Source organism: Pempheris klunzingeri, chromosome 9 (assembly GCF_042242105.1).
Source record: "Pempheris klunzingeri isolate RE-2024b chromosome 9, fPemKlu1.hap1, whole genome shotgun sequence".
Taxonomy (NCBI): Eukaryota; Metazoa; Chordata; class Actinopteri; order Acropomatiformes; family Pempheridae; genus Pempheris; species Pempheris klunzingeri.
In genome coordinates this window covers 1512624-1584375 of record NC_092020.1, presented here as the reverse complement: position 1 = coordinate 1584375, position 71752 = coordinate 1512624, and the positions used below count along the sequence as shown (strand labels likewise).

At 40.8% G+C, this 71752-nt stretch overlaps 4 protein-coding genes across 4 annotated transcripts; 3 read left to right on the top strand and 1 right to left on the bottom strand.

Moving 5' to 3' along the window:
- The first annotated feature begins 55211 nt into the window (after positions 1–55211).
- LOC139207311 (TNFAIP3-interacting protein 1) lies at positions 55212–61624 on the top strand. The gene is made up of 7 exons (XM_070836992.1): positions 55212–55429; positions 58416–58566; positions 59055–59198; positions 59412–59540; positions 59648–59896; positions 60153–60278; positions 60641–61624. Exons 1-7 carry the CDS (start codon positions 55296–55298, stop codon positions 60860–60862), a joined length of 1155 nt encoding a protein of 384 aa, XP_070693093.1. The 5' UTR covers positions 55212–55295; the 3' UTR covers positions 60863–61624.
- An 804-nt stretch (positions 61625–62428) lies between these two features.
- LOC139207574 (uncharacterized) lies at positions 62429–63499 on the top strand. Its single transcript, XM_070837311.1, has 5 exons — positions 62429–62558; positions 62768–62889; positions 63099–63203; positions 63317–63402; positions 63493–63499. The coding sequence occupies exons 1-5, from the start codon at positions 62429–62431 to the stop codon at positions 63497–63499; spliced, it is 450 nt and encodes a 149-aa protein (XP_070693412.1).
- Positions 63500–63957: 458 nt separating this feature from the next.
- Positions 63958–66276, bottom strand: LOC139207262 (glutamine amidotransferase-like class 1 domain-containing protein 3, mitochondrial). Its single transcript, XM_070836932.1, has 5 exons — positions 66225–66276; positions 65738–65850; positions 64686–64857; positions 64400–64601; positions 63958–64312 (listed from the first exon to the last, which is right to left on the bottom strand). Exons 2-5 carry the CDS (start codon positions 65843–65845, stop codon positions 64120–64122), a joined length of 675 nt encoding a protein of 224 aa, XP_070693033.1. The 5' UTR covers positions 65846–65850; positions 66225–66276; the 3' UTR covers positions 63958–64119.
- A 735-nt stretch (positions 66277–67011) lies between these two features.
- LOC139207521 (uncharacterized) lies at positions 67012–71163 on the top strand. Its single transcript, XM_070837258.1, has 9 exons — positions 67012–67066; positions 67598–67711; positions 67837–69513; positions 69605–69704; positions 69794–69942; positions 70109–70221; positions 70317–70406; positions 70494–70616; positions 70720–71163. Exons 1-9 carry the CDS (start codon positions 67012–67014, stop codon positions 70873–70875), a joined length of 2577 nt encoding a protein of 858 aa, XP_070693359.1. The 3' UTR covers positions 70876–71163.
- The last annotated feature ends 589 nt before the right edge of the window (positions 71164–71752 follow it).

The window sequence follows — 71752 nt, the reverse complement described above, 5'->3', positions numbered from 1 at the left end:
TTGCACCCCCCCTCCCTTTTGTGAGAACAACAGGAGGTCTGGTTATTACTGATTACAGTTGGCACTCTTGCAGAGCTGAATTCACACTCTGCACACTGTCGACTGACAAATGTTGGCTTCACTTCCTGTCAGAAGATGTATCAGATGTAGTAAACAGTCCAAACAGTACCAGTACACTGAGGCCTGTGTAACAGCCTTCATAGGTTATGACCCCCTAAAATAACTAATTTAGTGTCTTACCTCTATCTCATCTAATCTCATTAACAGAAGATAATCAGTTGTGGTGATGATTTTTCAAGATGTTTCTCAGCCATGTGAATGGTTGGTCATTAAACACGTACTTAGCACACAGTGAAGTCTCTTCGCAGCCAAATATCGGTGACTTCAGCAGTCCTGTGCGCAGCCATTGTTCCACATGCTTTTAATCTCAAGATCCTGACTTAATTATCTTGCTATCTCAAGATAAAAAATTAATGGTTTTTCAAGGTCACAACTTCAGTCTAATTGCTGTTACCATCATGAAAGGCAATTGCAGTAGACCTGATAGTGGAGTCACACTGTAGACAGATTAAAGTGAGAATGACAGACAGTCGGAGGGATCAGGACTGTTCATCACATTAGATTTTACGTTTATCAACAGTACAATGACATTGAGATTGCAACAACAATTAGTAGCCAATTAAGTCTTAATCTCAAGAGTAACATTTTCTCAAATTAAGGTAACAAGATTGAAGATTAAATTATGATCACAAGAAAGCAAAGTTTGATATGTCAAAATAAGAAGTTTTGACCACTAGCGCTGTAGAGCAGCATTTTGATGGGCCGGTTCTTGTAACCTTCACTACCACAGTGATGTGATGTGATTTTTAATTGACTGCAGAGAGAAAAAGATTTTCACCAGCAGAGGAAAAGAAAGCATGTTGTCTAAATATTTCAGGCCTTTGCAGCTGAGTTAGTAAATACAGTACCTTGGTTTGGCATCAAGGAGATGGAGTTTTTTATTTGTTCCTTACAATAAAAAGTCCACAGGGTACCTTTAAATTGTGATGCCAAGACAACAGGAGCAAAATAGATAAAAAGGCATGATGGCATTTGTTCCCTACTTTGCTCTCTGAACAGATTTTTTAAAAGCGATGCACCAGACAATCTGTTAGAGCCAAGCTCAGAGTTTTATGGTTTGTTGTTCATTGTTTGTGAGTGCACAGCTTACTTTATCAAAAACAGAGCAATAGTCTAACGCTAACATTAGTTTGCTGCCTGCTGTTATAATTAATTATCTGATCAATGTTCATCTATTCTGTAATTAGAGATTATTTGACGAGCCAAGGGCAAACTCTCAGATAATCAGCACACAGAGCGTGTGGGAGTGGTAGGGGGTGGTAGGGGGTGGGGGGCAGTGGTCTGTGGATCTGTCTCTTTTTTGTGCTTGAAAACACTTTCCTTTAACGTTGTGTACACTCCTGTGAGAGATCTCACCCATGTCATCATTTCCTCACTGTAACTCCATTGTTCCTGCTGCAGATTATTACCTCAGTTTAAACTAGTGCTCATACATTCCTCTTTATTTGTGCTATTTAACTTTGAATGACAGCTAAATAGATAAGCTATTGTGGTGCAAAACCAACAGAAGACTCACTGCCATGTCGCAGTCTGTCAGCTTCCAACCCCCTCAGTCGATCTAAACCACGCTGACTTCAGCCATCTGTCTTGGCCAGCTACTGGGACCATCACTGTTTACCTCAGGGCTCTCCTCTTTGTCCCCCTCACGTCAAGACAGTGACGTCATTTGACCTTTATTACTCAGTTTCAACTAATTTCCTAGTTACTCTTATGGAATTTCCCCTCAGGCCAATATTGCTCTAACTATGACAACATAAATCTGAGGTCACTGAACTGTCCCGAGGTGTGAATCTGGTCATGTATGAGTAAACGACTGTGACAAGACAGAGGGCAGCCTGTCACAACAATAGTTAGAGATGAGTGAATGTTTAAGTGCTGTGAAATGCACTGAGAAGTGTGGGGATTTGCCATAACCAACACTGAATGTTCCTAAATCTAAAGCACATAATTAGCATTTAATTAGCATTTCTCAAGTGATTATTCACGCGTTATTTTGTCAGGCTAATATTGTGAATTCTAGGATTTATCTGTACTATTTTAACACCCAAAAGAAATTGTCTAAATTGGTAGAAAACACCTATACTTGTTCACCCAGGGAGCGGCACAGTAGGTGCAACCATGATGGGAACTTCCATCCATCCCAAACCAATTGGCACCCAGTAGGGAGTGAACGCTAAGAAGCTAAAGTTATTCATGTTATTTACAGAGTAGACAAAAGGGCTTAGTTAAGAACTAGTGACTTCAATCGAGGCAGCTAATTGAAAAAATATTCCTAAATGGCCGTGTTAAATTTGATTATATATCTTATTGCCACTCTACAGTTACCTAAGAGTTTGCAATTTAAAAAAGAAAATGTTATAGTTTGTTTTGATTATGTTGAGTTAGCTTTTTATTTTGTTTTACCGACATAAAACTAAGGTTACTAATGATTGTATTATTGTTAGCTCACTCTGTTAACATTTATTTCTCGTGAAGCGATCAATGCCATAACAGATCGTTTAGCTGCACGATCAATGCTTTGCTCATCATAAGTAAATGAGTCAATAGCAGACATGTCACGAGGGATTGACCAGTGTGACTATAGGTAGTTGTCTCCTTGGATGAACCTCTGCAGCTTAATTTTATTGATTACATCCTGTAATATCAGATACAAGTGTATGTATGGGTGAAGCTTAATATGCAGGCTTGCACCTAATCAATTTATATAATTTTACAGTATAGGTGGTATTTAATCACTTATTATGTATATTTATGTAATGATATTGATATGTGTGTGTGTGTATGTATATATGGTAAATATACTGTATATAATCTAATATTGCCATTAAACGTCCATGTTCATTGGTTTGTAGCAGTGCCCACAATGGCTTCATACACCCAGTGATGTTACAGTAATAACTGCCGTGGAGTAAATGGTATTACTGGTATCCACTGTCTGAATGTTGCATTTGGATCAGAACCCAAAAAACAGAAATTGAATAATGCCTGTTAATTTGTAAAACATCACTATGCCTAAAATAAGAATTAGTTTTGAAGGAATACAGAGAAGTTTGCTGGGGGAGGAGCAAAATGGCAAATGACCCCTGCTGTAAGTCTGTAGAAAATTTTGGTTTTCCACCGAGAGAGCAGCTTAAAGGGATTGCTGAGACCGTGGAGGTCTTGGCTTATAAGGCAATGTCATTTGCAATGGATCACTTTGCCCTTGAATGCGTGGGTGGGTGTATATGTCAGTGCATGTTTGAGGCCGTGTTTGTGTGTGTGTGTGTGTGTGTGTGTGTGTGTGTGTGTGTGTGTGTGTGTGTGTGTGTGTGTGCCCCTCTGTGAGTGTCCTTGATTCTTGAACAGTCTCATTCTCCCATCATCATCATCAGCAGCAGCCGCTCTCAGCAAAATAAATGTAATGTAATAAATGTAAGTCAGTCTCAGGGGACGGTGAGACAAATGTGCCATGTATCTCAGAGCCATGTAGTCTGCTGTGCCATCACGATGTGATATCTTTTTGGGGGACGGGGAGGAGGGAGGAAGTGCATTGTCATCTGTTCCAGTCCAGCAGTCATTACCCTCCTTTTACTTTCCCTGCCTCTTCAAAGTATTTCCACCCCACTCACACAATTATTCTCCTGTCTCCTCGCATCCCGTTGCCTCTTCTCCTCTCATTAGCTGAGGAGACAGCTTTAGTTTAGGGTAACAAGTTGACCATTTTGTGTATACATGCTCATAGTGCATGTGTGTGACTGTTTTGTATGTGTGTGTCTGTTTACAACTGCAGCCTGTTGGCCACTTTCTGTGTCTTTAAAAGCAGCTCATTAGTGTATCCACTTGGACTGCTGACAGCTCTTTCTTCTCCTAAAGCTGGTTCTGGGCACATTGGACCAATGATGCTCTCTCCCTCTAATGGAGCAGAACGAGAGGGCCAGCACTGAGCCGCTCCTGTTTGCTCTCCTATTAATTATCCTTACCCAACCATCTTAAACTCCTACAGTCATATATGCATGCAGAAGCTTTGTAAGCCATTTCTTAACATTCACATCAGTGGCAACACACTCCTCTGATCATTAGAATATGCTGACTGCTGCACTTTTTATGTTGCACTCTTTTTAACTAGTGCTCTGTTTTGGCCACATGTGGCGCTTTTTTTTCCCTCAGATGACCTTGTGAGAGCCCATGAGATGTAGAAAAAGGCTGTGGACTGTTGATTGCGGCTGGTTTGGGACACTGGGGCTGTAGTCTGATTTATTGCTCATGGCAAATTGGTGAGCCAGTTGTTTGTAATGGTTTTGCATGATGGGAAGAGGGACTGTGGTAAACACTGCTGTCTTTACGCTGTTTGTGTTTTTCGATGTTCATTTGCCATCTAGTTATCGGCTGAAATAAGCTTCAAATAAGCTTCAACAAAATATAGCATATAAATTCTGTACTCGCAGTATCAACACCTTCTTGACACTCAAACCTCATTAGTAAACTTTGCTGTCAGATTCCTCTAATTAAAGATGGGACCACCAGTATGCTAAAACAGAACCACCCCAGTCGTTCAGAGCTATAAACACCAACTTTCCCCCACAGTAGTTGTAAAATTTAAAGCTATTTTACAGGAACCCTATACAAACAAGGGCTTTTCTAACTGTTGCAGGTATTACTGCTCACTGTGAGTTGACATTGTGATTTTCTCATATGCTTGTGGTTTGTTGTTTTTCCTTATCTACAGATATTTTTGTAAATACTCAACGCTACACTTTACTGTCTTGGAAATTGAATCCAATCTTGCCACATCATACACATTACTGATGTCTTTTTTCCAGCTCACCTTACCTATGACCCGCAGAGCAGCTGCTCCAAACTACACTCTATACTGAACTTACATTAGGTTATATGGCTCTGATGTTTTACCTATTAAGACTTTTAATGTTTTAATGCCTTTGTCACATTTTCACACAATCAAAGAAAAAAAATGTGCTCATCCTGGTCAGAGTTCACTTCTAAAATCCTGGCGCACCACAGAGCGTCCCCTGTCTGCTGCTGACAGCGCTGTCAGCTGAAGCTTCAGTCACACTGGATGACAGCAGAGGTCTGGTTCAGAAATAGTTTAGCCGACTTCGCTAACATTCAGCACCAGAGCTGAGGGCATCGGAGCAGCAAATAGAAACACTGCGCTGCCCCTCGTTTCCATCATTCCTCTCTGTCGAGTTAGGTCATTTTAGAGAAGAGTTTGTAAATGTTTATAGCCTACGTACCTCTACGTACGATCAACCGACAACATGCAAGTTGACTGACTGGCTTCTTGACTCATGATTCACTGCACTGACATTCGACAGAAAGCCCCACAGTTGGTGTAGCTGATATTTTCTGCATGATCAAATGCGTCTTTTATTTCTTTCTTTTTTCCTTTTTTTACTTTAGAAAAGTCTAATTGTACATTATAACATGTAACATTCTAACTTCTGAATACTTAAGTATGAACGTTGGTGTACAGTAAGCCTTTGCTCTAGGCATGTCGTATTTCTCTACATCCTTTCAGTGAAACCACGTCCACTCATGATGAATGTTTCATATGAAGCATTTACGCTAAACTACATGCCACCGCCAACGTGTTAGTAATATAATAAAATCATTGAATCTTGTACTGACCATTCACCTTCCATATTGGTGCCCAGGCCCTGCTAGATGTGGCCTAAATGTACTCCTCTCTAAGGAAACATTACATGGACCTGTATCCTAATCATCAGCTCCTTCTGACTGCAACGGTCTGACTACGTCCATGAGCCAGCAATTAAAAATAAAACTGCTGTAAGCAGAAGTTTTACCTCTAACACTTATTTCCTTTGGAGTTGAATTCCTGTTGTGATAAGAGGGTAACACAGTTTACTGTTTTGTTCTGAGACAGGAATTTAGTTTGTGTTGAGTACTCACAGTTTATGTTTTCATGTCTCCTTGCTTCATATTTCTGGGTTTCCTTCTGTCCGTCTGTCTGTCCATTCATCTCATTCTCATGAACGTTATATCTCTGGATGGAATATGATGAGAAAATATCTTCAAACTTGATGCAAACAGCCACTTGGACTCGAAGATGAACTGGTAAAATTTTGGCCGTCAAAAGGTCACAAAACATGTTTTTGGCTATAACTCGAGATAACTTTTATTCCCTAATTATGACAGAATTTCACACAAATTACCAATTGTAGAAAGGTCTTTGTAGCTTCTTTGCAGCAACATCGATACCTGAAGCGCAACAACTTTGTGCCCTATCAGAGTCAGCTTTGCTGCTCAAGCATGTAAACACATACAAGGACTTTGACCCCAAGGTGCTTTTATGAGCCCACACATTATTATTATTATTATTATTATTATTATTATTATTAATAAATACTACATATATGATATGGTTGGTGGTAACTGTAGCTTTCCTAATTGTGTGTGTCTGTTTGTTTTGCTACATGTAAGGGTGCTTCTCCACCTTCTTTGTGTTACAGATTGCATGTGTAGCTCCGAAGCATCATCATCATTTGTTGCTTGCCTCTGGCGATACAGAAGTTGTTTATGGTGTTTTTATGTTTTTCCCATGATGACCTTGATAAAAATGAAGTTATAGCTATAGGGTCCATTCTCTCCATCAGTTCTTGTTTAGGTTACATTCTTGTTATCACAGTGTCATATTTGTTCACCCTCACCTTGGATTTCATGTCTGCACTTCCAGCACCATGGCTTCCTCCATTTTTCTGTAGGTTAACAAAGTACAGCTGCAACTGGAATCAGAGGAAAAACAGAAAACGTACACATACATTGTACACATACAACATACACTGTGTTGTTGAATGGAAATAAACCTTCAGTTAGAATACAGGTAATGTTATTTCCTCACATATCAAACTAAATGAAGCCAAGCTACAGGTGCATCTGAGACTACGTGGTTAAAAGAGTTCATTGCTTCAGCAGGAAGCTGGTTGCTTTGCTGAGAAAAAGCAGCGTAAAACAAAAAGGAGTGTTTTCTCCATCTGATTCAGTGGAGCTACTGTGAGGTTGGAGGAATAAGCGCTGAACAAAGTGCAACTGTCAGTCAAAAAACTGAGCCCATTTTTTTGTTTTGTCTTGTTTTTACCAACAAGATTTCCGTGGCAACTTCTCCTTGTTCTTCTTTATGGAACTTTGATTAAGCCTTGAAACACATGACGAACGTGACAGTGCTTTTCCCCTGGCTAACTGTAATGTGCATGTTTTTATTTGATCCAAATCACTGATGTGGAATGCATTACATTATAATCAGTGCCTGTTTATGTGGCGTGTAGCAGGAGCATATTAGGCCTAAAAAAAAGAAGTCTTGTTGTGAGAACATGGCGTGAGCCTCAACATGCTCGAGGAAAACAGGACTGAGTATATGATTAGACTTACTGTGTTCACCGTGCCTCATTAGAATACGTAATTATTGTTTTACCGGGTATGTTAAAACAAATTTAAAGCCCTGCTCTCACTTTTAAACAGAACATAAAGAAGGCTGAACTTTTGAAAGCTGGATGTAATGTGTATGTTCTTTAATCAGACAACAGACTAGCACTCAGCGTTATTCTTGGAGCGGGAGAAAGAGACAGAGATTCATTTTTCATGGAGCTATTTGATTTGCACATTTGGCTTTCAAGGATTCTCAGTGGCATGTGAAAACCCTGAGTATATTTCAGCAACTGAAAGCTCAGCATTAATAAGTCAACAGTGTCAAAGTGTTTATTTATTCATTTATGAATCTCTCCTCGCTCCTCAGCAGCATCCCTCAGTGGCAGTGCAACATATGCTTTTGTCAAAGTGTATGCAAATTAGAAAGAAAAAGTGCATTGTTTCAAAAATGTGTTTTTTTTTGATTCCATATATAACTTTCTTATATTTATTCATCTACTTCAGATCCACATATCCTTCTTACCTTATTCCATCTCCCTTTTTCTTATGTTAGAGTAACATATGTTGGAATAACTGTCATTTTTATGTAATTATTCCCTGCTATAGCATGAAATGACAATGTTCTTTAAACAATCCAAGTATGAGTCTCAGTGTGCTCGGTATGTCTTTTTGGCTGGTGTTTCACTTCTTAATGTTTGACTAGCTGTTGTTAATCCAATCCTTCTGTTGGAATGATTCATATTCTCACCACCGCCACAGCAGTTTGGCTCTCGGGATGTAAAATATGCTTATAATAGGAAATAACTTGTGTGTCGAATGGGGGATAAAGGGTACTAGATTATGCTGGGAATGTGTGTTGGCAATATACTTTAGTTTGCAAAGTCAGCACTGCTGCAGAGCAATATACTTGATTCAGACAATAATTATAATCCAGCAAATACTTATGTCATACATACTCATCCCTGGCAGCCTGTGGAGGTGCCAGCTGACCGCTCATTTATGAGAATGGAGCTGAGAAAAAACAAAATGACAGCTGAGTCAGTGGCTCATCTGTGAAAATAGTCACCTGCCTATCCTTTTTTCTACAGCTTCTCTCAAGCTAGAGAAACATTTTCTGGCTGGCAAGAAGCATTCTTGTGCCAACAATGCAAATTGGACCCATTTTAGAGTTCATCAGTTTTTAAAGAAACAAGCAAAGCTACAAATGTCCCACCCACTACTGCCCAGCTGTATAATGAATTTGAACCAGATACCTTTCAATGTCAATTTCCTTTCAGAGGTGACTGTTGTAGAAATAAAGTTGGTGTCTAATTAAAAATGAAGATGTAAGATGTTGATGTCAACTCTGACTTAAACATCAGTATGTATTGAGTTAAACTTAAGGATAAAGCTATTTTTAAACCAGGCTCAGATTGTTATAATAATTGTCTGACAACATTACAGACAGGATCCATGCAGAGATAGACCTGAAAGATCATTTTTGTTTAAACAGAAATAGCTTTTTTAAATCACTCCAAAACAATATTACACAGTCAGTCAGAGAAGTGAATGGGATCCCACTGAGATTTTCAGCTTGTTGTTTTGGTTTGACAATTCAAACAACAGTCAGTCCTGCTCTCACAGACCTCCTAATAAAAGAAAGTGGACGGCTCTGTCTGACACACAAGCTCACATGACTTGTTATGGGTCACTGTAGTGGTGTTGGAGCCCATTAGGACACGTCTTTTGCTCTTCTGCTAAAACATAGTAAGACATAAATGCAGACCTGATTCACACACATCCTGAATGCTCTATGAATAAATCCTGGTTTATAAATCAGAGAACCAAAACAAAAGCAATGATGCGGACCCAGAGCTCATACCAATGGGCTTCATTTGCTAAGTTTAGTTTATTGCCACAGTTCCCTTTCCTTGTTTTTTCCACAGATTATTCCTTTATTATGGTAGAAAGGCATGCAGATACTTAAAGCTGAGAACTTAACTGTACATAGTGAGTGTGTACAAAATGGATGCTGCGTAGAGATACTCCAGTGTGAGCAGCAAGTGAACCGAGGTGCAGGTTCAGCATTGTAGCGACACAGTCTAGCTGCTAATTTGGAGCAAAGCAAACAAACAGCAAGTGTAAAAACTCACTAAGATTCAATATAAGAGTAAATAAGATACAGATTTTTGTCTGTGCGTCGGTGCTGTGCTGTGTTTGTCTTTGTTTATTGTGCGTGTGCCTGCCTCATTGTGTGTGTGCTACAGACAGAGAGAGGCTTTGTGAGTGCCGTTTTCCTGCCAACATAACTGTTTACATTGCTGCACCGGTAATTAGATCAGACTTTGCTTATTAGCAGTGAAGTGCAAATAGGTGACATATTTCCAACAAAATTGTATAAAAAACTTAAGCTTGTGCTTTGTTTACCATTGCAAGCAGTGGCTTGGATCCAAAAGGCTGTTATATTGTTATGAGGTCTGAACACCTTAGAGACCAAGACCTATCACATTATTTCTGTTGTGTTCTCCCTGCAGGCAGTACCCAATAGCTCTGCTTTCAGCGTCTTGGCAGCTTAATCAAAGACAAAAAGTCCATAGTGGGTTTGGAAATGTGCAGGCGTGAACAGACAGCGTAGACTTTGCCTTACCTGTTGTCTCGGACACGAAGAACTGAAAATAACATGGAATGTTGAGACTCAAAGAAAGAATATGTATTTCAGTATTTACTCAACCACTGAGACTGTCCATAAAAAACTCCAGCCCAGGTCACGTCTTCTAAGAGATAAAATCACCTATGATTATCTGACAAGGATCTGATGTGGCTGTGTTGAATAATAAGCGTGCTCTTTGATAGGACCATCTAAGAGCTAGTCCAGCTGGTTACATTTCGCCTTCAAATGAATTCAAATTCTATTGGGTAAGATGTGCTTCCAACTAATGATTACAAGGTCAACCTGGTGTCTGACCTGCAGTACAGCCGTGAGCTTTTGTAAAAACTCAGAAGGTTGTCTTTTTTTTTTTTTTCCTGGATTTGCAACAATCCACTCTGATTTATTCCAGTGAAAAAAAAATGTCTGATGCATCTCATTATCAGTGTAGTCACTAGATGATGGCTTGAACAATTGCCTTACTCATTAAACATTTGTCCTTTGCTATGTGACGCAGCACCACTACTTGCTTTCATGTAAATGTAATCATTATGTCAGGCGCCTCCACTATAAAATACTGCAAGAAACTGTTTGATGAACGAGTAGCTTAAGTAGCTCAGAACAGAAAGTTGTCATTATAAATCATCTTTTGTAATGGCATTGACCATACATGTTATCCTGCCGTTACGGCGCCCCCACCCTATGCAGTATAATCACTGTTTACCATGAGGAAATAGTTATTTCTGTCTCCTCACCTTCAAAGGATGAACTCCTGTCTTTTCAAACAGCTCTCAGTGCTCTAACTCTCAACATCAGGGCTCGCTCAGATGTTTTCTTTAAGATAGTGTAGCACATGTAATGGATCAGCTAATGGATCATCGTGCCTCTTGTTCATGCTTTAGTGCATTTTGCCTGCAGTGCCAGGACTCTGCATCCTCTGCATCCTCTGTCTTTACCATATACAGGGTTTAGGTGTTAAAGAATTGATGACAATGTGCAGGATTTTACTCATTAGAGGTTGAGTCTTTCATTTTAAGGAAAGTGAGAATAATTACAGGTGTTTGTCTCAATTAACCCACGGCTCTGCTTTAGGAAACATGGGAATACTGCTGTACACTATTCAAATTAAATCTAATGTGGTAGCTAATTAAAGAATTTATTTTTCATTCGTCCACACTCACCTTCAACTTAATTACAGGATTCTCTTTCTTTCTCATTCTTCACTTGGGATAGAGAGTTTCTGGGAAATTCAATTATCCAAGTGGAAGATATCGTTCTTTAACCATACATGTGCCTGGCCCTGATTCAATTTGTTTCTCCTTCTCTCTGCACTGAGGTATCTCTCTATTTCCCCACTTTGACAGTTAAATCCCAATATTATACTGTATAAATAAACATGTACAGTTTCATAATATCATATTTCTCAAAGTGTTTGTCTTGTAAATGGGAGTTAAAAAGATGCTGTCCTTTGGGATGGCGCGGGATCCCAAATTCGGCTGGTTAAAGGAAGCTTTTGTCCACGCTCATGTTGGACAAGAGAGAGAGAGGAAGCTCCAGAGAAAACCACTGAGAGCCAAACAGGCAGAGACTGAGATTAAAAGAGTCTTCATTGCCGCAGGCCTTTAATCATTAAACTCATAAATAGCAAGAAACAGTCGTGGATCTCTACCGTTCTGACATAACAAACATGTGTTGACGGAGTAAAACACCATGCATCAACACACACACACACACACACAAGCCCAGTCGTGTGCACACATGCACAGTGAAAACTGCAAAACAAACCTGACATCACCTGTCACTGAGAATCCCTGAGGTGTTTCTGTTTTTCATTATAAGCTCCTGTTTGTCTTTCCTGAGGTTGTACAAAGTAAAATCACACAGGAAACAGTCTGCAGAGAAGTATATACTGCTACTGGTAAACCCCACCAATTCTTGAATTCAGGGTGGGGTAACATTGCTGAAATTAATAATCAAAAGCCAAACTAGTATATTTTTCTATCTATACTATTTTTCTCAACTTCTGTCAGTCCTCTGTCGGTGTCCACACAGGACCGTTACTGTAATCAGTGTAGGTCACTCACATTTTGGCAGCACTAAGAGTCACAATCACTGTAAAAAGGCACAGGGACTCTGATGTGGAGGCATTCCCAGACCTCAGCAATCAACTGAATCTGTGCAACATCATAAGAACAATGGCCGATACTATGAGGATAAATCATGTTTCAGTAAATTGTAATTACTTCATTTTGGCTTTAAGTACAGTACAGTGAAACACAATATGTTACAATACAATTTCACCTAATAATGAAACACAACAGCGTTCTTGATTATTGCAATGTCATCTAGATTTGTCATTCAATTTATTAAAGGTCAGTAAATAGTGAAAAAGACTCACATTAGTTAAAGCTAAAGGTTATGTCATCAAGTAGCTTGTTTTTTTTTTTATCTCACCAACTGTCAAAAGCCAGAAGATATTCAGTTTGCTGTCATGATTCCTAAACAAAGCAGCAAATGTATGAAACGCAAAAACTGAAATAAGAGAATATTTGGGATTTTTGCTTGAAAAATAATTAATTAGATAGTTTTCTGCTAACAAACCATTGAGTAATCAACTACTCAGTCAAGCTCCGGGCACAAACTTTTAGAAGTGACCAGGAGTACAGTTTATGAGATACTTAGTATGCAAAACACACCTTCCAAGACATCATTCTTCCTCCCCGGGTGAGATACATTTTTTTTTAACCACAACACAAGCTTCATCACTGGAAAATAAAAGCTGCCAAGCAGCATAACGATATAATAAAGTTTCCTCCCAACACATCCAGCTCTGACCTTTGATGTTTTTGACCTTCCTCATAACTCAGATAATGGCTTTTGATTGAATAGCTGAAGGAATGTGTAGGGAGGTGTGTGTGGGTGTGTGTGTGTGTGTGTGTGTGTGTGTGTGTGCGCGCATTGGGGAGTGGGACGTAAAAAGTAAGTTGCAGAGTTTGACACCCACTCCATCAGCTCTGTGAATTGTAGAAATGCATCGATCGTTGTGACAACGTTATTGTGTCTTGCTGGGCCCAGCTGGGGAGGAAGATAACAGAGATAACATAGCTCGTTTCTCATGAGAGCATGCTTCTGTCTGTTTCCCTGCCTCTGCCCTCGAGTGTGCGCCTGAACAGCTGTGTGTGTACGGATGTGTTATGTTTATGTTGGTTGGATGTGCGGTAATAGTTAATGTCTCAGAGGCAATGCTGCAGATAAGACAGTTCCAGCTGGTGTGTGCGTAAGAGATCTCCTCTGTTTAATATGTTTTCTGCTGCAAACATGCTGATAGCTGTGTAAAGCATTACAGTCAGGAGGGGTTTGAAATTTGGGGTAACCAAGCATGTAAACACACACACACACATACATACATGCATGCATGCAAACACCAGGTGGTGTCATCTGTCTTTTATTGTACTGCAGTGTGAGGAGATAATGGTGCAATACACTAAAGACAGCTCCAAGGTTAAACGTTTGCATTCCCGTGTACTCTGGCCCAGTTATGCTGATGAGAGGAGGAGATATTATAAACACTGTTAGCCTTTCTGTGCAGTCTTTTGGGTGATGATGAAGTAGTGCTGAACATGTGCAAGCTGCAGGGGAGTAAGAGATTAGAGGAGGTCTTATGTGAACTAATAGACTGCAGAGTACCTGAAGGTGAAGCTTGGAGCCAGCAATATGCTTTGAGCACTAAAGAGGCTCTACGCAATTGGCTAAAGAGGAATGAGTGGCTTCACAGAAAGGGGAGAGTAGATAATGAATAAGCAGAGACACATATTTATCCCCGATAGCATGACTAGAAACACCTGAAGCCCTCCTGCCTCCCCCTCTCTCTTCTTATTCATCTATTTTCCTCTAAATTGTATTCCGCGTTTCTCAACCTTCCTTACTTCCTTCTTTTCGAACCGAAAGCTCTCCTTTCTTCTTGCTCTCCTTTCTGCTCTTTCTTCTTTTGTCCAATGCGTGTCCCTCTTGTCTCCCCTGCCACCCTTCATCTTCACCCTTCTCCGCTGAGCCCAGAACGAGTCTCATTTCACTGCCGCTCATTGTCAGAGAGAAAAATGAGAACATGAGACACTGAGGGACCCAAAGACGGCTTTTGACAGTAATGGGATTATGAGGTGGGTTCTGAATATTAAAATAACGGAAAGGAAATGCGAAATGTCAAATGGATATCTGAAGGCTAGCAACATTTTATCACTCCTAGAAGTCTCGCCCGCATGGTGCAGTGACTGGTAGTGGATGCATGAGAGGTGACAGGGAAAACAATAAAAGCTCTCACAGTCTGTTAAGTATTCCATTATGTGCCATCTTGTGCTGCCTGAATGAGGAGAGAAAGAAAAGGGGAAGGTAGTTAGGCAGAACACTGGAGAAAGACATCCCATGGAGACCATGGCTCTCTTGATCATTCAAGGACAGCTTGCTAATAGAGTTGTTTACATGCAAGCAGCAACTCCCTCTCGCTGTCTATCTTTCTTTCTCTGTCACGCACACATGGGTCTAGAGCATACATGCATACCATTTGCATGCTTTTCCGGCTTGACTTTTATGCAGATTGTGACCAGTACAACCTCCCAGCACTCTAAAATTCATCAAAATCATTGAGCTGTCTGCATGAACGTACCCATAAATGCATGTTATATTGTCGTGTCGTGTTACGAGTCCCGCATTTGTGTGTTTGTGTGTTCATGTGTTTAGTCTGCAAGGCTTGATCTGGGACAAGCAGGTCTATTAGTTTAACCTTGTGCCCTGCGTGCACTCCCAGCAGATAATGGCCACTGTTGGCAGGAGCCAGTTAGTATCCTCTGACTTCGCATCTGCACTGTGGTCTGGCCAAGCGTGATGCCAATTTCTGGGGAAGCAGACTGATGCTGCTTCAGAGTGATTTACTGTAATTCACACTTCTATGTCTCTATTTCAACACATTGCAAGTCGACATGCACGTCTTCTTTGACGTTGCTTCGAGTTTGGTTGCTTTACCCTTGTTGCAGTTTTTGCAGGATCACACTGTACCTTTCAAAGCAGCAGCGGGTGGCAGCAGGAGCGGCGAGAGGCTGTTGTTTAATCAGTAAGCTCTGAGTGAGACACTGAATCCCTAATCCCTGAGGGGGATGGCTCTGGCAGACTTTTTGGTTTCTGTGGCTGACTGGTTTGAAAATGAGATCCCAAGTGTCACTGTCGACAAAATCTCCCTTGGAAATGAAAATTTCTGGTCTTGTTGTGAGCTCGCTCTGGGTTACTTAAAGGGCAGGAGCAGCTAACTTGAGACTGAAGAGTGACAAAGGGAGGCACAGGGTTTTAGGGAGGCACAGTTGAAGCATGGAGGTGATTTTTTTTTACAGTACAGTATAACATCACAACACAATAAGGCTGGCCAATAAATTAATATTAAGATTTACGAACTTTCAGTGGTATTGCATGGTGACAGTATTGCATTGTGATTGCTATAAATCAGTACAAAAGATGAACAATTGCACTAATATCTATATAAAAGGTCAAACTATGACTCCCACAGCACATTTCATCATGAAAAACCCAGTCACTGAGCTTAAAATCAAAGTCAAAGCTAAGAATTACAGAAAACACAATCTACAGGTTAAAACAATTTACTTTTGGATGTGTGTTTGGTGTTTTACTCACAAATTCAATGACAAAAAGTTGTTTTTTCGCCAATGCTCGTGGGCATTTTAGTATTCAGGCCCGTACGCCATGCCAGAATGACAATGTGTCATGACAATGTGAATATAAACCCATGTGATGATGGTGGAAAGCTCTGACTAAACATACTGTAAGTGTTCAGCTGGGTGGTAAATGGACTGTTCGTGTGATTTTCTTGTCTTTTCCACCACTCAAAGTGCTTTATTGTTACATTCACATTCACCCATTCACACACTTGACATGTGATCAAGGGAACTGGGAATCAAACTGCAGGACCTCTGATTGGTGGGTGGCTGCTGTACCTCTGAGCCACCAGGTATCTGATGTCTGCATTTGTTATGTTTCTTTACTTTACTTTACTATTCATTCAGGTTTTTCCTTTAATTCTACACTTGTCTGTACTGCACATTGATACTGGAGGAATATTCATCCTGAAATTTTGATACTGATTTCAACCAAACTAGCCGTCCATACAATGTAATACCTCCATGGATTCAAGAGATATGAGCTGGCTGTGCTCTGGTAAACAGGCTTATAGGCAAATATCAGAAAAACTGAAGGTGCTAAGATTCTGTTTCCCCAATGAAAACCCTAGACAGATATTAGGCTGCTGAGGTTAACTGTAAACCAGAAAGCAATGAGCTGTCAGGCCGATGTTTACTGCAAACTATCTGCCTGAGTGTGTTTTGTATTCCTGAGTAAGAGAGAGGTTGAAAGAGCCGCCACACAAACTCAAGTTATCGTCCATTTAGTGAAAAAAGGCCAAAGTTACGGTCCTGAACCAGTGTTTGAAATACAGGGCTGATATGGAATCATTCTTACAGAATATCGATTTCTCATGGAAAACTCTGCTCAGACTGAAGTGTAGTTTCAGTTTCACAAATAAAAATGTTCATTTACTGTGACAGTGTCTTAAATATTGCACTGATGGGGCTTATGACATTATTTTGTATTAATACTCATAGACATAACGCGTCAATACACACAAACACACACTCACTTAGGCTAGCCTGCGCCGTAGGCTCACTACAGGGCTCCATGGTGCAAAATAATAAAAAGACATTTTCAGTGATTAATACCCTTCTCTTCCAGCCTGTGGAAAAGTGACGCCTATACTCAATCATGTCCTGAATCTATTAGAAATTATTGATTTTGTAGGAAAGACAGAGAGAGAGAGAAAGTCAGAGTGAGAGAGAGTGAAAGGTAGAGAGATATAGAGAGGACGACGAAGAGATGGAGACAGTGAAACAGATGAAGACAAACAGGGAGGCAGGAGGGGAGAGAGAAACAGAGAGCACCAATAAAGTTGTCGTTTTTCATCGGTAATTGGAAAATTTGATGCGGACAGACGCGCCTAACTTTTCTCGTCACTATTCTTAAACGCACTGACAAGTTTGGGGGAAGTCTGAGGAATGCAGTGAAGTTCATGCAGTGCGTCTGGCCTTGGGAGCGCCACGTCTTTGATGTGACCCTTTATCTTTGATGTCGACTGTGTCCTGTCGGCTGTGGCAGTGACGGATTTGGAAAGACAAGAGCAGAGTGGGGAGAGTCGCCTTCAAGGCAAAGCCATTCAGTGAACTCGACAACAGAAGAATGGGCCAGAATTCAGAGTGCTCAAAGACTGACAGGTCTCCTGTTGAATCATAGAAATCGAAGTCAGACCATGTCTGGAATCCCCTCTGTTGGAGAGAGGAATTTAAACTAGAAAAGATATTTACTGCAGGAGTAGCAGGTAGAAGTGTTTGTGTGTGTGTGTGTGTGTGTGTGTGTGTGTGTGTGTGTGTGTGTGTGTGTGTGTGTGTGGGCTTGGTTGGTGGGTCAAGGTTTGATTTTAATTTCTACAGACAAGTCTGGCATTTCATGGTAAGTTGATGCTGTCTGAGCCTGATGCTGTTACTCGATGACAGCTTTGCTCTGATGTGCCCAGTCCTTTGTTTTGGCCACTGACTGTTCTTATCTCAGCAGATACCAGATGTCTGCAGATACATTAGTCACTCTGTAATAAGCTAGAAGGAGTCACAGAAATCTACCGTAAAGGCCATATGGAGGTCTCGCCCTCCACGAGTGGGGTCTGAAGGACAAAGAGCCAGAAATACAGATGATTAAATCCAAATCAGGGGTTGTTCATTTTTTCACGACCTGACAGGCACTCTGCAGCACTTTCTTTTTGTCATTATTCACCCCTATTATCTGTGAGAATAAGCTAATTATTATCAATTTATAGATCCTGTTTAATACATTTCTAAAACGTCTGTGTTCATTACCTTTGAAGGCCAGCTTATGGCCCAAATTATAACTCCAGCTGGGGCTGTTGTGCCCCTCCGGTTTCGTGTGGAAATTGCTTTTCTCTTTCACGACTATTCAGATTGCTCAAGCAGGTAACTGTGTCATTGGTAACAACAGGTTGTTGGATTTAGATACTGTGGTTTGCTCGGAGTATTTCTCTGTTGTAAGAGTGGGCTGATAGTTTGTTCATGAAGAGATCAGATTAAGCTGATTGTTTTTTCATCATCAGGTCGTGAAAACTGCATTGTTTAAAACCTTTGGTGGACATAATTTCATCAGCTCTACCACAGAGGTTTTTACCCCAATTAAATTATAAAAGAATCTTATGAAATATTGTAGACAAATAGGCCACGGGCCAAGGAACAATTGATCCATTTTGGGTAGTGAACTGGAACAAACATTTTCTTCAAGTACATAACACAATATGACATATTGATTGAAGTTGTTGTGGTTGTCTTGATATTGCCTGGGGGGTGGGGGTTGAGATTCACAGTGACACATCTTGAAAATTTAAACTATGAAACCAATAAAAGAACAAAACAGAATAACACAGAAAACTGTATTAAGCATGGATGACGAGTCACTGTTACCCCCCCAGCTGTTCACACGGTTCACCACGAGATCAACTGATGGAGAATCAATGGTGTACATTGGATTACATCTCTTCTTTTTTTGCAATGGATTCATTTTAGACCGAGTTCATTAACATCTTTGAACTTTGATTAACAGAAGACAGTCATCAGCGCAGCATACGCCATCCCCTCTATTGCTGGTTGAATGTCACCTCCTTTAATTAGCCCCCAGGCTGGGAATCAGCCATCTATTCTGTGGCTAGACTTGCTTTGTAACCTGCTGTCCAGGAGGGAGACCAGGTGTTTCTCACAGTATGATGAACTGGTTTGTGAGACTACAGATGGAGTGCCCTCAAAGTTGTCATTGTTGTATTTCCATTTATTAAGATGGCAGAGCTGGCATCTGGCTATCTTCACTAATAATCCAACAAAGGAAAAACCTGTGAACATTTGATGTTAAACTCTAATAATTTGATGTCTTCAAAGATAAGTGTACACCCGCCAAGTTAATTTAAGTCAAACATCAAGATGTTCCACTGACTGTGCTGAGGAACATCCTCTCCCACGCTACAAACTATTATTCCCTCAAGGGCAAAACACACATTCAGTCTTAAGGATGTCGTGTGCACAGTGAATACTGTACATGCATGTGGTGTGCATGCCAAAAAAAACATATGCCAAACTTTTTTTTTCTGAACAGGCCACAGTCACACACACACAAACACACATTAACAAGCGGTGACATTTATTCACTGACATTTAAATAAATTTGGCCTCTGGGTCTGGAATATTTGGATCTAAACCCCTGATGGCAGCTGTCATTTACTTACAAAAGTACAATTGTCAGACAGACAATATAAAGGAGATCCATGTAGCTTATATATTTTTTCATTGACACACCATCACACAGCAAAGGAATCTTATTTATAGTGAGATGTGCTTAACAGTGATGTGACAACTATATGAATGGTGCTCTGTTTAAAGCACATAGCAAGACTTTTCAGTCCTTTCAATCTATATTTTCCTGTGGCCCTGTGGTCTGTTAGTGGGATTTCACAAGTGTCACAGCCAGATGGTGTGTGGGTGCATGACTGTGTGTTTGCATTCTTGTATTTTTTAAGCAGAGTGGAACAGGTGTGCCTCTCCATACTCAATATTCAATAATTACAAATGAACATTCATCAACATACGCATGAAGCCCACATTTAGAAGCAGAATAGTACTCAGAAATGTTCTTGTTACCTAACCCACCCTCCCCCTCTCCCTCCCCTCTTTGTTAACAGCTCTCCTGGTGTGTAAATACCAGCCTGGTGATTAATGATAGGATGTAAGTCCTGTTGTGTCTGTGTCACATCATCTATCATACAGCCCAGGATGACCAGTAGCAATGACAAGATGAATGGGTCTGATAAACCGGGTGTGCTGGCTTGTTACTAAGCTAGCTAGAACTGTTCACCTTTTCGGTATTAGTTACGCCTCTTCAGCTGGACAGTGATTACTGCTCAACTCCACTCCCAAACCCAAAGAATGGGCTTTATTTTCTCACTCTAGTTCTTGTCATGTTAGCTCAAAAACATAAATTCACATACTCGTGTGGATTCTCTCTTTGTACTCCGGCTTCCTCCCACAGTCCAAAGACAAGCAGGTGACTTTACATTACCCAGGGTGTGAATGTGAGTGTAAATGGCTGTCGGTCTGTATGTGTCAGCTCTGGCGACCAGTAAAAGGTGTACTCCGCCTCTTGCCCAGTGTCAGCTGGGACTGGGAACCCCAAGTCTTCTTGCTCTGAGGTGACAGTGCTAAGCACCGCACTGTTGTGTCACCCTCTTGGAAGATATGATATATTTCATGAACAGTAGAGCAAATTTATTTTTTGAGCTACAGTGACAAGAGTTGACAGGATGCAACCAATCCTTTGGGTTTCAGAGTAGAGTCGTGCAGTAATTAGTGTCCAGCTGAGGATAAGTGATATACAGTAGATAATGGGTAGAAGGATGCCTTCTAATATCAAACAAAGTTGGACAGTGGTTGAGTTATATTAACTTTTGTCCCTCAGTGCCTAATCGCTCCTTTGCTTGGATGAAGACCAAGTATTTTCGGGCAGGTGGCCACTTGTTCTGTGCATTCAAATGGCATTGCTCTCACCTGTCAAAATGACCTAAACAAGAGAAATAAATGCTCCAAAGTGTGATTGAAGAGCTGCAGACATGAGTGGTGTGAACATGCCCTCGGGGCTTTACAAAGGAAGCGCAGTGTAATCAGAGCACCAACACATTATATCTGGAGCTGAATCCACATACCTCAAGGGCATACCCTGCCCTTTATGAAAGGCTGCGCTCTGCTATATGCCACAATGGGGCACTTGGCTCTCACCTTCACAGGTCCTGTCTGGTCATCACCTGGGTCCCTCTCGCTGCTGGTCTCGAGTGGAGAGCTGACCTTCTCACTCGTCCAAAGAGCAGAGTCACATTCTTTCTTTGATTTTAGGCTGAAAAGTCAGAGGTAATACAACCTGATGTCCACCTCTGCTCGCTAGCTGATAAACTCTCTCATAGTTTGTATCCTCATACTGTAGTTTAGTTTTTCATTTTTGTTTCCTATAACTCCTTTCTCACTTGTTAATATACTGCTTATAATGTCATCGATTTGGATACTGAAATATCTCTGTTGGACTCATTCAGCCACTTTGAATGAGAATGCCATTGAGACACAAGCTACAGAGAAGGTAAGGGTCATGAGCATTTATGTACCATCAATGAACCTCACCTTTGTGTCACATAATGGTCCTCTGTATAGAAGAGATCTGTATGTTATATGTGTCCCACTGCTCAGAGACATGCCCACAAGATTTGTTTTATCTGGAGTCACAGAATGATTTCTAATTATTTGCCATCTTAACTCTGAAAAATGAATTGCAAAATTTTTAAAAATCCATTGCAAACAATGGTAGACTATATTTTCCACCAAACACAGATGTCATCAAATAGCTTTAAAAGAATTTCAGGTCCAAATTCAGGATTCTCATGAGGTCCGTGGTTCTCGTTCAGTGTGAACAAGGCCATAGTCCAGCGATTCAGCGCACCTCTCCTTGGGATTGTGGTTCAGCTAAGTCCACTGTCGTTCCCCGGGGTCATCTGCACAGAGCTGGCAGAGCTGGCGTGTCCTGGCTGCTCTGCTTGACCTCCCGGCAGTCTGAAGTAATTGGCAGTCAGAAATCTCACCTCTCATCTACAATAGGATGGGTATGTGCTCAGCATAAAAATAACATCTCTTCCATTTACACTTCAGAACACCAGCTCTCGGTGTCATTGAGCCTTGCCAGGAGAGAGAAAGAGAGAGTGAAGGGTAGAGGTGTGTTCACTGTCCTGTATTTTTCTTATCAGGATCGATTGTGTGTTGAAAAGATAATCATGGTGAGTTTTCCATGGTCCTCTCTGGAGATTCATGTTCAAGTGTGGGGAACTTGACTTCATGTATTGCTCTTTTTTCAGAGGTGGAGAAAGTACTCAGATCTTATACTTTAATAAAATAAGCAATACAACAGTGTAGACATACTCTGTTAAAAGAAAATGTCGAGCTTTTAAATTTCTACTTTAATAACAAAAGTATTAGCATCAAACTATACTTAAAGAACAAAAAGTAAAAGTGTACGTCAAAGAATATTTTTCCAAAGATGGTTTCTGTCAGTTAAGGTAGTCTTTCTCAAACTGATATTCCTTCAAGTGTACATTTTTTTACTGTTCAGTTTGAAAAGGGGTTTAGACGTCATGACTGAAGCCAGCTCTAATCCGTGATCGGGGTGGGCAGATGCATTTGGAGCCAGATATGATATTTTGGCTTCATTTTTGTGTGAAAACAAAAGTGGAGACGCGTCGTCCACCTTCACATACGGTCGGGGCAGGCACAGGGATTTCCTGGAGTTTTGTTGTCACAATAGAGTTTTCAGGCAACTACAAACCAAGTTCCCATTTACTTCCATTGATATCTTAAAATCAAATAAAACTAAAAATATCTGCCTGATCAAATTTGTGAGAAAATGTGTTTGTTTTTTCTTTTGTAACTGATGATGTAGTAAAAACCCTTAAGCTTTGATAGTCAGAAATTCATGTGTAGAAAAAACACTTCTTCTAAGAACAATGACGATGAATCAAATAACTCAATATATGGAGGGAATAATTTATGGCCATTGGTTTGGGCACTATGTGTGCACACCTACAGTACAGTACAGTTATAAAGACATGCAGTGTGTCTACACACACCTTTACATATGACTGAACAGCTCTTTTTGCTGTTTATTTATTCAGTTAAGTTGTGTCTCTCAGAGAGTGACCTTGTTGCCTTCACATCTTTTTGCACACAGAAGGACCACTAAACTATTCACTCTGCACACACACACACACACACACACACACACACACATGCATGCACAGTGAGAGAGAGTAGAACCCCATCTCCATTGACACATCCCAGCTTGCAGTATGCATAACCAACCTTTCCATTATCTCAATGCAGAAGTGTCAGATGTTTCATCAGGGAGCAGATATGATTCACCCTGTCATAGACTGTGGAGTTCAGATGGGTGTTGCGGTGGGAGTGTTAAATTTAGTCCCTGTATGAAAATTACAGTGGTGATGGGGAAGATCTGACCAGGAAAATGAGGCTTATGACATATGGTTGTACAGATCAGCTTTTTAAAATGTGATGTGTTATCCCAGTTTTAAGATCGTTACAGCAAAGTCCTATTATCTCTGCTAATGACCTCATCATTCAAAGTGAACAAGCTTTATTCACTCCCCTCCAGATTCACAGAACAAAAGGCCGGACTGGGGGGGAAGCTGAATGTTTTTTTCTTTTCTATTTTTTCCTCTTTTTTTTTACAACATGCCCACAGGAAACCATCGACCACTCACTGCTCCTTCTCGAGTGCTATTGAGTCGGAAGTTGAAGAAGTTCACAGCGCAGTTATACAATCTTTTTCTTTTCAGCTTGCCTCAGCTGGAATGGTGGAGTAGAAAAGATGTTTCATCAATTGAAACTTAAGGAAACATGGCCACTTTAGGAAAAAAAACTCCCTCCAGACGAAACTGTCTTGACGAGAAACATCAAACTGTGAAATTAGGATTTATAAATGGAAACCATTGTGCAAGCCCACATTTCTGGTGCTCCAACGAGTGTCATCCTGACTGAATGCAGACAGAGCCTGTGATAGTTTGCCAGATGAGCAGCACAGTGGTGTCACAATTGGTGTCCTTGAACCAATGGTTCAATCGATCACAGGAAATGGTGGATTCTGGCCTTAGTTTTGGTACCTAGGAAACTGTGCAGTGCAGAGAAATATGAAAAATGTCTTTCTACTCACAGGTTAAAGGCTGGTGAAATTCAGTAAAATAAACTAGACAGCTTGACTTTCACCTGTGCGTACCTACAGGTTTTATGATTGGCATGTGCATTAAACCCTCAGCGATCAAACAACAGGCACCATCAGCTGTTGGCTCAGCGTGATGCAGAACAAAAGGGCTGCAGTATCTGATTAGACTGACTGACACCACAACACAGGTTAGCCGACACACCAGGGATAGCCTGTTTGCAAAGCTGCGGCCGCAACGGTGTAACCTGACTACAGCAACATTACAGTCAGCCAAAACAATGGTGTGAGACAGCTCTGAGGGAATCAATATTTAACCAAGCAGGCGGGCAGACAAAAAGAGCTTGTCCTGGTTTATTTCTCCCAAGGGGGCGCGGGCACTCGAGCAGACTCGCTGCATTACATTTCCATGCAGGATGTAATTTACACCTTATTCCTTTGATAGTACTTATGGAAGAAAGATTGCCTGTGCCCAGACCTGCCCTATGAACCATCAGGGACATCTCTGTACTTAGCTTTGGCCAAACTCCCAGCTGCGCTCAATATTTAAAAAAAAAAAAAGAAGAAAAATAAACTCCCATATTATTATCAAATCAATGTGGATTAATACTGAATGAGTTCACAGCTGGTGATAGTTATAACAGAACATTAATGCTTGTCTGCTGTTGTACAACACTGTACATGGAGTGTTAAAAGGCCATGAAATCAGGACACAGACATACTGTAATATGCACGAATTGCTTCTGTAATATTTTATGATCAACAGCCTCAGGGTGCCTTGTCTAAATGAAATGTTTACTTTTCAAATGGAATATGAAATGTAAAGTAATTCATTATGCAAACATGCTGACGCTTGGTGTTTTGCACGCCTAGATAAACTGTCTAAAAGTGGATCTCTTGTAAATGTCAGTGAGGAAGCTTTGCAGAATATGGGCACTGTTACAGTAAGTGTTTTCCATTTGCAGGATAGAGGGGCTAGATCACGGTGCACTCAATATGCGACAGTGGTATATTTTTCTGCAGCTACGCAGGGGTGGAGCAGTGCTTTTACTATGGTGGTGGAAGTGTGGAGGCTGTAGGGATGGGACATGAGTGCCACGGCTCACTGCCTTGAACCTTTATTCCAATCTCCACAACATGCTAAATCAAAAGGAAGTCATGCTTTTCAACATTTCCTTAGCCACCATATGCAAATGACAGTGAGGTCACACCACGCCCTTCACCCCAACATACTATATTCACCGGCATTCACCAGTATAAAGTATAGTCCGTCTGTTAAGAAAACGGTTTTAATGAAATATAAATAATTCTAATCATCTTTTTTCTTTTTTCACCCATGACACACTACAAGATTAAAAAAGTCTTGATACACTGAATATACAGTATATTCTATGTACAAAATGTAAATTGGCAAAATATGAACATTCCACTAAAAATGTCATTAAAAACAGATTTGTGAAGGTGGGGTTCACCTTGGACTGGTCAATCTTATATATCATATCATAGAAATACCTGTATTACGGTTACTATCTACAGAGAGACAGCAAAATGAAAACCTTAACCAAGGTATCCTGTATCATAAAACACACATCTGGGATTTGTTACAAACCAAAACGCTTGAAAATCAGATGATGATTCAGTGAGTTATGATTGTTTTCACTTTTTATAGACCTCCTGCATAGATTTATTATAGATATATTATAGGTTTATGGTATACATCAGGAGGCACGGCGTCACTGGACCAATATGCTGACACATCACTGCAGTGAATAAGCAACGTGGTCTCAACACACCTGCTTATACTGTACCTGCATGTGTGTGTTTTTTTGGCTTCTGATTGGATTTCCTTTGGTGTCTAAATGGAATAATTATGTATAAATGTATGTGAGGCACGTTCAGTGTTCAGAAGCACTCTGGCAGATTCAAGTGTGTTGATGGATTTAAAGTCCTGCTTAATTAGATGGAGAGAATTGATGGTCTTCTTTCCCAGTCAAATGAGTAGGTAGTGCTCAACAACCTGAGCTCTCTCTCTCTCTCTCATTCACTCTCTCTCTCTCTCTCTCTCTCTCTCTCTCTGACATTTTATTGCAATTCATGTTCACTCCAAATGTTGTACATTTCTTCCAAACCAGTGCTTTAATTGCACACTTCAACCTGCCCTTTGTCTTTCAGAGTCAGTAAGAAAATGCCACAGAGCGCTTGCTGCATGTCAGGTTACCATGAAAGAAGCTCTGTGGGTGGATTAACATCTTAGCAAGAAATGATGGTCGTCTTTGTCAAACAAAAGAAGACAGCTGCTGTATTCATGATGTATTCATGGATATTTGTTTTGCGCTCCTGTTCAATTTTTGTCTGTAAGATCAGAGTCTACACAGAGTTGAATTTCTGATAAATGTCGCTTTAATAGCAGCAGTTTCCTCCAGCCATACAGAATGTGGAGGAAGGAGAGCAGACTGACACAGTGCAGAGCAGCAGCACTAAGAGTGAACACAAAATCACATGAAATGCGATATTTTATTACAGCTTCAGTTGGCACAAAATGAGGCAGAGGAGAAGGAGTCAGACGGATGACACAGACGCACAGAGAAAGAGACGATTAATCAATAAGACAAACTGTGACCAAAAACCTAAATAACCATGCTCTCTGTGTTCCACCTTATTCTGAATGCAGACATGGATTCAAGCCATCTGTGTTTGTGTGCAGAAGCTGTATGCATGAAGGGACCAGATTTAGATTGTGCAGAACCAATCTCAGGTAGATGTAAGCAGGGCATGTCGGGCCATGGAGATGTATCTGCTTGAGTTGATTGAATCAGGAATACTCCGCAGCACGTGGGCCTCACAGCTAACCAGGATCTTAGTCTGGCCATGCTTTGCAGTGGGGTATCATGATTGACATCCCTGCAGCCGTGACATCAGGGCCACAGTATTTAATTAAATACCAGTGCAATATACAATGCCCATAGATGAACGAGGCCCCAGAGGAATTAACCTTATTATTGGTCGCAAAGGATGGAAAAGGATGGAAAAATAGCTGAGAGACTTGAATGACAGCGGGAAGAGGAAACCACAGACCGTACGACAGGCTAATAATGCATTATCTACCATGTGGTCAAATTAATAATCCACAGGTGATGCAGAGGACAAGCAGGTGAGGCTATTGAGATGCACGGTAGCATGAAAACATGAAGTGCACACCATTCTGCCAACAATAATCATAAACGCACTCCGAAGTCTTTGCTGGCTATGACCTCAGTTTATCTTCCTTTTGGCTGTGTTCAGATAATAGTATAGTAATTGTATGAAAAAACATGGCAGAACATGGGATTGGGTTGGAGTTGGCATGTTGCTACAGGACCACTAAGAACATGAAATAGGATCAATGAAGTTCACTTTGAGTAATAAATTCATGGGTTTATAGGCCTAACAGATACAAAAAAAACTGCACATCAGTTTATCCTATGAGACAGGTTTTTATAACTCTAACTGTTTTATGTACTGTTTTAAGTAGATGTGTGCCTGATGATCAGCCTGAATTACCATATTGTTTCACTCTATTCATTCAGCCTGACAGTGTGTTTGTGTTAACAGATTTCTTAATTTGGGATTATTTTCTTTCATTTTATCCCAACAGTTGCTCCAGCAGTCACAGAGCAGTCGTGTTTCTGGTCACCTGGTGTCCAATATTCTCTCTCCTTTAGCTCTGTTTTCGGTCTCTACCTACTCCTGAGAGAAAGATCTGGCTCCACTACGTTCACCAGCTATAGCTAACTGTGCCTGTCTGCCATTTGCTGCTGAGCATGTAGTTTTCACAGGAAAGAGCTGCCTTCTGTGGCCGTAAACAACTCTATGAGGGATGTGAGAGTAAACCAAAACAGTAAAGCTGCAGCCAGACAGCTAAACAATGAGCTGAAACTTGCTAGAAAGCTCTGTAAGGCTGACAGGAGATGCAGAACTGGGAGATAATTCTCTGTAGTTTCATCACAATGACCAACCCCTTTTACACACTGTCATTTGAAACATTGCTATTATCAAAATATAAATCATAGCAGCTTCAACATGTCTCAAATTCATCAAATAGTTGTTAAGTCAACTGACACCAACTTGTAGAGCTGTGTTAATCCCATCCACGCTTTTATTGTCATTATTTTCATGAATGTATCTATGTAGTTAGTGAGCTATGAAGGAAAATGAAAAGAGTCCCTATTCTAAATGCTGCCTGCTAAGTCAATCGTTTCTCCCACCTGTGTTAAAAAAGCCATCAATGGGCACGTCGGCAGGCCTATTTTCATCTGAACTAAATGTGGTCTGAGATCTGAAACCAATCTAGATCACATACGTTTACCAGAAAGGCTAGAAAGTGCTTGTATTTGATTTTGATTGGATTTTTTTTGCTTTGTGTACCAGTGCAGTAGCCATTGAACTGAATGAGGGCATTGTGTTTTTTTGACACTATGCTGCTGTCAGTCTGAGCACGGCTTCAAGCTGTTTGTATTATGAGGTGAACCAGCCAGCTGATGAGTGGACGTCAGACTGCATTACCATGTGAGGGGAGTACCATCTGAGGATCCACACAAGAGAACTGCAGTTCTGCCACGCTTCTGTCTGGCAGCTTTGGTCTTGCAAAGTTTTTTTCAGACAACTCCAACACAGGGACCAAGTCTCCCACATGGAGAGTGACTCAGTGACAGCAAAAAAGACATTCAAACTCTTGTCTTATTTCCGCACACTGGAGACAGCCAGAGGTAGAGTCTCACCTGCAGTCTAAGCATCTGTCATCTTTTCCCCTGAAATGGAGGGTATAATGTATGCACACACACACAAACACACACAAATGCAGTTACACTCACATTCACCCCCAACTGTGCCTCTCAATTTAAATTGTACAACTAAAAAATTCAGCTACTGGGCCTCTAAAAAACTGACTGCTGTGTGTGGAAAGAATACAAGAATAATTCTATAACACTGCACAACAAATCGTAGAAGATATTCAACCTTTCAGCTTCATGTCTTGTTGTTTTTCCAGTGTCAGAGCAGCTTAGTGTCTGTTTAGTGTCCAAATTATGAGAGTTTCTGGGTGACCACACCCACTAAGATTTTATATTTTTTGAGCAATTACAAAACAAAAGGGTATTGAGTTTTAAGCCAGTGAGCATGTTTGTATTGTAAAATTGTCAGCTGGATGAAAAGTCCCCCATTCTTATTCTTTGTGTTCAGCCTTTGACTCAAGGGTTAATGGGAAAACCTCAGACTAAACTCTGATACAACAAAAATAACAACAGCTACAGTGGGGCTATAAGATTGCATTGATTAGACGGCATTATGTAGTACACATGTCCCTTTTATGTGTAACCATTGTACATGAAACATTAAACATTCATGGTTAAGAAGTGATTGGATGGCACACTGATATAAACATTATAATCACAGATGTAAAGCTGGTTAGCTCATGTTCAGTCGTTACGCCAGCAGGCATAAAATCACTTGAGTTTAAATCTCTTGGTGATTTTATAGTGCAAGCTATGGGTCTTAATTTTTCAGAATCAATTACAGGTGAATGTCAAATGCAGATATCATAAAGCATGGATTCACATCTGTCTTGTCATGCACACTGGATGAGTGATTTTTCTGGTTATACACATCCACACAGTTTATACAAAGCTACAGTATGGGATGGGTCTAAATTGGAATTGGCCCAATGAGTGCACAACTGTCCACAATCAGCTCATCAGCTCACAGCTTATCAATGTGATCCCGTCTCAAGTGCCTTACGACAAGTCTGTTAACCTTCATCTGCCTCGTAGTCTCTGTTCTGTGCACGAGTCCACTCTCAAACTGAACCTGACTACTAGAAATAAACCTGATGTGTCTTTCACCTTGTATACCACTTATACTGCTTGTTTTCTTAGTGACAGTTCATTTAACTAGATTATCAGCAAGCACAAGGTTATATAATAGACGAACAAAGCACTTTCCAAAGGTTTGTCACAAAACCACAAGAAGGAATAGGATGACGAGAGATCAAGTTCAGCTAGCGTTCTCAGAAATACCTCCTGCTGCTCTGTTTTCCTCTCAGATTCTTATCCAGCACTAATACGGACTGCCAGCGCCACAACATACCGTGTGGTGTTTGTGCAGCCGTTTAAAGGAAAGGTCACGAAAAAGATGGACTTTCCATCACTTGTTGGAGCACTCGTCACTTGTTCCAATTAGATGGTTCCTAAGATGAATGGTCACCTAAGACCCTCATCACCCCACCTGTGACAAGCTGTGCTGTGGAAAGACTCATCTCAGCTGTCAGTCAGATATAAACTGGCATCAGCACAGACACTCAGAGGCTGAACACTGCCCATACTTCGTTGAAAGAAAACTGACTAATTCATTGAACTATAAAGAAATAATGTCAGTATTCTGTAATTATCAAAGGACAGGTATGTTCATTCTCCACCCCCTGTGGAGCCCATCATTGTTTATTGGGCATATTTCTTTAATGGAGACTTAATGGGTGCAGTCAGATTTTATGGCGCTATTTCTGCGACCCTGACAGGATAAGCCGTTATAAAAATCGAAGGATGGATGTTCCTGCTCTTGCCAGGTGTGTGTGCATGATAACTTTGCTGCTGAGTCTGGTAGGTTCATTGATTTAGTTTTTACTGCTTATCCTTTGGTTCTTGTGTATCTTTACATATGATTTAATGCTGCTGCTCTTGTGTTTTCCAGCTATGTGTGTGTGTGTGTGTGTGTGAGTTGTCATCAGGATGTGCCAGGATAACACTGCCAAGCCTACAGACAATACACTATATCATTGTTTGTTTGTTTTAGATTATTCTGGTTGCTGCTCTCATGTTTTATATCCCTTAAAGGATCAATTAAAGGATTGTTATTAAATATATGTGCCCATTTGAACATTTTACATTTAGGATAAAAATATACTTGTCAGTTCTCCCTGGTGGATATAATATATTTCTGGCATTTTTAAATTCCAATTTCTCATATGGTGGCAGATATATGCATCTATATGAACATACCTGTAGCATACAGAAAAAACATACAGAAGCTAATTGACAACTAACCAACTTATCTTTAGTGATTTATCTGTTGTTTATTTGTATTACTGCTAATCAATTGTGTAGACAAAATGTGTCATTTAACATATAAAATGTTAAAAAGAGAGTGAAAAGAACCAATAAATATTTCACAGAACCCAAGGCAATGATCTCAAATATAAAACAAGGTGGACAGAAAATCCTTATGTTTGAGAAGCAGGAAATGTTTGGTCTTTTTTCCTTAAAATAACTGCAGTGTCCCTGGCAGGGACGTGTGTCGCCTGTTTTTTAAAAGTGGCTCCTACAGTCTGAGGCTGCGATTACATCATTGCATTGGTACAACCCTCTCTCTCAGACTAATGGCCAATAACAAACAACTTTAAGATGCACGCTAACACCAACTGGACAGTGTGTAATGTCACATCATTTCCACCCTATGTTGGTACAACCAGCATTCAAATGAAATAAAAAACAACACATTCTCCATAGCAGTAGCTGTGCAAACTAGCTTTAGGTTGCTCTTTATAAGTCGCTAGTGCAGTGTTGGGTATTCAGACACCAGCTTTATCAGCATGGATGTATTATGAGATCCTCCATTGCTCTACTTTGACCCGCGATGTTCGCCACCTTCATTTTTAATGGCCACAGCCAGGTGGCTACCTGGAACCAAAGTTCAGAGTAAAATCTGTGTGCATTCAGTTAGGCAGCAACCGTTTCATACCCATACCTCTCTTGATGACAACCGCTTCGCCTCATTGAAATGACTGTAGCGTGGCGTGTTTCAATGCAACGGCGTGAAAGCCACTTTACTCTCTGATAGTCTATGCACAAGTTTTGAACAGGCTCATTTTCTGTGAACCCTCCCCAACATATGACTTCTGGCTGCAATAGTGACACTCACAACAACATTGTGGTTGATAAGCTGCTGTGATAATTAACTTACAGGCCTGAGGCACAAGTATGCGCTCTGTGATCATCTTGATTTGTGTAATTTCATTCTTAGTCTATTTGATTCAGATGTAGCAGAACGTATGCTTAAAGCCAGCAGCATATATCATTATTCAGAACATTACTTTCTGATGGCAGCTGAAAAAAGTTGCTTTTGCCCCTAACTGCTACCATAAATCAGTGAAAAGCTTTTATGTTTCATTATGGGATGGAGGCATTATCCATCTTTTCGCAGAATCCAGGTTTGTTGTCTGGTCTCGGTACACTTAAATAAAGGAACATTTAAATGGTTGGATGGTCTTTTATAAAAACTTGGAAATGTCTAAAGTGAGCTGCCTCTTCAATAGGGTTAAGTAAAGCTAATGAAAATACTGAACTCTTAAATCATCCCTTCAGGTTACCTTCTCTAGTTCAAACATTTATTGCATTTTTTTCGGATGTGGTTCACTTAAGTTCACCCTGCCTGTCTAAAAGCTGCTACAGTCACTTAGCAAGAACAGAGGACCAATAATACAGACCCTCTCTGTGTATAGTAATAGATCACTGTGCTTGTGCTTCAAAACTGTGGTAAGATCTCACTAAATCAGGCCTTCAGGGTTTAGACTCACTCACTAATTGCCTAATGTGGCCCAAATATAAAATCAGGCCTGTAAAACTGCCCAAAACAAATGTTTAGTTTGTTGTAAGGTCTTGAACTTTGCTGTACGTTTTACTGGTACCCTCTGCCAGGGTTCTCATTTTTCTTTGATCATTATCGCCCCCATTACAAAACGGAGTGTTCAGAATCTTGTTCTTCCACAGAGTTTCCTGTAAAAGTGCTTCTTTTCTAGCATATCAAAGGCAGCGGAACATGCCATCAATCATTTCTTTAAATCCTTAATCATCCCAGCCCATGAATCCATTAGAGCTAAAATGAGTCCTCAACTTCACTGATATTGTAGATCTAACAAGGCCTCACAGTATGCATTAGTTCTGCGTTACAGTTAACTCAAATGTAGCGAGCAATCACTACAGGGCTTTAATTTTACAGAAAACAGCATCAGATTTTGAACGAGAAAAGCTATTATGAATCTTATTAATCACTTTTGGGGCTAAAGATTTTGTTTTTCTTTTTTTCCATTTTGTAATTAGCTCTCTGAGCACAAATTAAACTATTCTTGTGGAAAGCTTCAGTCAATTAACTCCAATTGCAAGAGTGAAAACAATGACCTTTAATCATTGCACAATGTGCCGTAACTATTTAAAGGTCCTGCGGTTATGTTTGTAATCCAGATAGAAAGTTTCAGTGGTTTGTTTGGATGGTTTGGTAAAAATCCTATCCCCATTTTATCAGCACAAGTTCGTTGTAATCAATCATTTGCCACAAAGAGCAAAACTGACATGTTGGAGCAAGTAGCTTTAATGGTGACAGTAATAACAGTGGAAGCATCGTCAGCATACGCACCAGTGCAGCTTGTGCATAATATAAGACATGAAAACATTCATTTTCCATGATTTGTACACATGGCTCCGATCCTCTGTTTTATTCCTGTTTTACTCTGATTACACACATCCCCATAAATCAGGCAACTGTGTTTACAAAATGAGCTTTAAGATATATTTTACAAGTAGTTTAAAAAATATTTCTCCCAACACTTGCACAATTGCTTTATTGACCACAAATTCATCATAAACATGTTAATCTCACTTTAATGTTTTGCAATATTGCGACCATATATTAACTTTAATAGCCTGCTGACAACTGTACGCTCACACAGGGACAGCTATAAGCAACACATGCAGGATGGTTCTCTGCCCCTCGAACCCTTATGAATGAGTAATAATGCTCCTTTAAATGGAGGTGAAAGAGTCAGACACTGAGCGCCATTATCAGAGACACCAGTTTCTTTCTGAGGCCAACTAAAATAAGCACAAAGGAGTGACAGGGTGCTGGGAGAAGATAAGGTGCATTCTCACCATCTCTCCAATTTACAGGCCTTGAGAATCAAAGGGAGGCTGTGGCTCTTATATTAAAGGTTTAAAAATGGAGTGGCGTTCTTATTTCTTTTCCCTGGACCTCATTTTATCTGCTCTGATCCCGATAGTGCAATTGGTTTCAAGTACAAAAGTGTCTCTGCCCTCACTCTACTGCTTCTCTTCTGTGACAATATGTGTGTGTGCATGCCTCTGTGCATCTCTACTCTTGGCTGTATGTGTGTGTGCATAATAAGAGATACATTACTAAGCTGTTTGTGTGTTGTTTATCAGACGAAATAGCCCGTCCTCTGATTCGATAGGACAGTCATTACTGTAAGAATACAAGGTCAACAGGGAGACTTTCCTACACGAGGGCACTGAAGTGTAAAGAGTAGAGGGAAGATGAGAACATTGCTTTGAAACTGCTATATACCTTCAGGGGAAAGACAGTGTGGTGTGATAAATATGCCTGGTAGTTAAGCTGAAGTAATGCTGCCTTAAGGGTTAAAATGAGAGACCATGCTCCTGCTGATAGGTGACATTTTATTGATCTGCAGCCAAGTTGGAGCTAAGCAGCACGTGAGTGAGGTAGTGTTACGTGGCTGGACACTTAAATTGAGACAATGATGGACTCTGTCTATCTATCTGTCTATCTATCAGTCTGTCTGTCTGTCTGTCTGTCTGTCTTTTCATATCCTTTCCTGTCTAATTTTCTGTCACAATGGTTAAATAAATGTCTCAAAATCTCAAAAAAAAGTTCCAGAGATGTAGGAAAACAAAAGTGAGCGAGGGAACCATTGTGCTCTTTAATGGAGACCTTGGATACTCTGCATCTCTCCTGTGCCCAAGGGTCAGCCATGTTTGTTTCATTCATTCTGACCCCCCTTTGCACACGCCGGCTCACACAAACACAGAAGCACACAGAGAGAGCGAAAAAAAAAAAAGAAAAAGAAAGGTGTCCTCTTCTCCCTGAGAGGCAGGGACCTTGAGACAGCTGCTGTGAATGGCAGGAAAACAATGAAGCACTTTTCGTCCTCCAGTGAAGAGGCGTTGCCAGGCAGCAGGAGCATGACGTTGATACCCGCCAGTAGTAGCTGAGAGGGGCGGGATGGAGGGAGAAGGGTTGTGTGTGTTTGTGGGCCTGTGATGGAAAATGTACAGTTGATCTTTGGTGATGGCGTTCAGAGGAATGCAGAACTGTACAACCCTCTCTGTTTGTGTCTCTGTATGTTGTGTGAGTGTGTAACTTAAAGCTAAATGTTGAGGCTAAGATGGAGGATCTTTCTGCAAATCTGCCCCACAGTCTGGCATCATTGCATTTAATGAGCACTTCAGTCCCCGGTGCTTTCCATTTCTAGAAATGGATATCGATTTCAGGGTGGAGAGAGAAAGTGCGAGAGTGGTGGAGACACACAATAAATAATATTCTATGCTTATTTAAGGACATATTGAATATAAGTTAGGCATAATTCTTAAATAGGGGACTGGTTATGGAAGCTTAATACTTTATTTGTATTGACTGAAACACGTCCATTGCCATGGATGTAGAAATCATTAAGAACAATGAGGACATGTCCTCTGAATTTTTTCAGGAAATTCTGGGTTTTAGAAATACAGAAGCAAATTTTGTTATTTCTAACATACTTACTTTTCATAGCGAATCTTTAATCATGGATAACATAACATTTATTTTCAGATTTTTCTGCAGTCTGCTGAAGGCGTTCCAATTAGTATGTCAGTATTTTGATGATCATGTTTAAAAAAGATATTTGGAAAGTATAATTTCACGGTTAACAGAGCGTGGATGTGTCACGCAGGACTTGCTCAATGACATCTGATCTGATATGAATCATTAATTTTCTTTTCTTTATATAAATCTAATGGCAAAGATAAGAACCAACTGGCTGACTCCAAGTCAGCATTGACATCGCAAAATTCAGGGTTGATTTAAAACAGTAGATGGCGTGTTGAAATGCCAGTTAATATAAATCTTAATTCATTAAGAAATGTCAACATTAACACCAATAGCTCAGAAAACAACACATCTAAGTGTACAGCACTGCTTTAAATATTTGGCTTCTTCTCTGTTACTGAAAAATAGTTTTGGAGACAAATATGTTCATATTTCTTCACATATTGACACAAGACTAAGAGTCTACAGAGCTGCTTGATGGTTTAAGGCACATTTTTATCTGATGATGATGCAAGAGAAGAATTTAAGGGATCACAGTTATTATGATGCATAAATTAATATGCCAAACTTCATGGCAGTAGTTTCTGCACATCACTCAGAACCATAAATGTCAACCCTGATCTCTTCATTAGTAACCCAGTCTTGTTTTCGGTGTTTATCAGAGCAGTTATAAACTGCACTGGGAGTATTAGTTACATATAAGTGACTGTGACTCAGCTCGGAGCAGAGCAACAGCCTCAGTCACTCTTCTGTAATCCTCCAACCTCTCATTGGCTTCTTCCCTATTTAATACATTTGGGGTGTGTATATATTACATACAGTTTTTTTTTTTATCTTCAAATCACTAATGCCTTATTGCTGTTATGTGGTTTTGCAGATTTTGAGTTGTTGCCTTTTAGCTATAGTAGAAGAAGAGGAAGTAAAGACTCACGGTGGCAATGAGTTGGAGTTACAGGGTTACTAAATGAGAAACAAGAGAGAGACCCAGACAGACAGACATCATAAAACATTGAAGAAAGGAAAGGATTATGATAATATGTGCTAATTTTGTGTTAATTCTCATTCTGAAGTTCTCCACTGTCACAGCATCAAGTCCCCCCCCCTATTCCATCTCCCCTGCCTCCTTCATCTGTGTCTCCACTTTCTTTTTGTCCTTTGGTGCTGCAGAGCCTCACGTTAAATGCTCAACTCAACAAGGTAGAGGGATTGTGTTATGATGCTAATGTAATTATGTTGATGTAACTATATACTGTATATTGGGTTGATTTACCTTAACAGAACCTAAAATATGGTTGTGATACAAATAATGCAAAGCCTGAATAAGAAAACAGCACAATCTGATGATATTATTGTAATTATACTCACAATCAAAGTCTGCACAGTGGCAATAACATATGTGGAAGATTAATTTCCTTGACATTAATGCAACATCTATTTTCCTGTCTTTTTCCACCAAAGTGTGTTTGGGTTTTGGATTGGTTTCCATGAGCTCCTCTCAAATGAACAGCATATATACATGTCATCATTAATGATCCACAATTGGTCATTACATACAGCATGATTAGTTAGCAGTGTTGCTGGCCCTGCCCCCTAACTTGACAGATAAAATTGCTTCTCTGCTGGAGACAAAACAATAACCAAATAAATTACATAATGAATATCATTTGTCATCATCAGTGTGATGTTGCATTCAGGGACAGGTCTGAAGAAATTATTTAAATGTTGCGTTTTTTCCACCTGACAAATCACTGGTGTCGTCTTTTCACGGCTTAATTAAGCCAGTGTTTGAAGATGTATATATCTTTTTTTGGAGGATTTTATGTTGAAATTGTATCCAAGCACCATCAAAAGTAGTGGTTGGAAAATGCTCAGTATCCCAAGAGTGAAACTTTCTTCTCAGTTGAAAGCACAGGTGCATAGAGCTAAAGTCATCTGCTGTGTTAATGTGTTAAATCCCAAACTGGGGACTGTGCATGTTTATGACCCATTTGTTGGACAGAGTCTATTTCCGTGTTCTCCTGCTGCTGACTAATGCATAGACACAGTAATTCCATTGCAGGAATCTAACAGGGGGATTTCATTACAATTTATTGCATCGTATCATTTATTAAATTTGATGTGACACCACAACATGTCTGCTGTCATATCTGGTGTTTTGCTGGCCACTGGCAGGAACTGCGTATATGATACTAGTATCCGTGTTTTTAATCTGTTCTGCTTAGCCGTCGTTTATGACAATGTGATTCAATATGTCGTATTAGCTACAGCCACTTCTTCCAGCAGGTTGTTTGTCAAATAAACATGTCACTTAAATATGCAGATGTATGTCCAGTAAAGCACTGCATTATTCTACATGTAGAAAATGTCCATCCACCCTTTGGTTTTAAATGTCCTTGGTTGTTTGTGTGAATTGATGATCCAAAACAAAGAGTTAAAAACAGACAAAAGCTGTGACGAACTCTAAAATGGAGGGTTGATTCTCAGTGAGTTTAGTTTAGTAGTACTACAGGGTTCTTTAACTTATTCTTGAAATATCATTCGTCTTGTTAACAATAAAACATTTGATAGGGTATTAATAGAAAATACACGCTTACATTACTACTTTCAATAAGCACAGCTCATAGAGTGTGTAGATAGAACAGGACAGAGAGGTGTTCAGTCATTGTGTCACTGCAGCACATGTATGGGGTTTTTTCTGGAGAAACAATTTACAGATATTTTATTATCTAAATACTTTGTTCAGAAGAATAGCAGTAATGTGTTTTCAAATACGATGAAAAATAAATCAAACCAAAATATTTACTCATAAATGAAAGCATTATAAAAGAAGCTTTAAAGCATTTGCGAATCCCTTTAGAGGCTACAACAACTCAATTTGGAGCCAGATCTGATTTTATTTTGGAAAACATTTATCAGGTCACATGACAGAAATAGATTCCAGCTGCACAGACATAACGTCCTCTCCTACAGCAGTATACAGTCAGGTAACTGTTTGGTGAATGATATTTCCTGCCCTCATCCACCTTTTGATACATTTCCAGAATATGATGTGATTACAAGCAAGTGTCATCAAGGTGTGACAGACTGAGCTGAGTTTCACTGCATGATTGGATTTCTGGGAGAGATTTCAGGCTATAGGAACACACACACACACACACACACACACATACAAAAATACTGTAATACCACACCGTGTTCCCAAAAATGTTCACACAGTGTAGTAATGGCAGCTCATGAAAAAGCATAACTGGCTCACCAACAAGAAAAGGTGCCACTCAAAGTGGGAGCTGTACCGTTTGTTCAGACCCCCCCACCCCCCCACCCCCTGAATGTAAAATGAACCACAAGCTAAGCCAGGATAGCATGTGTCTGCAAGTTATACATCAGTGATGGACGACGGATGAAACAGCCATTTAACACGCATGGTCACATTTGTAAGCAACACGGTAATGATGCTGAAAACAGGGAAAAATGGTGTGTTCTTACCTGCTTTGTCACAATGTATCACAAAACAGTTTTATTTGTATAACATCAGGGAGAAGGAGGGTTGGGTTGATCATAAATACAAAAACTGGGCTCGCAGAACACTCCCATTATTAAAAGAAATGGCATCGTTCCTCTGAGTTTTCACACTATTTCATACACTGATATCTTTTATATTTGTCTCTCCAAAAATCTTTTGCATGGTGGAAATATAAAATGGAATTTCTGACCTCAACTATTTCACTACTTCTGTTTTAAACTGCACCCATTTCAGATGAAATCCAAAGCTATTCAGTTTCTGCTCTAGTGTGAATATAAAGCTATAAAGCTAAATTTAGTTTACCGCATCATATTTGGAAGAGGACTCATTATATAATACTGAAATGTTCAGATCTACAGGTGTTTTGGGGCCCTGAAGGGACCTTTGCAACCAGAGAGTCTCATTTATAAAAAAAACCTCTTGGTGGATGATGGTGATTTTATCACATATAAAAACGTATTGAACACGATACTTTTTAAGAACTCTGAGATCTTTGTCCACCTGCAGCGAACCATCTCATCATGTCCAGCTCTGCAGATTCTCAAAAACGTGGATGAAATGGCAGAGAAAATGGTCCTCTGACTTTTAAACTGTGCTGCCAACTGACATGATGTATTTAGAAGCGTTGGGGGAGCTCTGAACAAGGTTGGGGGAATTTACTCAGAAGGCTTTGTGTTTTTCTTCGCCTGGGTGAGAAGTATGACAATGGTAGGCTTATCCTCCACTCGTGATTAGAGTACAAACAGTACATCCTGCAAAAAAAGAACTTGGAGGTTTCATTAAAACTTCCTTGCAAGTGAGAGCCCTGGCTGAAGAAGAAAATACTGGCAATGAATCTACTAAATGCCACAGAGTGGCTAAGTTAGTGGCTAAGTTAGTGGTGAGATCTGTGCAAAGTGAATTACTGGGGTGACACGGCAAAATACTTTCTTGAGACAATGGTGATAAGTCCTCTCTGCTTTTAGTGAAAACTACCATGCATTGTGGTCACTGCTGGACAAGCAAGATCATACATCACAGTAAGTACAGTATATGATTAAAAGTTGCCCTTCTTCTAAATCTGAGAAGCTCTGTGAGGCTCCACTGAGATCAGCTGTGTTGATCTAAGACTTCAATGCTGTGCTTTGCAATTTTCAAAGTCTTCTTTCTTTTTAGTCTCACTACTGTACTGATGGAAAAAATGAAAACAAGCAGAGAGAGGAGATAAATCTTCCATGGCATATCAACAACATGAAAGAGTAACACTTCCTATATGTACAAGGGAGGATGGTAATATCAAATAAATTAGTCTGTTATGCTGTGAAGTTTACTTCTAGTAATGTAAGAATATCAAAAGTCTTTCCTAATCAGCCAGCATGAAAGTTCATATCAAGGCCTAAATTAGACGTACTGGCAGTATAAAAATGTACTGGCTCCAAAGAAATGACCAAATTTTAATCTAGAGTCAATTTCAGCTGCCTGAACATTCAACATTTGAATGCAGTGGTGTGATTGTAGTGCACAACCAAAAAAAAAAAAGGTTTTAGCCACTTTTTGAATGAGGAAAACCTTTTAGAAAGGCTGGTGTTGTGTTCGCCCCAGCGTGACTCTGAGAAACCTTGACTCAAAGCTGTTCCTCTCTGCTGCACATCACCAACTCCCCCTGGACTCTCCCACCACTCTGCTGTCACCACATGCTCTATTTCCCCTCCAAATGTGAATACTCTCAATCCCTCTGTCTTCTGTACCGCTTAGTGACAAGTCTTTGTGTGTGTGTGTGTGTGTGTGTGTGTGCATGTACATACAGTATGTGCATGTTCATACTTGGGTGTGTGTTCTGCTCCTGTCTGCATCAATGAATTCTGTGTAGTCAGTGTTTCTCAATTTCCCCTGCAATTAAATAAACTACCACAGAATTTTATTAGTGTCCGTTTTAGTGGAGAGTTTTACTGTTTCCAAGTACGTGTGTGTGTGTGTGTGTGTGTTTTGGTGTGTATATGTTCTTACTACACAGCGAGGACTGGACTAAGTTTTTAACCAACTGAGTGAGGACAGTTTTGGGAAGTGAGGACATTCTGGCTGGTGCTCGTACTTTCAAAGGGCCGTTATAAGGTTAAGACTTGGTTTTAAGGTTAATGTCAGAATAGGGTTTAGGGTAGAGTTAGAATATGGGTTGGACTAAGGCATCTAGTTGTGATGGTTACAGTTAGGCTAAGTGGCTGGGGAATGCAGTGTGCCAGTGAGGGTCCTCACAAGTATAGTGGTGTGTGGGTAAGTGTATGTGTGCACATGGTGAGACAGGGACTCTCTCATGAAGAGCCGTGGGACTGAATGTCGGACATTTTGGATTGCTTCCAATCCGATACAGTGCAGTACCTTGCTTCTTCCCCCTCAGGCTTGGTTGACATTTAATTTCTCTATCCTGGTGACCAATGCATAAAAGAAAAGGTCCTGCTGCAATTACAGCCAAGGTCAGTGCACCAGAGGTTAGTGTGCTGTGATGTTAAGATGTTGAATGGAAGCTTTTGAGGCATCTCTAGTTTGTCGTGCACACACACACCCCAGCATGCACACACAGGCAATTATCTTTTTATTCAAACAAAGACATTATTTTTATCCCATAGAAATATATTAAAGAAGCCAAAGCCTTCTGTGAAATTGCAAATGTAATGCAGCATTTCGTCTATGTCAGTCAGGATGTTTGCATACTTAACTTAATCCATTTACAGCTATTTCAGTCAACTGGCATGAAAACCATGCATGTCATGAATTCAGCTTCCTGCTAATGGTTTTAACAGAATGGTTTGGCTTTATTCTGTCAGCCTGAAAAACATGTGAGATTCCATGTTCATTAATGACTAATAAAGAGAAGTGGCACCACAGCATTGACAGGTTTATGCACTCAGGTACACAGACGTGTGCTTGATCACACACATACAAAGACGTGCAAGCAGCCACACTGATACATGCAGTTATAAAGGCAATCAAGGGCATCTGTGCAGTCATCTCTAGCAATGGTCATTAGCATGGTGCCTCTCAGTGTGCAGATGGTATTTCACTCTCAGTGTGACATACCAGCCTAGTTTAACCTATTCAACTGACACAACAGAGCAACACCTTGTTATAACTTTTTTACCCCCAATTACTGCAGCTCTGTCCTGCCAACTTTGCCTGTCTCTCTCTCTCTCTCTCTCTCTCTTTTTCTTTGTCCTTCCAGCTCATCTTATCCTCTGCTCCTCTCCTCTCTCATTTTGCTCCCTACTGGACGCTCATTAAGAGCTTACCTTGGACTCATGCCTAGCCAGGGACGCTGCCAGTCAAACTGGAAGTAATCATCTCCGTGAGCTGTAGTGGCAGTGAGCTCCCACCAGGGGTCTGTAGTTTGCCACCAAGTATTTACCTTAGCGAAGGTATGTGTGAGTGTTATTTCCACACTCAAACTGCCCCAAAAATAACCTGAACTCTCATGTTTCATCAGCAGATGCACTGACTGTATTAACACACGAGGTTGACCTTTCCTGTGCTTTCTTGCACATCCTGACAGTAAAACCTGCACCGTGCTGCCCAAACTTGAGTGACAAAGTAAGTGAAGAGGCTGTGGGAGAAGGATGAAATGAAACTGTACATGAGGTAACATGGGAGCAAGGAAGTCAGAAGGATGGAGCAGATGGCAGACAGATGGAGGCAGGAGGGCAGAGAGGAGAGGCGTAGAAGGAGAGGAGAAAGAGCAGGATGGAGGGTGAATCCATCAGCGTCTTCCTGTGAGGCGTGACAGAGTGCCGGACAGCTAGATGGATGCCTGTAGGTGTGCTTACTGAGGGGCAGAGCAGCTGACTGTTAACTCCTCCATCTTTTGTTGGATTCACCTGGATGCCTCATTGACACATACGCTGACACAGCACAGATACCACACACACACACACAGTCACGCATCCACCCACAGCTAGTCACAAACATGCTTAAAATTCACAGTAAGTCCTGCAAATAGAAAAAACAAAACAGAAAGATCACAGAGCAGTCAAGCAGACAACCACAGCATTGTTTACAATAGGATTAATACCAATGCAATGCCAGGCAATCTCAGGGCTTCACTCGATTAACTATCTTAAATGGAACTTTATGCATCTGTAGCTTTATCAGATCAGCAACCGCCCTGGATCTCAGCCCAATGGGTGAAACCAGGGTGAACACACAGTGCTAATAATGCTGTGGTCGCTCAGTGGAGTGGATGCAGAGACAGAAAGAGACAGAAGGAGACAAGTTGGTGAAGAAGTCGAATGCTGAGCAGGTCCTGCCTGAGGGCTGTGAGCCAATATCCGTCACCGTGGCATTAATTATATTCTCTATTCATTAGAGCACACCCTGGGGACCACAGTTATTAGACACAACCCAATTATGCCTGTGGTGAGCTAACGATGCCGGGCCAGGGCGAGGGGCAGTGGGACGAATAAGGAGACCTCGAGGGTTGCAGCAGTGCCTCCATCAGCCCCTTCTCTGGGAGTGGGAGGACTCAGAGCAGATGGAAAAGGATGATGTAAGAGGAAATGTAATCTTTCAAGCCATATCCTCAAAGAAATCTATTTTTGCTGTTATTCTCTCTGAGCATGAGAGACAAAATAAGTAGGGTTTATCTTCTATGGAATATTTATACAAACGAGGGCTCACATCAGAGGATGAGGTGGAAGAATGAATTACAGAACACCCATTTTCCACACTGGCTTGAAATTTGCACCAGAAATAAACCTCTTCAGAGACAAGAGCTCAGTGACGTATTGTCAAAGCATGATGTTGATATGATGGACATGCGAATGTGTGTGTTGGACAATGCCTTAGTGTTCACCTCATCCTGTAAACCCTTGTGTATCCTCATACTTTGGAGATTTCAATACTTGAAGTGCTCAAAGAAAGCTGCTTGGGAAAAGTTACTGTCCCATGAAAGACAATGACATCGTCTGTTGCTCATTTTGAAAGGTCCCAGAAGGATAAAGTGGAAGTGAGGCAGAGCCGTGGTGTTGAGGAGACAGTACATCATCTTTATGATTTAGTGAAGAGCTTCCAAATCTGGATGAGCATTAGCAGATGGGGGAGCCTTATAGTCAGCATTGCAGCCTGGCTATGAAACTTCTTAATGTCACATTTTATATTAATGTATATAATGACTACAGGTTTCACAGGGGGTCCAGATCAATTCCGTCATGTTCTGATGGTAGAAAACAGCAATGCCTGAACGCCATATTGATCTCCTAGCAGCACACATCCTGCTTTTCCTGCTAAATAGCTTCTCTTTCAGGTTATCTTTCTCTCTCTTTGTCATGACGACTGTATGTTTGCACGTGAATGCCCCGCATCAGGAAGAGCAGATAGACTGTTATGGCTGGAGGTGAGGTGAATCAATGTATCAGCACTTCTTTGATGCAGAGCCTGTTTCCCTATAGCATGTCTTTGGTTGATTAAACCCATCGACTGGCCTGTCAGCGGGCTGGAGGGATGGCCCACTGCAGTGCTCCATGGTACCACTTCTCCACCATCTCTGAGCCTTAGCTGGAGGCTAAAAGGTAAAGGCATCACTGGATGGAAGGTCATGTCAGCTAAATAAATTTGACAACACACGTCTTCATCTACTCTGTTTTCCCTCCTCTTGCCTTTGCACAGCTCTACTGTCAGGAAACTTTCATCTTTTCTCTCCTATTCCCCACTTCACATCCCGCAGCCATCTCCAACCTGCAAGTCTAAACAACCTCACTATCCATGGCAATAGCAGCCCCATTTGAATGCTAAATAGATGGTCATATTCTGTAATTGCTTTGGCCTGCTCACTGCTCATTACTGAATGAATCGTTTTAGACTTCTCTCTTTCTCTCTCTTATTCCCTGTCTCTAACTATCTCTCCCTCTGTCTCTTTAACTATCTCTGCCTCTAAGGGTGAGCTGATGCGATGATATTGATGATTCCCTGACTACAGTGCATCCATGGGCTGATTATGCACTTTTCCCTCCAATCTAATCCAGCTAATGATCCAGGGATTTCATATTTATTAGGCAGCACACCATCATTTATCATTTCTCAGCACCCCACATAAATAGTCATATTGGCTTTGAGTAAATGAGAAGCAGGCAAAGGAAGGAACTAACTGTCTGGAACCTGGGAGGTATAATGCCTCCATATACTATAACAGTCCCAAAGCAGGTAAACAGAATCATTATCTGATTCTCTGCGAAGTGTCTGTGCAGTATGACCCACAGTGAATATACGCTAAATGGGTGTTTACTCTTTTTCTTGCACTTTTCTTTGAACCCAGAGTCGCATCAACACATCAAATCCCCTTGGATTAGATGAAATCCAGGCTGATCTTTAGATTTCATTTAAAGGTGCACTCCACTGATTTGACAAAGTCAAAGTTTTAATCGTCACAGGGAGCACTGCTCAGCCTGTGAGAACAATTGTGTAAAGACAGATGCTATTGAACTGCAATTTAGTTTAGGAGTTTATTTGGCACTAGGGACTAATGGAGAATTTATAGTATGGTATATTATGGTAGCTGATAGTGAGGACAGCACTAAGCAAGTTGAAAAACAGACTTCTGTCTTTATCACATAAATGAAAAAATGTAAGCACAGAAAGCATCTAACTATATAAATTGAGTTTAAAAGTCAGGATATTTCCATGTTTGTAGTTCAGAAATTGATAATTCTTTAAAAATCTGCTAATCATAAGTGTCCTAACCATGTGGAAGTACAAAACTAAATCGATGAACTGCCAACCCAGTGAAACTACTAGATGGTTGTCATATAGGAAGTGTGACTGCTCATTCTTGCCAGTTGGATTGGAATTGAACACAAAAAGGATTTATGTCTTTTCTAATGTTAAATAAAAATCGATCTGCACAAGCAACAAATCTTAATAATAATCTAACTCTGTTTTTTGCTCTTCTGTTTGTGGCTCCTTTCTCTTTCTCTAGGATGTGGGGAAATCACCTTTTTCTTCACTTTCTCTTTCACTGCATCTCGTACATGCAGATATACGTGGAAGTATTCACATGTACAAGCACACACACACTGAAGAAACACATAGTGGATTACAGTTGGATTTAATAAAGGGTTTGCTTTCAGTCAGGCCCCATGTTAATTGATCCCATCTATTCTGTCAGGCTGATGCAGATCCTGCAGGCTTGGAGCCACCCCGCCCCCTTCAGCTCAAATTCCCACAGACCTCAGTTCATACTCCTTCATCCAGTGCACACACATACACAACATTTCTCCAATACAATGTGCAGCATTCAAATACATATTTCACAGGTCACGGGATTCCTATTTACTTTACTCCTGCCTTATTATGGCCACACACTGTTCTGTAATGGGAATTTATGTTGTCCCACCAAGTATGTGCTGCTCTATGCATTCATTCACATGGCTGAGCACTTGGAATGCAATAAGGGGCTGGCCAAGAAATATATCATGTCACATATAGTAACCTCACACCACTGCTGAAGAAATTAGCTCTGCAGCAGCATCGGAATAGAGTTATGAGGGTGTGAAGTCGGCAGGTGAGGATCAATACTTGGCTGGGTTTGTCATAAGGTCACATTGTGGTCCAGTGATCAGGACTTGAATGACACTGACTGACTGTCTCATGGCTGATTATCAGCAACTGTGTCATACAGCAGCTCTGCTCTCTGTGCACGAGACCACAGAGGAAATAACATACTAAAGGCTGAAATTACAGAGCATGGAGTCACATCAAATGCGTTATATTGTGCGGAGATTTAGTGAATATGCTAGAAATATGGCAGTTGATCCATATTTTGCAGCCTCTCCAGTAAAATATTGCAGGAGGTGAGGAGTGAAAGCGGCAAAATGTTGCCTGTGGTGCTGAGAATCATTGGCATGAGTCTTTTGTTTGATTCTTTGCTCTGACATCTTTCCAGGTACTGTGATGCTCTGCGTGTTCCATACAACCCTTCTCTCTCTCTCTCTCTCTCTCTCTCTCTCTCTCGACTCTCCAGCTCTAAGCGGGCACCAGATTAGGATGCAGAGAGATGTGGAAAATGAAATCTTTCGTATGCAGCGTGCTGTGATATTGCAAATTCCTGCTGTCCTCACACATACACATAGCCTTTTACCTTTACAATGTTTATTACATACACACACATACACATATGGATGCCGTGTTATCATCAAAAATGGAGGTGCATGATTAGTGATGGGCAAAGAGAGGTATGGCAGGAAAATGTTCATTTAATTAACACATGAAAATGTCATTTCCTACAACGCAGAGCCTTTAATAATGACTAGTAAAGCTGCTTTTTCAGTTTAAAGTTCAATTTGTATTGCACCATAAAATATTGGTCTTTCATTGTGGTCTGAGTGTCCAATTAAATGTTGTCTCAAAGTATATGTAATGCATATATTTTATAGTTTAAAAGTTGCAAAGCTATTTAACTTGTGTGGACACATTTCGATAAAAAAAACAAGCTTCTGTTGTGTTTGTGACTTGATTCAGCATCATGTGCATGTGAAAGCAACTCTACACCTTAAGAAAAAAGTACCTCTAAACCCTAAAGAATCCTAGCTACTAGGGGAACCACTGCTAGGGGAAAGTTATAATTTTGACCCATTCAACCATCAGGACCTCAACTCATGTAATGACTTTGTCGGCCTTTAAACACACCTGGCGTCTTTCTAGCAGCAATCCCTGAAGGTAAACTTCTTCATGCTCAGTGACTGAAAACCAAGCGCACAGTTATTCAGGGGCTGTTTTGTTTGGACCACAGTATTGTAGTTCTGAGTGCGCAATGGGAGAGGACTTCCTGCGATTGCTTGTCAAATAAAAGTCATTACTTCTGCATCTTGTCCTGCCTCCTGCAGCCCTCGCCTAAACCAAGAGTGTTTTGATAGTTTGTAACACGTCTGACAGACTGTCTCCTGATGTGTGCATACACTGTGTAGTTGTGTGCTACATGCGTGAAAGGGCAAATCTAGATGTTCGGACCTGATTTTTGGGGAAATGTCCTGAGTTTATATGAGAAAACGTCTTAGGTGAGGACAGAAAATGTAATTTTCAATTCACATACTACATATAAGGTGGCCAGATGTAGCTAATTGTGATCCAAAGTTGCTAAAGTACCCCTAAAGCTCCCCTAAGTTTTATATTGGGGGTGCAGCTGTCATGAATGCTCCATGGTCAGGTGCCTTTGCATACACATATGCGACAGATTTGTGTTTTGATGGATGTATGTGTGACTGAGTGACCCCCTCCTCTCTCTCTGCAAGCCAGTGTGGTGGAAGAGCTGCTGCAGCTCAGCACCATTTCTAATTAAATGAAAAAGATCAGGGCAGCATTTCACTGTAGTTCTCCCACTGCACGTGATTGTGGTTCATAATGTAAGCAGCAGAAGAACACAGTGCTGCTCCATCTTTTTGTCACTTGTTATAATTTCTACAGCTGATAAATAGAGGTCCAGGCCAGATATGCAAAGTGTCTGTCTCTCGTCTGTCTGTCCTGCTGGAGAAATAGAGGTGAAAAAGAAGTAAGTACAGAGGGAAGGACAAACGGAGGAAGAAAAAAAGGACAGAAAGACCAAGGAAAAGAGAGACTAGGGAAGAAGAAATGAATGACATGTAGATGGAACTTAAAATGGAGATCTGGATTAAACAAGGAGGTAATGACAGACCTAGCTGGGCTACAGATTTAAGGGGACCAGATTAGATTTACTCCTTCATAATCTAGATAGTGAACCAGGGCGTTGATCTATTGAGTCATGACTGGGCATGACTATGTTCAGAGATTGTTTCTAATGAGCTCACCCATGTTGAAGTGCAAAGCAGGGTGACATTAATTTTCAATGGGAGCATTAAAAGCTTAGTTAATGGAGAATAGTGAGCATTTGTGATTAACTGGCCAAATTAATAGCATGACATTAAGACTGTGCTGAACTCCGTCTGCCTTCCTCTCTGTAACGGGGCTTTCTAGATACAATCAGAAGGGAGTCTGAATGCATCCTGACTCTGACTCTGTAGAGTTAGATATATATTAGATATATTATAAGACCAAAGCACAGCTTAAATGTTTTACAGGATAAGACTGGTGTTATTCTATTTCTGTAATGTCAACAAATCACATTAAAAGACCAAAGCAAAAAGTCCACTTCCCAAAACGTTTTACTCTCTCGTCTTGGCTCTCTGCCCCAAGCGCATTGGTTCCTTTTTTTTTGTCTAGTTTTTATATTTAGCTGGAAGCAGGAGGACAGTCTATGTGCATTTGAGTCAATAAGGTCCCCATGTTAACATCATGGAAGCAACATGTCACCAGTGCAACAGTGTTTTATTTCCAGTTGTTCTGTGTCACAGAGGAATAAAATATTTCAGACGTATCCTTCACAGATTATACTTGTTAGCAGAATCAATTTATGGTTGGTTTTGGTCTTTTCATAGGATTCGTTAACAACAAGAAAAATGTAAAACATCACCAGCCTTGTTCTTTAAAGGAAGGGTCTGTAACATTGAAGAAACTAGCAAGAATAGCTAGATTTTGAAAGTACTCAACTGAAAAAAATCCCAGCCCGTCATTTCAGGCCTCCCTCTCTTCCTTCTCTTTGACCCTTTCTGTTGAACTCTATTGAATGCTTCAGTGATGTATATACCTTCAGTTCAGGGTTGCTACTAACTTAGCTCAGAGACTTTGCTTATTGCTAACAGCTTAGCTTCATGGGTGTATGGTTAGCTCACTAAATCACCTTCCAATTGTTTTATTCAGTCTGAATGAAAGGATTAAACAGGCTTATTACAGACCTGTGACAGCCACAGACTTTGAAGTTTTTTTCTTTTTTGTCAAACCATTTAATTTGTTGATTGCTGTTGGTCTTTTGTGAGAATTTCAACAAATATGACAAAAACTGTTTCTAAAATAATTTGCATAAATCCTTTTGTGTAATGCTAGTAGCAAGTAGTGTAGTCTTGAGCCACTATTGTGAAGCAGAGATGAGGAGCCATAGAGGTCTGGTGAGCTCACTTCTTTCTAACTCTAAGTAACTCACTTGACATCACTTGAGGCAGTTAATCAAATTTCATGTAGCTCCCTCTGAGGCCACAAAAAAACTTTATACATCTTTATTCAGCTATGCAGTGGCACTCGCCAAGATGTCTAAACAGACTTTGATGTGTGAAATCCTCTTTAAAACTTGTATGCTCTTAATGTCTCTGGACTTTTTTGTTATAGAACTGGATGGGGTTGAGCGCTGAAGTTGACAGATTAATAAATTCAACCTTCTTTGTTCCAAATAGTTCATGACACAATAGCTGATCCCCGTCTGTCAGCGCTTGTACTTGCTTGTACTTACCTGTCTGCCCGTCGACACTTCAGGATTTATCTCTAACAACATGTTTTACACTCTTTTGTCTTTGCCTTTGCAGCAAATCTCTTTCATGTCTGTAAATCTACAAAGGCCTTGGTGGCCTTGGAGATATGTTACACAAAAGAGTGGTGCACACGATGACGTAATCAATATCAATTTAGAAGTGCTGTTTTCTATCTGGACAAGTATCCTCTACTTTCTAAAGACACTGTCCACTTAATAGATTATCTGTTTGTTTTCTTGTGCCACCCAGTACAGAGTATTTGGCCTTACTCAAGAGAACTTCAGAGCTGGACACAGCACAAGCCCTTCATTTTTAAATTCATTTTTTAAACAGCCTTTTTTCATGCTAATATTACCAACAGGGGCAGGCCAAGTATGCCATCAGAAACTTAATTAAAAAGCCTTTTATATTATTGACAGTTCCTGCATTTAAAATGACCTTCAGTTCCTTCAGTCTGCATGCTAACACATTTTTCTTCTTTGAAGGACACAGATGTTTTATGCTTCATCTCTCTCTGCCATTGCTCCGTGCATTCTTATGTGATGCACGCAAATTAGCTATTATACTTTACATGTTCAAAATTTAATCAGTATGACAGTCTGGCATGCTATTTGTGGAAATGGAATTCACCCTCTTGATTTTTCTTGAATTGCTAATCAGAGCACTGAAATATAATCAATTATACCTCACTGCTCCCATAAGAGTTATTGTGCATACATTAAGCAATGATACACTAAGTACTTGGAGTATGTGTTTGTGTGTATGCATGTGGAAGTGAGTGAATGCAAGCTTGCGTGTATGCTGCCCTGTGTGTCATTTCCCTTTGTGCTAAACCAGGAGAGGGTAGGTAAAAGCCTTGTTGAGTTTTGACAGAAATTCTCCAGTGCCTACATTTTCCCTCACCCACAGTCATGCAACTCAGACACACACATGCACAGACATCAGTCCAGATTCATTTTGATAGATCTTAGTTGAGACATGCAGAGATGCACTCAGTCACTGACCCTGAAACAGATGGTCAAATTCAATCGTTGACCCTGGCTAAGTCGGTCAGACTACTGCAGCTAGTGAATTGCAACTGTTATGGGTAGAGTGGATCTGCAGAGACACCAAGGGCTAATTTGGGGCTAATTTGGGGCTAATTTGGTCCAGTCCAGTTCAAAAATCCAGACATTCTCCTTTAAGCTGCTAATGAAAAATTAGTCATTTCTGTATGTGCCTGAAGGGTCAGACACATAAAGGAGCAGCACTAACCCAGTGGAACTATCCACCTCTCAGTCGTCCTCACTCCACGAGACGGTCCCCATTCCACTCCACGATCTCCTGTTAGACTAAAAATCAATCCCCCCGTGGATCAGCAGCCCATTTGTCCTTGGCTTTGACAGAAGCTTGGGTCAATAAAGGCACTGCATCGCTACTCCCTTGTTGGGCCTCCCAGCAAAGCCTCTGCTTGGCACAGCAATACTCTGACTGGCGTCCATGATAGATGGCACTGGCATGTGAATGGAATCACTGGAGCGTGTCGGAGTGACCGGGCAGCACTGACACATTTTGTTGCCTCGCCTGCTTTTATCTCATGGTGGTGCATCAGATGGTAAAATGACAACAACTTTGACTCAGCCCTCTGGATACCACAGTAGATAACAACAGCTTTTTGTAATAATCTACTGTTGTTACCAGGTACCAGGGTTAGTAATTTAACAACACTATCTCTCTCACTGTGAATCAGACAGAATCATTGTTAGCTATGGTAGCTAATTGGCACTGTTTTTCATTCATAATTTTCACATACCTCTCCATACTGTACTGTACATTTATGTTCATAGTGTAAATATTTATTTATCATTACAATATACAATTATTTACTATTGCTTATTTTTCTACTGCTGCTTATTTTATTTATTTCTTTTTCTAGTATTGCTTAGCTTGCCCCTGCCTCTGTTGCTGCTGTAAAATGTGAATTTCCCCCTATGGGGGATCAATAAAGTAAAGTCTAAGTTAGTTAGTTAGTTAGTTAGTTAGTAAGTCAGGTATACTTTGGTATATGACTAATTATCTGCCTAGCTAATGACATTCTTACCAGCCTCACCTTTACTTTGCATTAAGTGCCAATTAGCAAATATCAGCATGCTAACACGGTAAACTAAGATGGTAAATATTCTACCTGCTAAATATCAAGAAGTAGCATTTAACTCAAAGCACCATTGTGACAAAGTGCAACCTTACAGAGCCTCTAGAGTGGCTGTAGACTTCAGTCACATCATGCCAAACATTTTGCCAATCACAAATGACAAAACATGATTATATGCCAAAACATAAAACCAAACTTCTTACTGAAACATGTAGAGAAAACCAAAAGAAAAACATCAATCATAAATATATGTGCACCTCTATATACTTCAAGTAACATATGTTATGAATTTGGATAATTTCAAATGAATTGAATAAATACAACAATATTTGCCTAGAATTTATCCCGAGGAAGGGTTTTCCTCTTTTTGCAGGTTTTCTGCAATTCCATTGTTTCATACACAATTAGCCAACTCCATTTTTGCGCATCGGCCGTGTTTAAAAAGAATTGTCTTGTTTTTATGTTACTAAACGTAACATTGTCTGGTTTCCAGTGAAAAGGACTCTTGTGATGCTGACAAATTTCACTGATGGAGGTATTTCCTTTTGTTTCTTTTAGAGAGCTTCATTACCTGTAGAACAGGATATTTACATCTGAACAATGCACTGCTGCTCTTCTTTTTGCCATGTGGCGCCCTTTTTCTCTGGCAAATTCTTTACCACAAGTGGCTTTGGATGTCTTGGACTCAGTCGATGGAGGAGAACGTGTAGCAAACGAGGTCGGCAAATTAATTTCCTTAGTGTTAATAAAAGACAGCTTAGCCTGACTAAGAGGAACATAATTAACAAAAATCCTTTAATTTACTTGATTGTCTCTTGGATGAACATGTGATTTACTAATTAACCTGCAGCAGCCTACCTCCCTCAATCCTGGTAATGAGCAGACTGGTGAATGCAATCAGCCTGACCCTATCATTATTTGTCATGAATAAATGTATGCATTACCATTATTATGATTACATGTCCTGCGATATATAATCATGCAGAAATTATGCATATCTATTCAGCTCCCCCGCTATTAGCTCTTTCCTGAACAGCTCAGATAACAGGTAACAGTCTCCCAGCACACAGACATGCGCAACAACACATACTGTACACACAAACTCACATAAACATACTCACATGGGTGCGTAGTTATAGTTAAAAGTGGGGATGCATGATGAGTGATAGGCAAGGGAATGTATAGCAGGAAAATGTTTATTTAATTAACACCTGAAAATGCCATTTCCAACAATACAGAGCCTTCAATAATAACCAATGGAGCTGCTCTCAAAGTGTACGTAATGCATATATTTCATATTTGCCAAGACAAATTAAGCTACTTAACTCATATATAGACCTGTCAAAAGTTTGGACACACCTTCTCACTCAATGGTTTTCTCTTTATTTTCTGCATTGTAGATTAATACTGAAAACATCAAAACTATGAAGGAGCACATATGGAATTATGTAGTGAACCAGAAAGTGTTAAACAATGGAGAATATGTGTGACCGTCTTTTGCTTTGATGACACCTTTTCACACAAAGGAGTTCCCAGAGGTGCTGAGCACTTTACTGTTTACTGCTTTTCCTTCAGGCTGTGGTCCAACTCTTCCCAAACCATCTCACCTGGGTACTACTGTACCATACCATAGTATACCGTACATACGATACATTACCATAGATTACGGTACATTATTGTACCATATCATTAAATATCGTACAACACCATTCATACGTACCATAGTAATCCATACATACGTAACACGCCATAGAGTACAATATCTTACTGTACCATGCCATAGAATACCACAGAGGATCATAGAATAACATAGATTAACATAGATTACCGTAGAATACCGCACGTTACCATAGAATACCATACAGTCCCTGACAAAAGTCTTGTCGCTTACCGAAGTTGTTGGAACAACAGATAATAACTTGACTTGTAGTTGATCAGTTGGAATCTGAAATGGCTTATATGAAAGGCAAAGGCCTCTGGATTATGTGTATTGTACCAAAATAAGGTTTTGTATCATTCATTGAGTTTTATCATTTAATTAGAACAGAAAGGTCTAGAATTACCATATAATACCATAGGGTACCATGGAATACCGTACATTATGATACATTACCGTATTATACCACACATTACCATACATTACCATATGTTACCCTACTTTACCATTGGGTTTTCTGATTAAAAAAAAGTGGGGGTGTAAAAACACACATCTTCCCAGCTGCTCTGCCTGCTCCATTGCTCAGGCTTCTGTGCACACACACACACACACACACACACACACACACACACACACACAGGACACTAAGTGGTGGCAACAATAAACAATCAGAGTCAGCTGAGAAAAAATTTTGTGTGCTGTACGATCAGACCGTCTAAGGTACAATTCACCACAGTGGGAGAGACCCTTTTACACATGAAGCTGAAACAGTTGTTAGCGTCACTTCCTATATTCTCATAACTTCACATCATGTGGCTCTTGGTCTCAGCTACTTCCTCTATTGCTACGCGTCACTACTGACAACGCTATTTATTTTCCAACACATCCTTACCGCACACATTGTGAAGGGAGACTTGTAGCAGTGTTTTATTCTTCTGTCAGACTTTATGAAGATTTAGTCGATCATGGACGGAGATGTGCTGTCTTTGTCATCTTTCTCATCAATATCCTCCTCAGGAGCAGCAGCAGGAGGACAGAAAGACACTTCGAACAGCCTCCATCAGAACCAACAGGAACACAAAACAACTGAAGAATTATGGTATGTATGTTCCACATTTCGACATACAGCGGTGGACACAAAAACAGGAACACATAACAGTGTCACCTATAACAATCTAATATAGCAAGTCCATCAACTACAGCCTTAAATAATCCCATTAAGTGAAATCAGCACTTCTCTGACTGAATGTCAAAAAATGTTAAACACTACACAGTAAGTGATAAGGTCATGTTTAAGGTAGGATTTAGTATTGTATTGAGAGTGTGAAGTGATCCCTATAATTTTGTCCACCCTGTGTTCTTACCAAGCTCCACGAACATACATTTCGAAACTGGGCCAAGGTGACTGGAAGGTTTTGGTTTTGCTATCATCTGATCAATATGTGTAGTCTGTGAACTTCTAGAAACAGTTTGAAGCCCACAGAGTTATATTTCTTCTCAAGTTCAGAGGCACTCAGACAGTTAAATGAAGAATTTCAGTTCAACGAGAGGAGGAATAAAGAGTGACTGCGGAGTTTCCCATTAGGTCATAAAGATGTAGGCTACAGTTCATTCTTTCACAACACTGACACTCCATCATGTTGTAAAAATACTAATAAAATGATATTGTCATATAATTACCAGCCATTAACTTGAAATAACTTTCATACGCTGTAGTTCCCACTTCTGTCCTCTGTAAGGGGACTGGGAGACTGGGAGCATCGACCAGTTGCACACAGAGACAAATCTAGAATGATATTTGTCAGGTTTGCCATGAGCAAGACAGAAAGATATTATCTCCCTCTCTATCATATGCCATGACAGTAAATTAGCATATTGCTGTGGGAAGCAGTGGCATTTTGGTGTCCTTCCAAGACAAAATACGATTGAAAACTTTGTAAAAGTAGGTCATACAGTGTGTGTCGGCTGTCAGAGAAGCTGAAAGAGAACAGGCTCTGGATCAGGGAGACATGGTGCACTGTGTGGTCCCAATAGGATGGCTGAACACACAGTGCTGACTTGCCAAGACAGGGTATTGGACATGGGTATGTTAGCATTTTGTGCTCATACTGGCCACTAAATTTAGGCTCCATTTCATTCGTTTGAACTTCTGCCTTCACCCTACACGTCCCAAACTGAAAAACTGTTGGCTCTGTGTGGATGAGTCACTCATTAGTGGCCATAAACCGCCTTTACTAACGCTCTTTCCTGCCTTGTTGAACCCAGGGGAATGACAGATGTTACAGAGTGTAGATTTTGACAAATATTTTTGACTGGGTAAACTTTCTGTTTATGTAAGGACCCTCTTTGGTTATCTGATGGGGCCATGTTAGTTTCACACAAACTGCAATATATCTTCTGAAAATAGCCATGTATTTTGTGGAGAATATAACCTTGCTTTAGATAGACATTGGATAATATTTTCAATAACCTTTTCAGAAGATAAGGAAAATGCCCTTTTCCTGTAAGCCTGACAACAACACATTTTTACCCAGGGGCTTTTTTAAAGAAAACCTTCAACATTTTGGGAAATCGGGTTATTCCCTTTCTTGCTGAGAGTGAAATGAGGGGATTCATACCAGTCTCATGTCTGTACATAAAACATCTGAGCCAACAGTGGCTTAGCTTAGCTCAGCGTAAAGACTGGAAACAAAGGGAAACAGCCAGTCTGACTCTGTCCAAAGGTAACAAAATCTGCATACCAGCACATCTGAAGCCCACGGACGCTTCATATCTTATTTGTTTCAACTTGTACAAAACAATATAAAAACAAGTTCATATTTTATGGCGGATTGTCACTTTAAATTTTCCAGGCAGCCAACAAAAGCTTCTGGTCGAGAAATAGTCCCCCACGTCCCCCCTGTAAAACTGTGACATGTTAGGGCTTGTTAGAGCCTGTTTAGTTGTTTTCACCTTTCTCCATGCTAAGCTAAGCTAACTCACTATTGGCAGTAGCCTGACAAGCTTTAGCATGGTGTCAATTTTTGCATTTATTTAACAAAAAAAAAGCAAATAAGCATATTTCCCAAAACTTTATCAATTCCCTGAAGCCTGAAAGGCCAAATAATTTCTAACCTCATATTTCTATTATCCAGTAGGAGACTATGTGGTGTAAAAAAAAACTGATGGTTTTCATAGAACATAAGTAAACTTGTCATTAATATATAACTTGCGAAAATTAAGTCCTCATATGTCATTTTTGGAATTAAAATAAACCTGCATCTTCCCATTTGTAATGCCTTTACCTGACAATACAACTCACTAACATTACGTAACGCTGGTTTTCACATAGTAGGGCACTGTGGGTAAGTGGTTGAAAGAGTGTGTTTGCAGGGGAGTTTAGCCTTAAGGGGGGTGAGAGGTGATCGCAGGTTGTGATTCTTTATAGCACTTAGCTCTCTGAGGTTACAACAGTCCTACAGTATGTGTGTGAGGAGAAGCCCTTGGGACTACATGTGAGGCTGCGTGTTCCTCTATGAGCAGATTCCCCCTGGCCTTTAGATCTCCGCTGCCTCCCTTCCAGCTATTCCTTTTAGACAAGACCCCGCAAGAGGGCTGCTGGGGAGCAAGCTAGCTTCACTAATTAATCTCTGCAAATATTTTTCTCCAATTGGTTCAATAGAAATCAGGATTTTTCAGGGATCATCACCCACATTGTTTCCAGAGGCTATCGATATGCAAACACATCTGATAGTAAACAGAGATTTTTATTGGCTAGGACTCTAGCTGCAGAGAAGTGCACCGTGCTGTGTGTGTGTGTGTGTGTGTGTGTGTGTGTGTGTGTCTGAGAGTCTTGAGTGCATAATGTGACTGTGCATGCATATGTGTGCGTGGGTGTGCATAATAGCTCTGATTCGATTCTCTGTAAGTGCACTCTGTGCGAGTGGGTGTTCAAAAGTACTCTGACATTCTTTGGTTCGCAGATGTGTTTGCTTATAAATGGAAATCCTCTGCTAATGTTCTTCATCATGACTTTATTTATGGCACATATTCTCTGTCTATCTGTGAATGTGTAACCGTATCTGTGTGTGTGTGTGTGTGTGCAGGACAGAGGATGTGAGTCCTGAGGGTAACAGGCTGCTGTCCACAGAGGAGCAGGTCACTTTGATCACTGAGAGCATGACTGTCACCTCCACTGACCAAGAGAAACTGCTGCTGCTCAACAAGAACACTGAGCTCCGCAGAGTCAACAAAGAGGTACAACATCACCTTAAACTAGTGCAGCTTCTCTACAGGTCCGCATTTGTATTGCTGATGTTGGCAATTACATCTAGTTCTCTCTGAAAGCCAGAGGAGGACTGTGGGCGTTGTGTGAAAACTGCTGCTAAGCTGTGAAGACTCATCATTAAAGTTACATCTTTCATAATTATACAACCTTCGCCTCTTGATTTTAATCAGATGCTGCTTTATAAAAACAGAAACAGAGAGACGAGGGGGAATGATTTTCTCAACTGATGTAAACTGTGATGTATTTAAAGAGCACACAAGTGTAGAGTGAGGATTTATGTGTCTCACCTCACTGACCTAAATTCACTTCCTGATGGTTGTGGGGACAGACTGAAGATGACGCCAGTAATGGCGGCATGAATTATTCTATTGATGGCTGCAATTGAGGCCATGGAATTGATGATAATGATGATGATGATGATGATGATGATGATGATGATGATGATGCTGTGTTACAGCTGATGAAGCTGAATGAGGACTGGGACCAAGTGTATCGCAGTGCCACGCTGGGTCTACAACATAGGCTGGAGGCTGTGGAGCTGGAGAACACTGCCATTAAACAGCTCAACAGCAGACTGCTGCTCAAAGTCGAGCACCAGCAGGTAAACACACAACACCACTTCAAGCTGAAGAAGTGTAAATGTACGCACACAGCCAGTGGCACACAAATAAGGTTCATTGCACCGGTATAGACCATGAGAAGTGGGTGTGGGTACAGTAAATGTAGGTTATGGCGTAGCAGGTATAAATGCTTTTAGGTGATAACTGTGGTTTAGTGGTTTTGAGAGGTTTACTTCTGTGTTTTGTGATTGCAGAGTGCAAAGGAGTACTATGAGCAGGCATTAATGCAGGAGCTGAAGAAGAACCAGGAGCTGCAAGAATACATCAGACTGCTGGAGAGCAGGATGCATCACCCAGACAAAGACTGCACACCCGCCAAACAGGTATTATATCTGCCAGCGGGTCTCTACATCTGATCACTTTGTTCACTCTCCCTTCTGTCAACATTCTCTGGTCTTGACCATCATTTTGTCTTATGTCTTTACTAAAGGGCAACTTCAGTGCTGTGGTTCACAGTCCTGTGTCGTGCCCCACAAGTAATCCTCCCGGAGGTCCCGACCTCTCCCCCAGTCACATCTCTGGATACAACCCCTCATCCCCCTTTCACCCAGCTCCTTCCAGCCTAGATGCAGGGCGGCAGGAAAAAAGCCAGAGCAGCAGTACCCCACTGGGAGCACTGGGAGACTCCCATCAAGAAGTACATGATCTGAAAGAGCAGCTGGAGGCACTGAGATGTCAGGTGGGATGCCCTCTTTAGCACAGCATCAAAAATGTTCCAATTTCTGATGTGATGAAAGCAGAACTGATGTCAACTCACTGTTGCCAGGGAAGGATTTGTTAAACACTGAAACATGAACTAGATGGTGAACTGCACCACCAAGTGGTGGCTCTGAGCTCTTCTCAGATTAGCTCACAGTTTAACAGGAAGTATCTGCAGGTCACAAGATATGGCTTTGATATTGGCTCGCTGCCTTATTGATGTCTTCTGTCAGCAGACTCAGATTTATGAAGCTGAATATGAGACGGAGCATAATGACCACAAACACACACTGCATGAGAACCGGAGGCTGAGGAAGAAGAGGGAGGAGATGCGCCAACAGGTGGCACTACTGCAAGAGCAGGTGTGTCTTTAGTGTCTGTTCACACAAACACATACATACAAATGTGCACACGTTTTAACACAGACCTGTACATTCATATTCAACTATCAATTATTAACAGTATCTGTAGTTTAATTTTGACCCAAAGCCAACAAAAAAATGACGAGTGATGTTTGAATATACTATATTCTATACAGTGAATATGCAATGATTTGATCTAAAATGGAGCCTAATTTAAACTTAAAAAAAAGACTCAATATAAAGGTCTCAAAATAACATAACATGGGGATGAATCCACTTTAAGCTGCTCCCTGAATTTCTTTGTTTATCTACTGAATCTCTTTTTTCTGATTTGACTGTCTGTGGTTCTGACTCTGCTACAGCTCAAGGTTTATGAGGATGACTTCCGACGGGAGCGGTCTGACAAACAGATGCTGCAGCGGCTGCTGTTGAAGAAAACGCCTTCAAACAAGGAAGCAGTGCTTATCCACCGCTGCAATAATGAGCAGCAGCCACTAGGAGGGGACAAGAGGTCACAAAGTGGAGAGAAGAGAAAACAGCACCACCCACTCTGCCCCAAACACTCAAATAGAGACAAAGAATAAGACTGAGGATCGGCAGAATAGAAATAAAACCACACAGTCATGCAGACAGTAAATTAAGTTTTAATTTTGTGAGTTTCAACACGGTGAAATGAGTGTCACCTAATGTCTCACAATGATTTTTTTCTAACTCTCTTCTGAAGAAAAGCAGCATAGCATCATTACCCTTCATAGTAAAGAGAGGTTACAGTTATATTGTGGATTATAGTCTGTAGTGTTTTTCCTGTATATTACTCAACAGAAGCAGTTGATAACTTTGGTATCAATATATATTTAATATAGCTAATATATCTCTTTCTAACATATCTTTTCCTCATTTTTTTTGTTTACTCTGACTTTGGTTATTGAAGCCATTTAAAAAAGTAAATAAATCATTGAAATGATAAGATGAGTAATAATAACTGACCCAAGCATGCTGATGGTTTTGTCATGGGAGGCTACCCACAGTTCACAGCATATGTCTGATGATTGTTTAATTATTTCTAAAGTCTATAAAGTAAATCATTCTCCTTGGCTCATTAACCAAACAATGAACGTCAATCAAAAGTGTTTGCAGTGATGCCAGAAAGACAGACAAGGAAGTTGTTTTTGTGTGGGTGCCAGGTTGATGTACCTTGGTCAATGACCATCTGAACTGAAACTCCGGACACGTCATCACACAACCACCCAGGTAGCCTGGGGTTTCCTCTTGAAAGCTGTTTCTCCTTTTACAGTTCCTGTAAGAGATTCCTCAACCTGTTGTTTGTATTAAACAGTCTATAAGAAGTTTTCTATTCATTTGGTTTCATTTATGGTCATTCAATTATTGATTTCTTAATGGATCTAATGCACGCACACATATTCACACAGTATAAAATAAGAGTGGCATCTTTGCTCAAGGCAGCGTTGTAAACATATAAATGGAAAATAAAGAATACTCAAAGAGGCATATGGCTAAAATGTAAATAATGTAAAATGAAATAGTTAGATATAACAACTCCTCTTCAAACTCTGAAAGGTGGAAATTTCCCTTTCTACTCATTTTACTGGGTTATGTATATTTGAATGCAAGAGTTTAACTGTTTTTCACTGTGGTTTTGACAATTTTACTTTATAAAAAGACTTCTTTTCTTGCATCACTACAGGTAGAGTGTTCATATTTCACCCACAGGATCATGGAGGACATTTTTCAGTCCTTTCCCTGCCCTGTTTTAGTCGGCCGTTTTTCTACCTTGACAAAGAGACTCTTAACTTGGACGGCTCACGCAGGCACTGTTACACTGGTCTGATAGGGCAGGTAGAACAAGGTGGCGCTCAGTGTGACCCCACAAAATGTGGTTAGATGTTTTTTTCCCATCAGGCCAGGTGGGAAGGGCATGCTTTCTTTTTGTGTCTACGTACACAACTGAAATCCAACTTGTCTCAGAAACTAGATGGAAAACACCATCTGAGACAGACATTTATTTAAACTTTCCTTTCTCTCTCTATTCTTCCCCCTAACCTCCTCCACTACCACAGACACTTTCTGCCTTATAAATGTTTGAAAGCAGAAGACTTGAGGCGAGCAGTGAAACAGTCTGAAAGAGAGAGATGACTACATCCGCGGCTAAACTGCAGGGGATCTACAACCAGCAGGGCTTCCTCTCAGCGCTGCCTGTAGTGAATGAGACAGAGCTGAGGGAGGCCAATCAGGCCTTTTCTCAGCTGGAGAAGGAATTTGGTGAGTATCACTGGAGGATGAAGGTGGATGAGGAGGGAAGGGCAAGAGCTAGTCAGGAGAAAGAGAGAGAATGCATAAGTGAAAACTAATAAAACCCAGTTTGGCGAGCAGGAACGTGTTTTTTGGGCCACACAACTGAGTCTAATTTGAATGTATATTTTTGTAACTGTGTCAGCGAATGGGTGTATTGTGTGTTTGTATGTTTCCAGGTGAACAGTACACCCAGTACAGTCTCCACAATGTTCACCTTCAGTATCCATGGGTGAGGAGCCTGACCCAGCACCAGCAAATCTTACGAGTGGTCAAAGCCATCCTGGACAATAAATCTGTCGTCTGTCTGAGTGTTGAACTTCTTTTCTTTGTGCCCTGTAGGTAGCCACAGCGCCGGCATGTTGAGAGGAGCTGGTGCAGGCTGGTGATGCTGTGCTCTGCCCTCTGGGCACATGTCTGTGAGTTTATTTATTTTTTCATTCAATTCCAGGGTTAAGAACAGGCGTGAGTCCAATATGAGGTGAATCACTTTCGGATCTGTTTCAGTAGATTCATGATGGATTACTCGTCCATGCCAGTGATGCCAACACATCCCAGAGGAGGCGATATGGGTTTGTAATCCGTTATGTTCCCACCCGTGCATGTCCCATACAGGTGAGACAAACGTGACTACAGATTTATTCCCTTTATTTATTTCCTGCAGGTTATAATGTCACAGTCTCAGACTTGAACCTAGTAGTGATCCTGGTTCTTTCTGTTGCCGTCAGGATCCTGATCGTCCCAGGAAATTTGATGCGACAATGTTAGTCTGTGGAACGGATCACTTAAATCACTTCTCCAGAAAAAACAACAAGTTTTTCTTTTCTTTTCTTATACCCAAAGCACTGTTTAAATGTTCCTGTAAACAACTTAAAAGATGATGTTTTTCTGTTCTGGGCTACAGTAATTGACTGTATTGATTCTCGCGAGGACATCTTGTTTTACTCAAACTAGATTATTTATTTATACTCTTAAGAGGATTTCAGAAATAAGAAGTCAACATTTTAACAATACTAGAGGTAATAGCTGTGCGTGCTTTACTTTATATACTTGAACCAGCCACTTCAGGTTGTTAGAATTTCTTAAACCTCAGCAAAAGGAAACCATGCAAGATATGATACGTAAATCATCTATACATTAAACCACATAAAACATGTGTATTGCCCCTTCACATGCATTTCTATGCTGGTTCCCCTTGGCCAGCACACACGTAATAATCACATGGCTCTAAAAAAGGCAGAGGGCAAAGTCAAACAAAGTCTGGTTGGTACAAATGCAGACAGTATATGAGAATATCATCCCATCGTATTTATGTTGTAGATTTGTTGGGATTTTCATTGTTTTATTTTAATAAAGAAAAAAAACAAAATTGTTACTTGTAGAGCAGCTTTTATTGCAAATCTCAAACAATATATTGTCAATATCACACCAGACAAATACTCAGAGATAAGAGCAAGCTTATACAGACACTCGCAGTCAAATTGTTCTAAAGTGAATAAATATAAACACCCAGTGTGTAATTAGGAAATTCTTAAGCCAGTTTCAGTGTCTCTTTAACCATGACTCCTATCCCATCAAAGACTTTATGAATGGGAGCATTGCACATGAATGCACAGGTAGAGACCAGCTTATTTTTGGCATCCACGTGTGCTTTCTCCACATCCGTGTTGACGTGTTTGCAGCCCATCTCCTTCACAGCACCTGCTGTCTGAGCGTACGGCCACCTACAGACGAACAGGGAGGGAAAGTTAGGACCGTAGATTGAGATATTTTATATCTAACATCTGAAGATGACAAACTATTTCACACACTTTTCACACTCTTTGTCCTGTCCCAGAGTGAGCTCACAGCCAGGCACGATCTTTGCAACGAGGATGGGGGAGATGCAGCACATGCCCAGCGGCTTTCCGGCTTTGTGGAAAGCCTTGAGGAGCTTCTCTACTTGTGGCTGGATGGTGAAGTCTTTATTCTTCACTGCCCAGTCGCTCAGGTTCTTAGCCACACCGAAGCCCCCTGGATGAGAACACACAGTTAAGCATGTAAATAAAGTGGATTTGGAAAAAGCAGATTATTTATTTACGGCTCGGCCAGCCTAACCTGGGATGATGACGGCATCAAATGCTGAAACGTCCAACTTGGCCAGATCGGTCACATCACCCCTGGCGATGCGGGCACTCTCCTGCAGGATGTTTCTTTTCTCCTCTGTAGGTTTCCCCTCACAGTGGTTTACAACATGCATCTGATCTGCATTTGGAGCAAACATCTCCACCTGAAATGAAACACTAGCTCGTAAAACCTTATATATCGGATCCACCTCTGTAGCTGAGGATTGTGGGATTGTGTTAGAGAGGCCAACTGTGACTAGTGGGCCAAGTTGATGACATTGTTTTTGTGCTGCTTAAGAAATAGATAGAAATGTAGGTTTGAAAGCTGCGAATAGTTACCGTGATCACGATAACTACTTTTGTCGGGCAATATATTGTCCCAGAAGTAATTGCAATAAACTACATTATTGTTGTGTTAAGACCATTTTGCACCACTGATATAGTGATCATATAATAGCATAGTAATGCAAGTACACCCTTTCGAAGAGCAATGAACTTTGGAATTAAGATGTGGAAAAAAATATATCAAGTAAAGAAAGCATAAATAAAATATTAGCCTCGAGTGACACGATATCTGCACTTCACTTGCTTTACTGTTGTTGTGTGTGTGTGTGTGTGTGTGTGTGTGTGTGTGTGTGTGTGTGTATGGAGGAGCTGTCTGAGCCACACCCATGGTGAAACAAGAGAAAGCAGACAAGAGACAGAAACAACAGGACCACAATTGACACCAAAATGTGTCGTAAAACATGTTTTCCTGGTTTATTTGGCTAAGCCGCTGCGCCCCAAGTTTTATAATTGTGAGAAAACCCTGCTGTTTATTCTGGCATCATGTTAGTGAAAATGTTGGGGATATTCTTATGTTATCACATAAGATGTAAACACAACAGGCAATATCAAGGTCAGAAAAAATGATGTCCATATATCATACGATAAATTGATAATAATTGTAACAGGCCAAACTGCAAAGTCTCTCTAAATAGTACTGAATCCAGAGGTTTGACCTAAAACAGTAAATAAATATGTTTACTTCGCTCTCTTGCTTACCTTTGCTTCAGCCCGACTCAGATGGACGAGAATGGCGGAGGCCTCGTGGATCTCAGTGCCATCATACACTCCACAGCCTGAGAGGATGACTGCAACACGCTTCACCATGGTTCCTGTGAAACAAACACACACACACACAACACATGTTGATCTAGACTCCTAAGATACCTCTATTCTTTTACTTGACATCATTTGGTGTTTATCCCTTATTTGTCTCCCCATCAGATATGAAGATCCGTTCTCATTAGCCACCTGTTTACATAAATAATTTACAGACCCAGGTGGCAGAGGTGTCAGGGGTGTTGCCTCTGCCAGGTAACACTGTTGACACCAGTAAAAGGGAAGTTACAGGAAGCACACAGTGCATCTTTGAATTTAACATTAACATTATTGTCTAAAATCAACACGTGTTTGTTCCTGAAATATCTAGACAGAGCACTGGTTAAGTTTAGGCAGCAGAAGTTAAGACAGCGTAAATAGATCTTACCCTGTATACTTAGGCTGAGCTTCACACGGTGCGTGTGTGTGTGTGTGTGATGGACCTGTTCAGCAGAGGTGTGCTGTCTGAGGGCTGAAACAGACTCTTTATAGTCCCTCTGTCTCCTCCCACAACCTGCTCTCAGAAACACTGACATCATTCATCTTATAGGTAACCAGGAACCCTGCTGTCACAATATGCTGAATCATTCCTCTCAGCACCTTGAATAAACAATGAATGTGTTGTAATGAAGGAATATTTAAACCACGAGTAGTTTATTTCCTGAACACATGAACATGCACTTTTTGGTCATATTTTAACTGATAGAAATATATGAATCGATTTTTGATGAGAATAAATAAATACTGAAAAAACAACAGGTGGTTTAAGTTTAATTTGACTGCCAATATGGAGCATAGTGAAAAAGGGAAAAATATAACCACAAATCGCCGCATCTGCATCTGCATTATTTTAAAGAAATTAAAAAATAAAATTATGATTTCATTCCCGCAATACAACAGCAATAAATTGATATTTAGACTAAACTATTTCTACACAGGTGTCAGCTGTCAGCCTGCATTATTTCTCATGTAAAAGCCTGATGGATCGTGTGTCGAAACTTCCGATAACCTCACTACTACTGAGGCTACTGAATCCGACCAGACAGTCTATGAAAAGGACTTGAGGTTTTTCCCAGAAAGGTGCAGCTTCTCCTCTCAGGTTTCTCCTGCGTGCTGACGTCAGACGCAGCTGTATAAAAGCGCAGTTCACGTCCGCTCACGCACGCACTGCTGCCATGGCTCAGCCCCGCTCCCCTCACATGTCCGTCGGCATACTGAGCATCTCTGGCGGTAAGTTTTCAACTGTTTACGATTTTTACGTGTTAACAAATTATTGTTATTATCACTTATTATCATAAATGTGCTGAAAAAGGAGTGGGCCACCACTTATCATAGAAAACAACTATTTTATTATACTGTTATGTCATTCTAATTCAAAACATAAACTGACAATAAAGTGACACGATGGTATCACATTTTGTGAAGCACGTTGTTTAACTTTAAAGCTGCAGACACTAAAATTAAAACCTAAAAAAGAGTTTACTGCCCAGAAGTCGATTCCATTCTCAACACTGTGCCTGATGTTTTTATTGAATTAATGATTAGCAGTGTAAATCATGTGAGGAAATTAAAACAGGGAAACTTCTAAGTCATATTTGTAGGCTGGCATTTGCTCTACCTTTAGAGACAAAATAGCTTCTTTTTTAGTCTAAATGTTAATAATACTACTAATTAAAAACAAACTCCTGTGTAAGTTTCTTGTTTTTTTGTACCAGGTGGATGTAGATAATGTTTTTTGTTTGCTTGTTTTTTGACTTAAAGGTTCTCTCCTGCTCTTGGTGAACAACTATGCCAGCTCACCTGAAAAGGACTTCATTCCCCATACTGCACTGGGGATTGTGCTCCTCATCATTGCAGCCCTCTTAGCATATGCAGGTTATTTTTGATGAATGCTTATTGCAAGTTTTATTGAAGTCATTCATTTGTAGTTTTGGTTGATCTGTGTCCATGTGTAAATCCTCTGACTGGTCCTTCTGTCCTCTTTACTCCTCGTCTCCCAGGTATTTGCCACAGTCTGACCCACGCCCGGCTGTTTTCCTCTCTGTGTCTGACTGTGTCCGCCCTGTGGTGTGGTTCTGGTCTGGTGTACATCCTGGTGGGACAGGGGATACTGCAGCTCACAGAGCTGAGATCCTCTCTGGTCCCGGGCCTGGCAGCATTTACCTTAGCCCTGCTCATCATAGGCAGTGTAGCAGTCACAGTAAAGAAAACAGTTATTTTTCTAATAGCTGTAGGCATTAGTTTAGCATGTGCCCATCAGATCGCTGGTTTGTCTGCTGCAGGTTTTGGTCAGTCTGCCACGGCTGCTAACTATCTCCTTGTCAGTCTGGTGTGTGTGTACTTTGGTTTTGGACGTCTATTGTCCACCATCACTCATGGTAAAGTGGAGCCTCAAGGAACGGGCCTGAAGAGAAAACCTGAGGTGAAAACAGAGCAGAACGAGGGGGGTAGTGGTGCAGTGTCAGTAGGTCTGGTGATGAACTTGCTGTCCGCCTCTGTGTTAGCTTGTCCTCTGTTAGGTGTGGTCCCCCAGCTCTCCACCGGCCACGTCCCCTGGCTGTGGACAGCTGGAGTCTTCCAGCTTGGCGTGTGTGTCCTCCTCTACCGAGCCATGGACACACTAGCTGCCACTTTTTACGGCTTAACTGCTCTGCTGAAATTTGCAGAGGGCTACAGCGCTCTGCTATCATTCTACTTGATTCAGCCCTTCACCGCTGTTCCCCTCCCCATTGTCTTCTCTGTGCTTTTCTCCATCCTGGCTCTGTTCAGTTGTCAGAAGAGCTTGCTGGAGGGGCTCTACCAGTTATTCTATGCAGCTTATTGTATTGCCATTGCAGCCCAGCCTCAAGGCTTCTTCCAGGGAGGCACGCAGGGTGTACAGGGAGCTATATTTGTAATCTCTGCCTGTATGCTTTTAATCACCACATTCAATATGGTCTCCACTACAATGATTCCCACAGGGCGGGGCTATGTCAAGGCTTTAGTAACCAGGGCGCGGGGTCTTACCTTAAGAGCCCATGATAAAGAGCTACACGCGCCTCACCTGGGCTCCTCGAAGTATGCAGATGCGGAGGTGTTGGGCCACGCCTGCAATGTGCTTGCTGCTTTTGCCATCACAGCCACAGGTGGTGACAGACACCCTCTGTTTGTGCTGGTTCTGCCCTGGGTGGTGGCGGCTGGAGGGGCTCTCCAGCTGCTCTGCGGTTCAGTGGCTTTTGCTCGAGGTAAAACCTTTGAGAGCACAGTTTTTGTTCTCTATGGGGTGATGTGGACAGTGTGGGGGTTGACGCGATACGGCGGCCTGTACGGGGAAACCAGAAGTTTCAACGTGGCCGTCGGGATCATTGGCTTCATGTTGTTTAACAGTTTAGTGACCGCTTCAGCCCTGTTTCTAAATGTTGCCTGGTTTGCCTACGCTCTCACCTTCCAGCTCATCCTCATTAGCTTCCTGTTAGATGCAGTAGGTGCACTGCCGTATGGTTATGACATAGGAGTCACCATCATCTTTGGTCTCGTCAGTTTTTATTGTTTCCTGGCCCACATTTTCAATAACACCTTCCAGTCCCCCCAGATCCCTCTAGGAAAACCTTTAATTAAGCTGAAAGGGGTGGGGGGAGGCGCAGATATGTGTCCACATGTTCCAGCTCGCAAGGCCACATCTGTCCAGCAGATTGCAGGTTAGAAGGAATCAATGTTCATTTAAACAAAACACGCAGTTGTTTACATACTCGATGACAGTCTTATTTATCCTGCCTCTTCCATCTGCAGAAATCATGAAAAATGGTGGCATAGTTGGAATGCCTACTGACACAGTCTATGTGCTGGTGGCTGCTTGCAACAGGCCTGACGCAGTTGTCAAAGCTTACAAGTGAGTTTCCATTTTCATGAGTCTGCCCTTGTCGGCATTCATTTGTTGATTCAATCTCATTACTTTTTAATTGCTGTGCTTGACTTCAGGGTGAAGAAGCAGGCGCAGGACCGACCCATGTCTCTGTGGATCTCTTCCATCAAGCAGCTGGAGCCGGTGCGACACCTGCTGAGCCCTCTGCTCCTGGACTTCATGGAGGCTGCGTGGCCCTCCTCCATTAGCATGGTTATACCCAGAGGTAGGCGTGTGTTTGTGAATGCATAATTGTATTGCATGCCTTGCATTGTGTATGTGTGTGTGTGTGTGTATGTGTGTGTGTGTGTGTGTGTGTGTGTGTGTGTAGGTGCCTTATGCTGCTTACTGAGGGTTTAATGAGCATCTTCGGGGCTTCTCGTCTCACACAGGCCTCTGGATGGACACATTCGGTTTAGGAGATGCTGCCAAGCACATAGGGACTCCGCAAAGTATTGCTATCAGAAACCCAGACTGCTCTGTGGCCACACACCTCATTAATCTGGTAAGTGGCTGTGGAAATGAATCACCACGTGTCTTAAAGTGAGTGAAACTAATCAGCAGGCCCTTTAGTAAATATAACAACCTTTTTTCTTGCAGGTGGGGCCCATTGCTGTAACCTCAGCCAACCCTACAGGCGAGGCAGACACAACTCACCACAACCAAGTTTACGCCAAGCTGGGCGACAAGGTGAGGATATTTCAGTGTTATTATACTCAAAAGGCACTGGTGTATTTGTTTTTTGCAGTGAACAACATGTGCATTTTGCTTGATTAGGTGGAGGGAGTGTTATGTGATGGACCCTCCCCAGAGAACATTGCATCTACTGTGGTTGACTGCACTAAGATTGAAACGGGGCATATTGGTTTCTTCAGAGTGGGTCTCATTCCTAAATCTAAGGTAATAGAAGTGTCCCCTCTTGTTCTATTTGTTCTGAATAAGCAAGTTCACCTTAGATTATGCAAACACTAATTTCTGCTGCTTTCATTTGTGTGCTTAAAAGGTTCTTCAAATCTTCGAGGAGGTTCAGAAGCGGCACAGACAGGGGCAGATCAATCCTGCTTTTGAATATGATGTGCTTGTCGGCACTGCACAGTCAGGAAGAGAAACTGGAAGCTCAACACCTGAACAAGATCCAGTCCTTAGAAATGGGTCATAGTATCAATGCACTTGTAAAAACTGCTGCCAAATGGAGCAGAAATTTAAGTGTCTGCATGGATGGACGTTTAACAGTTGCCACAGTGCTGATTAGGCTACAGGGACAACCCAACAAGCTGTTTATGCTTTTGGTGGCCAAATAGATGTTTTAGCATTGTTGTTTGTTTTACTGCTTTTATAGGAGGAAACGTATTGGTTTGAAGTTTCTATGATACATATATTATATGCAGACAAACTGTAATGCACTATCACTTGTCATAACAGAACTTTACTGATATTTGATTTATGTTTTGTACTGTACTGCCTTTTTACTGGAAATTGAATTATTTTAGATGCATGAATGTACTGTACATATTTCTTATAATAAATTATACATTAAATTATTTCCAAAACACCTTTTTGATATATTATTGTCGATGTTTTTACTCTGTTCTATGATAATTCATTCATAATAACATTCACAGATCTTTGCCCAAGTTGAATGAAATGAGATGGAAGCCTTTTCACAAAAACGTTACTTTATTAACTGGCCCTAGAACAACAAACATTGCTGCTCACTTTTTCACAAATTTAAGCACATTATGTGTTAACATTTTGAGGTCTTTAAATTGTATATTCAAGAGACATCCAATGACAAAATAAATGTGATAAGATTAATAATAATAATAATAATAATAATAATAATAGAGTAAAACCTCTCATTTGCAAAGCATCTTTTTTCAAAAAAGTAAAAGACGTCATGGTCTATGTACAGCAGCGTAGAATGTGCAGCCACGTACGGACACACGTTTTGATACGACTTGATAAACGTCTTCCCTCACAGGTGTTTGACCGCATGCTGCCTGATGAGACCTCTTCTCAAGGCTGAGTGAGCGTGT

Excerpts from the sequence above, each read along its gene's own strand:
- LOC139207311 (XM_070836992.1), top strand. The coding sequence starts at position 55,296 with ATGGACGGAGATGTGCTGTCTTTGTCATCTTTCTCATCAATATCCTCC. Across the intron at positions 58,567-59,054 it reads TCCGCAGAGTCAACAAAGAG|CTGATGAAGCTGAATGAGGA; the intron begins GTACAACATCAC and ends GCTGTGTTACAG. Across the intron at positions 60,279-60,640 it reads TGGCACTACTGCAAGAGCAG|CTCAAGGTTTATGAGGATGA; the intron begins GTGTGTCTTTAG and ends ACTCTGCTACAG.
- LOC139207574 (XM_070837311.1), top strand. The coding sequence starts at position 62,429 with ATGACTACATCCGCGGCTAAACTGCAGGGGATCTACAACCAGCAGGGC. Across the intron at positions 62,559-62,767 it reads TCAGCTGGAGAAGGAATTTG|GTGAACAGTACACCCAGTAC; the intron begins GTGAGTATCACT and ends GTATGTTTCCAG. Across the intron at positions 63,204-63,316 it reads CCCGTGCATGTCCCATACAG|GATCCTGATCGTCCCAGGAA; the intron begins GTGAGACAAACG and ends TGTTGCCGTCAG.
- LOC139207262 (XM_070836932.1), bottom strand. The coding sequence starts at position 65,845 with ATGGTGAAGCGTGTTGCAGTCATCCTCTCAGGCTGTGGAGTGTATGAT. Across the intron at positions 64,858-65,737 it reads TGAGTCGGGCTGAAGCAAAG|GTGGAGATGTTTGCTCCAAA; the intron begins GTAAGCAAGAGA and ends GTTTCATTTCAG. Across the intron at positions 64,313-64,399 it reads CAGGACAAAGAGTGTGAAAA|GTGGCCGTACGCTCAGACAG; the intron begins GTGTGTGAAATA and ends GTTCGTCTGTAG.
- LOC139207521 (XM_070837258.1), top strand. The coding sequence starts at position 67,012 with ATGGCTCAGCCCCGCTCCCCTCACATGTCCGTCGGCATACTGAGCATC. Across the intron at positions 69,943-70,108 it reads TAGCATGGTTATACCCAGAG|GCCTCTGGATGGACACATTC; the intron begins GTAGGCGTGTGT and ends CGTCTCACACAG. Across the intron at positions 70,407-70,493 it reads ACGCCAAGCTGGGCGACAAG|GTGGAGGGAGTGTTATGTGA; the intron begins GTGAGGATATTT and ends TTGCTTGATTAG.